General features: G+C 26.0%; 4 protein-coding genes and 1 pseudogene across 4 annotated transcripts; 2 read left to right on the forward strand and 3 right to left on the reverse strand.

Annotated features, from left to right (window-relative positions):
- Positions 1–3,968: 3,968 nt before the first annotated feature.
- Positions 3,969–4,829, forward strand: LOC145842984 (spermatocyte protein spe-26-like). Its single transcript, XM_082950455.1, has one exon. The coding sequence runs from the start codon at positions 3,969–3,971 to the stop codon at positions 4,827–4,829; it is 861 nt and encodes a 286-aa protein (XP_082806581.1).
- Positions 4,830–9,926: 5,097 nt separating this feature from the next.
- LOC145842191 (phagosome assembly factor 1-like) lies at positions 9,927–14,737 on the reverse strand. Its single transcript, XM_082949591.1, has 11 exons — positions 14,625–14,737; positions 14,288–14,463; positions 13,773–13,961; positions 13,375–13,448; positions 12,900–13,015; positions 11,922–11,992; positions 11,134–11,265; positions 10,803–10,885; positions 10,647–10,684; positions 10,413–10,570; positions 9,927–10,317 (listed from the first exon to the last, which is right to left on the reverse strand). The coding sequence occupies exons 1-11, from the start codon at positions 14,689–14,691 to the stop codon at positions 10,255–10,257; spliced, it is 1,167 nt and encodes a 388-aa protein (XP_082805717.1). The 5' UTR covers positions 14,692–14,737; the 3' UTR covers positions 9,927–10,254.
- Positions 14,738–18,624: 3,887 nt separating this feature from the next.
- LOC145842985 (coatomer subunit zeta-1 pseudogene) lies at positions 18,625–19,146 on the reverse strand (annotated as a pseudogene).
- Positions 19,147–34,898: 15,752 nt separating this feature from the next.
- Positions 34,899–35,476, forward strand: LOC145842987 (glutathione S-transferase 4-like). The gene is made up of 2 exons (XM_082950456.1): positions 34,899–35,034; positions 35,220–35,476. The coding sequence occupies exons 1-2, from the start codon at positions 34,899–34,901 to the stop codon at positions 35,474–35,476; spliced, it is 393 nt and encodes a 130-aa protein (XP_082806582.1).
- Positions 35,477–41,751: 6,275 nt separating this feature from the next.
- On the reverse strand, positions 41,752–44,473 carry LOC145842988 (hematopoietic prostaglandin D synthase-like). Its single transcript, XM_082950457.1, has 4 exons — positions 44,341–44,473; positions 43,793–44,001; positions 42,012–42,107; positions 41,752–41,922 (listed from the first exon to the last, which is right to left on the reverse strand). The coding sequence occupies exons 1-4, from the start codon at positions 44,471–44,473 to the stop codon at positions 41,752–41,754; spliced, it is 609 nt and encodes a 202-aa protein (XP_082806583.1).
- Between the last annotated feature and the right edge of the window lie 10,407 nt (positions 44,474–54,880).

Genomic DNA, 54,880 nt, shown 5'->3' on the forward strand with positions numbered 1-54,880 from the left:
TAATTCTTTTCTGCCCCATTCAGAAACCTTGAACCTGCAAGCGTCACTTTCAAGCCGATGGTGCAGCAATCTGGTAACCGGCTATTAAATTTGCAGTGTTTATGCATAAGGAAGTAGCCCAATCCTTGCTTTGACCAGTCTGGTCTAAGACAAGTCAGTTTCCCAAGATCAAAAATTTGAACACCGCTCTTTATTGCGTCAATGATTATCTCTTTTGGTTCATTAAATGATTGGTTTAATTTTTCTGTCCACATAAACTTACATTTTGGACTGAGAAAATCTCTAAACGGTGCCATGACTTTACGAAGTTTGGCATAATTTGCGACTTGATTTATCAGACCAAACCAGCTACGTATATCTGTAGCAGACTTTGGGGTTGGGAAATTGCGAATGGAATCCAGATATTTGGGCATACGTTCATCAGAAATTCTAAATCCAGCAAAATCAACGGACTTTTGACAAAATTGGAGCTTCTTGGGATTTAGAATGATGCCTGCATTAAAATTTTTTTTAAGTTTTAAAAGTTTTAAAACATTATTACAATTTTTTCTTGATGTTTGAATCTCGTTTTATTACAACTTTTCCAGATTTTTGTTTTTTAACTAGATGTTTTATTATTAAAGATCTATTCTTAGTATTTGAAGTTGCTATATACACTGTCAAATATAACTTAACATGTTCTCTTACACACTTTGAAAAGTGCTCTTTATTTCTTGTTTCAAGTTGTCTAAAGGTTTGACCAGTATAAATGTTTTAAACGTATAAACCACGTAACTTTTATTTTTTGTTGAAAGATCTTAACTTTTAGGACTGAAAACAGAAGTAGATGTAAAAATAACTTTCGGTTTGGAAGCACGGTAAAGTTTTTTCGTTAATTTCTTTATGTTTTATTCGGTCTGTGTCGATATTTCACATGCTTAACGCAAAAGGAACTAAATATATCTTAGAACCATAAGGTTTCATCTTATTCAACTTGTTAATTTCAGTTTAAAAAATCATCAATCAAAGGGTTAGGATATCCGTTCTTTAATAGCGTTTCTTTTATAACTTTAAGTTCAATTTAAATAACTTTTGGAGAACATATTTTATGTGCTCATTGAAACAAGATTATACTTAAACTAAATTTTGTTCTTATGCTACAATAAGCTTGAAAATTTATACAGTGACCTGTGAACGAACACTTTCTTTTCTTTAGATCTTAATAGCAAAAATGATTTTTGATTATTCAATTCATTTTCTTTGGTGAACTTTATAGCATTATGTGGGGAATTTAGTTTCTCAAATAATAATGAACTAACTTTTTCACTGTCACTAATGATAAAATAATCGTCTACTTATTACTTGTACCTTAATTTAAATTCAAGCAATATTTTATATCCCAAGTAACCCATAAATATATGAATCTATGTAGGTCCTAAATATCTATAGCTATTCTATCAACTTGCAGGTATAATACATTGTTGAAAGTGGATTCAACTTCTTTAGTTGCGAGTTTAATTAGTATTATCCAGGCTATATAATGTATTAGCACAAATGTCAACCACTTTATCCAAAGGTTATTTTGTAAATAAGCTCTTTACTTCAAAAAAGAAAAGGAAAATATCATTAGCTTTTTGGTATATTAATTCAACTACAAATTCAAAAGAGTCTTTAACAATATATCTTGAAAAAATTCAAAGCTGGTTCTAACAAACTATTCAAAAATCTATCCAATTTGTGTTGCGGAGATCTTGCTTAGACAGTAGGCCTATAAGGTACATCAATTTTATGTAATTTAAGTAAACCATATAAACAAGGTTTTGGAGAACTTACTGGTATAATTTGGTCATAATTTACTTGTATATTTTTTTGTTTTTAACGAACCATTTTATTACTTTACTTTTTTTAACAAAATTGTTCTTTAATTACCTTTCACAAGTCCTTTAAACTTCGGTTCATCAGTTGATGTTTTCAACATTTAAGAAATGCAACCATCCTTATTAAGAATAACAAATCCTATACTTTATCTGGTTTGGAAATACCAATCTGTTCAATACATCTAATCTTAGTCAAATTATCTCTAGTTTCTTTTGTTTCAGTTACATAAATTTGTTCTGGTTTAAAACTGCGTAAATTGTGTGCAACTGAGACTAAGCTGGCTTTTAATGTAATATCATCTAGTTTAGAGCTAGGTATGAGTTTTAAAAGCTGATTTAAATATCACCTTTTTAGTTGGAAGTGAAAAATTCCTTCCATAACTTGAAGCAAAAAATACCTTTTTATCCAACTTATAAGCCGATAGATGTTTTTACATTTTGTTGTGTGAAATTACCAAATTTTAATTCAATAAGTCTTTTCAAATTCTTTTTATTTTATCCAAACAATTTTCTTGTTGTTTTTCAACAGTATTTTCAGAGTAATTAACTAGTTGATTAAAATGTAATTCTTTTAATTTTGCTTTCAAAATATATTCAGTGGTAACTCCCACATCAATAAACCACCTTCAATTTCACTAAATCTAAATTTAAAAAACACTTTGTATAAGCTTGAAATTATGTTTAAATTTACTCTTACAAATTTTAGTTGTAAGCCGTTTAGGACAAGCCATTTTGTTTAAACAATCTTTCAGAAATTTCACTAAATGTTTTTTCTTCTTTACTTACATTTTGTTGATATTAGCTTATTACAAAGTTTGATTGTTGTAAAACACTAGTAGACCTTAAAAAATTCAAATATTAGTCTGCTCTTATACTTCATAAAAGCAAAAAAAAAAATTTATTCAGCACAAAAATATTCAAACAGTTTTGCATCAGTAAAAATACAGTTGTAATAAAATAAACAAAATTTTAAACTTATTTAGCTTTTTATTTACATCAAAAATTAGTTAATCAAAATTGAGCTAAAAATCTAAAAAAAAAATTTAGTTAAACATTTATTACCCAAGGGCATAGATTCTTAGGGCAGCAGTTACAGGATGTAATGTGAGTGGTTTCGTTTGATTTGTGACCTATTAAAATAGGTATTTGAAATTTCACTTGAAAATTAACCAACAGTTTTGTATATAACTTGTAGTTTATCTATTTATTGCTACTTTACTGGCTGTTTTTGATAAATACTGTGAAATAATTTTGAAACATTAAATATCAAATATATAAGTATTTTAAATTTTGTTTTATGATTAAACCAAGGCTCACTCTAATAAACATGTTTAAAATAAGATATATTATTTTTTACGTATTTTACTTTCTGCAATGCTTAATTTTTTAAGAATCTACAGAACTGCGCTAGTTGATTAGCATAAAGAGACGTCTTAATAATCGTTGACAGATTAAGTAGAGCATCTTTAATTTATTTTTTTGTCGAGATAACAAACTTTGTTTTATCATATTTTTATCTAAGGTCAAGCTTTTCTGATATGAACTAATAGACACTTTATTTTAATAGATGAGCCGAAGACACGTAAAAAAGATGGTTTATTAGCTTTGAAATTTGCTAAACTTATGCTAGAAGAAGATAAAACCTACAGAATACGCAAACGACTTCAAAATACCGCTTCTGTTCAAAACGTTACTATGTTTTACACTGTAGCTAAAATTTTTAATTTAGCAAGCATTGAAATTTTACTGTCAAAATACATAAATAGTTGTTTTCAAATGGTTGTTGAAACTGAGAACTTTTGTGAATTAGCATTTTTTCCAGTTTACAAAATAGTTTCAAGCTCTAAATTAAATATACACACGGAGATTGAAGTATTAAATGCTTTAATGTGTTGGTTGAAGCACAAAAATAAAACACGTCGGAAATTTGCAAAAAAGTTGTTTTCAAAAGTTCGTCTTCATTTATTATCGGAGCATGCGTTGAAATATCTTTTAGACAGCAATTCAAGTTCGGGAACTAACTACTTTAGAGAATTAAAAGAAGTAATTGACAAACTATATTCTGAAACCAAGTCAAATAGTTACCATACAAGTAGATACTGTTACCAAAACATGAGCGGAGTATTAATGTGCGGAGGATATAATAGTATACAGTACAAATCTGTAAAAAGTGTCTACCAAATAGATGGAAACAAGTTAAAAAAAGTAAAAAAGCTAAGTCTAATGATCGAAGAAAGATCTATGTTCGAAGCGGTTTGCATCAAAGGAGAAGTTTATACATTTACGGGCAATGATAATAGTATGACTGCTTATAATTCGTATATTTTAAAGTATTCACCTTCTCTGGATAAATGGACTAAATTAGGTATAATGCTTGATGGCCGGGTTTTTTTCTGTGCTTGCGCGTTTGTTGAGGAATTATTTTTCTTCGGAGGAGGGTACTGTCCTGAATTAAATTCTTGTTTACATTTCAATCCCAAAGACCACTTTTGGGAAGAAATTAGTAGTATGAAAGAAGCGAGATCGAAAGCTGCTTGCGCGGTTTTCCAAGGACACATAGTCGTGTCTGGCGGCAGGGGAACAGATCACCAGCATAATGTCGAATTGAAGCTTAACACAGTAGAACGCTACGATGTATTTGCTGACAAATGGTCGTCGATGCCGAGTATGATCAAAGGGAAACACGGACATAGTTTGGTTGCTGTTGGCAATAAACTGTTTGCAATCAAAACCACGCCTGGTACGCATGAAGTTTTTGACAATGCCGTGAACAAATTTGTTATGCTCAAGTGTCCGCTGATAGAAACTTTTGTGTTTAAGGCTGTGTCAATTGGAAATAAAATTTTGATGTTTCAAAGAAGCAGACCAACAATGATTTGCTATGATGTTTGTAAGGATGAATGGACCAAAACACCTTTTGCCATCACAAAAAACCTTTGTGAATACGCTTTATTGAACGTATCGTCCTTTTAATGCTTTGTTTACAATTTTTTTAAACTATTATTTTTTAAACTTTAGTCTATTTACCTTTTTTAAATTACAAGTTTGAAGTTTTTATAACCTAAAAACATTTAAATTATATTTTAAATAAGTTTTTCTACTAGGTTTTGCGGTGTTCAAAAAAAAATTAATTAACTTTTCTTTTGTACATACTTAGATGTAAAACCATGAAATTAAATATTTATAGTGTTAGACGAATTTTAGTCGATAGTTTTACTCCTTATATATTTAAACAAAAGGTTTGATCATACCAATTCGATCATCAGACCACAAGCCTTCAGCAGACTGAGACCGGTTTTGTCATGATTAGGACTCATCAGTCAGCTACAACCGAAAAACTTGCGGTCGTCAATCTACAAACGGTTTATACATGCTTTATAACTTTCGGAAAACTTTATAACAGCTTGAGCTTGTCTCAAGGTATTTGAAAGTCCAGGCTTCTGCTCTTAGACTTTCAACAATGTTTTCGTTGATCTTATAAATGTTCCAGTCTTTTATTTTGAAAACTTATATAATTTTTTATTAATTCGTCTAATACTTACTTTCTTACTTTTATTTACAAATAATCTTCAATAAAAAGTAACTTGGTAGTCCTTCTTTATATGTATCTCTTTGAAAACGTTTAACATAATTGAGTAGCAATGTAACATTAAGTCGTATTTTATTAGCTACAATATTAGTAAAAAAATAAAAGAATGCTATGCAACTAAATTATCACAAAAATACTTTTTTTAAATTTTGTTGCAAAACTATCATACTTTAAGGTAATATACTTTAGAAAACATAACTAGATATTTGAATAAAAAAAAGGTTTAAGACAAAATATTTTGAGCAAATTATGCGGTGGTTAATAAATTTTTAAATAAATTAGATACAATTTCACATAAAAGTTTTTCCAGCTCGTTCCGATTTTGAACTTAATTTTAATAAAATTCGTAAATTTATTAGAAAACTGTCTATTTATATATGTACATATATATATACTGTTTACTGAACGATAAAAAAAAGCGCTCAAAAATTTTGTCTAAGGACCTGGTGCACAAAGGAACTTTTCGGTTATCGATTCGTATATCACTGGAATTAAAAAAAAATAAATATATAAAGAGCAATACATTAAAGCTTTTGAAAAAAATTCAAAATTTTAAATCACTTTTATCATACACTTAAACTGTGTTTATCTGAAAATGCCTGCTGTATTTAAACAAAGTATATTTTAAGATAGTGTTAATAAATGTTAATTCCTTTAATACTTAAAATAAAAATATAATCGGATAAGAACATCTAAATTGTCTTAGGTATTTATAAATTTATAGATAATTACTTTTTGGTTAAACTTCAAAACTAAGTTTATTTAAGTAGAATGAAGTTTTTTTTTAATTTACTTTTTTAACTAAAAATATTTAAAGAAAATTTGTAAAATTTATTCAAATTTTAGATCGGAAAGGCTCCTAACTAAATAAGTTAAAGTTAAACTAATTATTAGGACTATTCTATAAAAGTAATGTACAGCATAATATACAACAACAAGCGTAAATAAACTATTCTGATTAATGTTTTACACTTACTTATATTTAGTGTTAAAAAATAATAATTTTACGATCAATTAAATAGATATCCGATATAAAAAACAAGAAATGTTTGTTATCGTTGTTATAATGGTTTATCTATAGTTCTAAAAACACTGTTCCTATTTATATTAACAAACGAAATTCAATAAGTTTATTGGTGATATAACCTAGGCGTTAGACTACCTTCAAATATATTTTTTAGATAAGTCTAAATTAGAGCCATCAGCCTTATCTTTTGCTGTTGCAATAAGTTTACCTAAGAGGGAATTAGCTAATTTTTGGCGTAGTTTTTTAACTGAAATTTAATAATTAACATTTTTTGAGTTTTATCTTTATTAAAAACTAGCTTTCTTAAACAATGTTATTTACTAAAAGAGCATTGGTAGTTGATATCATTATTTTAATTAAGTATACATTTTATAGTATTAAAATTTGCAATGAAACATACAACACAAAATAAATTCGCACCAGCATGCTTTTTTTTTAAATAAGATGCGGTCAAAGAAAGTTAAATCCTTTGGGCCGTAAAAGAAAGTTTTTAAACTTTTACCAGATATTCTGGGATTTGTAATGAATAGCAAAAACGTGTTTTAGGTACGTCTTACGGAAATTATGAAATTTACACTGCATACTTTGGGTCTTTTACGAAGTATATTACAACTGCAGCCCTCGAGTATTTTTATCTTTAAAACTTTGCCCGCCACAACTAAATGCTTGCCGAAAAATTCTCGCTAATGAATCGTATTAAAAAAAACAATAACATGTGTACTAGTTTACAATATAATATATGTGCTCAACATATGGAAAATGCTTGAGAGCTGCAACATTTAACAAATATTTGAGATTTAAAGGAAACGAAATTATAATATTATTATAATATCTATCAGTTAAACACTTACGGTGGGTAAATTATGAATCTATTTTAAATGTAATTTTTTTTTAATTAGTGTTGTGCCATATAGACTCAAAATTATGAAAATAAAGCATTAGCTTTGCGTTTTTCAACACGCTAATTTACTACACGTAACTCTTTAAAGTTTATAACACAATCGTATAAATAATAATGCAACTATAATTATAAAAATTAGTATCTCAAAATATCAATAGACGCAAAGTGTACCATACTATTTTGGTTAATATAACTAGATATTCTTAGAAAAAAGTACCAAAAATCTAAATACAAATCTAAGTTGTTAAAAAAGTTATTCAAGTCAAAGTTAAATATAACTATATTGAAGCAATAAAACCATTTAGGCCACAGTTGAACAGAACAATGGTTTTTATTCGAAGAAGAACCTAAATAACAATGAAATAAATGGATCTCTAAAATGGAACGGATCACATACTTTTACCATTAATTGCGGTGAAAAACTGTCGGTTGTATGTAAAAAAGAACTTTTATTTGTTTTACTTTACGATGCTTGTATATGCAGTCATTATTCACACTAAAATTTGTTTTGATTTTTATAATTTTCAATTTTCTTGTGTTTATTATTTGAATAAACAATGTACCGAACAAAAGTGCTAAAAATAATTAATTAAAGCTTAAGTAATGTGTAACTTAATGGTGATTATTGAAAACAAGTTTAAAGTTACTTGAAAACTTGCTTTTAAAATAATACCTTAGGTTTTCTAATGAAATATTTTATTACAAAAATATTATTTATTTTAAAATCTTAACTATTCTTAAAAACAAGTTTTATCTTAACTTATTAAAATTACTCATAGGTGTTACTCCGAATTTTAATAGTTACCACTATTTATAATAAAATATAGATTGCATTGCTTGTACAATACAACTTAAAGTCAAGATTAGTCTAAAATCTAATTAGTTTCAATTTTTTTTCAAAGACTAACTTGTTTAAAAATATGTTAAGATGCCCATATCTATTTGTCGGAAAATATTTGTCGTTTTAATATACTTACATTATTTAAGGTGAAGGTTGTGTGGTATATCAATGATTTAAAAAAAAACTTAATTATCATTCTTAAGTTTTACCACTTGTGACTATAAGTTGTTTTGTAGAAGTATAATATTTTAAAAAGTTATTTGGAGTATTAGACTGGATTTTTTTATCGACGCACGACAATATTTATCAGGGTTTCTACAACCTAAGAAATAAAGAATTATGAACAAAATTTATATATTTTCTAACTTTTATATGTCATGCTTGAGTCATTGTTCGGAGATTCGCTCTTTGAACGGAAGCTCTGGACTTGTATAATATAGTTTTTAATGACCACTCTCTTTTGTTTTCTAGAACATAGTTATAGATAAATACTTTAATAAATTTAAAATGCAAAAGCATTTTCTTAATTTAAATCAATGGATTCGGTGAATCCATACTTCATACACAGGCTCCTCTTTATATATTTATAATTTTTCTTAATTTCTTTCACTTAGAAAATGACTTATATATGAGTAATTATTCATGTAAAAGTTTATATCTAACAGTTAGTATAAACATTTAGAATAAACAAAAACAAATAGTAGAACATAAACTAAAATAGATATCATAACATATTAACTTATATAATATTTCAACTTAAACAAATCTCTATAAAATGCTTTAAACTAGACTAAATGACTTACTAAAAATTAAACGAATCGTAGTCTTAAAAGTTCAAACTAAACTGAGTTAACATCAACTCTTAAGTTTTTACTTTATTGATTATAGATATTACAAAAAAGTTATATGCATTAAAATATGTGTTTGTTTATAACAGTTATTTTGCAGATGTTATTTAGCTAGCAATTGATTAAACTCCGACTAACTTTTTTTTACATAAATATAAGTCTAAACAGGTAACTTTTTTGGAAACAACTTAGTTCAATATCTTTGTACACCACAAAATAGTTTTTAGGGATAATTAAGGTTTAAAATTAAGACCGTGACAGTTTAAAAAAATTTTAAGTATAAAAAAAATTTAGTATGTGTTTTTCTGCAAACTATTAAGTTTTTAAAGAATTTCGTTTTAAAATGATTTTGACTTTTTGAACCAAAAAAGTAAAAACTAATTTTTAAGTAAAAGCTTTGTAAATATAACGTTATTTTTAACCTGTTAAATACTTTACATTGTTAATATAAATGCAAAATTGTGTTGATTGATAGATTTTATTTATATTATAAAAAAAAACATAAAGGAAGAGTGGATTAATAATTTTTAATAATATGAGGGAGTTGCAACCCTTCAAAACACTCTGTAATAACATTATTACTATTTCAAATATGAGATTATTTTGTTTTATAGAAAAATTCACAACTGTTTTTTCGTATTTAACTTTTACTTTATTTTTCAAGCACGATAGAAAACAAACAAGTATTTAAAAAAAACAAAAACTGTAGAAGCTTGTGCTTTAAAAATACTTTAAAAAAAGACACATAGTATAACGTAGTAAAAAAACGAAACTGAAATATTGCACTAACACTTTTAATTTTTTAATTTTTAGACAATAAAGAAAGTACAAACAGCATAACATCATATTTTGCTTTTTATTTATTATTTCCGACATGTACAAAGTCTTTAAAAATAATAATGAAGTAGTTTACAAATATTTATGCATAAAAAATGTTTTGAATCAGAATTAATTAACGTTTGGGATAATATTGCATTGTACATATTATTCAAGGTTGAAGTATAAAAAAAGAAACTTTTAAAACAACTCAGTGATAGGAACTAAAATAAAGTATATGACAAAATTTTATATGCTTAATATTTTGTAAATAATGCTTTTGAATCAAAACTTTTATCTAAAATTAAAATTTTCAAAGATTCTATCTAAACTATTAAAAAAAATAGAATTTTTTTAAATTACCGTTTTTCGTTCTTTATAATTCTCCATCTGGGTTTTGATAAATGGTTATGTTTGCCAAGTATTTATTTTCCATAACCTGTATTGTATTTTTAAGGAACATAAAGCAAAGTTTATAAAAAAAAACACTTTGACTTATAAACTCAAAAACAACAAAACTACAAATCAACCCACTTCGAATATCATGTTGTAAATACCGTAGCATTCCGAGCGGCCGAAGGGGTTGTCGTTATTTCCGCTGGAGGCTCTGTTGAGCACGACCGGCTTGTCCACGTTTCCAAGCGACTTGCTCACCTCACTCCAACTCGTGCATGCGGTTATCACGGGCGAGTCTGAAATTAATTTTTAAAAATACAACTTTGTTTTTGGATAGGTCAGTTATTAAAATGTAGAATTTCTTCGACTAACCTATTGGCAGCTTGATGTTGTACAGGCAGCGATAGTATCTAGTGTTGTATAAATTCTATTTATTTTTTGAATTTAAGTAATAAAGAACAGCTTACATTCTGTTGATTATCAAACCTATATATTATATATAAATGTCAAACAGAAAACAATACTTACATGTTAAAGTTGTAGTGGTTAGGGTGATTACTGTGAAGCACGAACTTTTTTACTGTATTTTTGAGCCCATCAAATAGTATGTCCTGTATATTTACAACTAGTATGAATTTTTACTAATTTTAGTATCAGTAAAACTTAAATTTAAACAATTTTAGGAAAGTTACTTAAGTTATAAAATACACGGTATTGTAATTTTTCATCAATTTGTTTTAAACTCCCTATAAAGTTAATAAAATTACTATGACAGCGACATAAAGAAGAGCTAACAATATTTAAATTTAAAAAATGGTCATTTTATTATGTGAACTATATTATAATTAAAAAAACTTACAATTCCTAAAGTGAAGTAGTTGAAGAAATAATCAGAAAATTCCTGGTCGTACTTCCGAGATGAATGTATGGTCATTTTGTCTTGAGATTTGTAAAATGTTTGGCACGGTGAACCTATTTCACACATCACTTCCTGTACAGTTATTTATTTCATATTGTTATTCTTAAGCAGTGTTAAGTTTGCAAATCAGTAATTGTGCATCAGAATTATATCAATTATTTTAGTAAAACTAATTTCTAAACTTACAATTGTAATACTATTTACAGGTTTTGCTTTTTATACACTTACACTAGTTATATTGAGACTTAGTTTAAAAAACTTTTTCAACAATAAATACTTGTAGAAACATATTCAAGACGATATTAAAACTTTATTTAAACGTTTTACATATTTAAACCTTGAAAATATAATCAGCAGTTTTTTTTACTAATAAAAATGAGATTTAAAAAACAAATAATGTAAAAATAAAAAATTCTGATAATTTTAAATGCGGCCATAATCAAATTCAATCTAGAATTTTATACTGAGGTTAAGCAATAAACAGTTTTCATTTTATATTTCATAAATAAGTTTTTCATTATAATCATTTTGGATAGGACTTAAACTAACTGGTAAAAAAATAATCTAAATTAAATAATTAATCAAAAGTTGTATGAAAAAATTTAGAAAATATTGCTATTTTTGTTTGAATGCAATTTATAAAATTTAGATAAAAAGTTTTGTAAAAATTCATTTCATGTGACATAAAATAATTACACATATGAAAACAAATCACAAATTTTTCTAGCCTGAACAGTTTGACCAAACACCAAGGTTCTAGTTTCAAACTTCTTAGTCAGCTGAATTTCATTGTCTATAACTAAAAGTAAATACAAATTTATTTTTTATAACAAAGGTATCCAAACTTAAACAATAGTTTTGCATAAACAGTTAAAACAATATGTTCTTATTAAATGAAAAAGTCATGTGTTTTTCATTGTACTTTTAAAAACCACAAGTACATACATAGGATAAAAAACGAGTAAAAAATTGGTTGTTCTAAAAAACATAAACGTAATATTAATAGTCATTCTAAATTCAAAAAAGACTATTGTGTCCACTGGAATTAATCTGATGTAATTAAATTATTTTTTAACTTATTTAAAATTAAAATTAAATTAAAATTGAGACTATAATCTTTTATATTCAAAATACTGTAGAATTTCTTTCAATGCATTTACAAGCGTACTTTACAATTCCTTTTATAATAATCTAATATTTTTACGAATTAAGACTGCATGTAAGTACTATTTTGTTAGCATACATTTAAACAATTGAAAACTATTTTGTTGAATAAATAACATTCCTAGTAACTTATTTTTTTTTTGTCAACTCATTTTAAATTATATTTTTAGTTAAAAAAGATTAAAGCACTTATTTGGGTAACCTTTTGTTAAATGTGTGGTCTTAAAACTAAAACACAAAAAGTTTAAAGTAATGTTTTATTCAGAATAAAAACTTAAGTCTTCAAAAAATATTCTGATTCGCATAATTCTAGTTCATAAATAAATTCTAGACAATATATAGATTATGTAAAAACAAAAATAAAACTTTTGTTGAACTGTTTAGAAAAAAATAATTAAATACTTACTCACTGTTTTTTGTAATTAAAAGTTTTTTTTATCAATATTTTCTATTCGGATTAAATTGAAAAAAGTTATTTTAACTTTTAAATACTAAATATCAATAAAAGTCTATTATTATTATATCAAGTGAATATATCTTACTGGCACTTCTTAGTTTAAATTCAAGCCCTTGCACTAAATTATCTTTCCAAACAGTTGAAATAGAGTCCGCAAAAAAGTTGCCATGATAACAAACCAGTGGAATTTCAGGAGGAATTCTAAAAAAAAAACACACTTATGAATATATTCAAAAATCTCAATAATATGTTTTGCAAGCTTTTTTTTTAATTTGTATAATTATTTAGTTTTACCAAGTTCGATTATTACCAAACATCATATTAATAGTTATTCGTCAAAGTTTTTCTACAGCAACCAAACTTATTTTTGATTCAAAAGATTGTAGTAACTGCTTGTAGAATTTCATTTAAGTATATGATGAAAATAAGCAGTTACTAAAATAGTATATTTAAAAAGTAAGCCAAAATATTAGCTTAATATTTTTTAATTTAAAAATTCTTATACAAATACTCAAAAACAATAAAAACAAACTGATATATTAATTTGTATATAAATTAACCCATCTTTATCAAAATTTTCTCCGCTAAAAATGAAAACCTTCTGTACAAGCTTATTCATATCTTTTGTCCTCAACTGTAATAAAATACACAAATTGTCAGTTTATTATAAAAAATCAAATAAGTAGGTATAGAATTGCATCATTATGATAATTACTATTTTTTACTTTTTTAGGAACTTTTGAAGTTTACGTAAACTAATAATATTTATATTTTTCGTTGTATAGAAAAAAAAATAATGATAACAAATACAAAGCTTCTGACAGACTGTCTGAAATTATAGCTAAATGACGTATTAAACTAATATATCTTCAAAAAACAGTGTAATTTCTTTTATATAATAAATTAGATTTAAAAAAATAACCATAACAGCTTTGATCATATTTGAACGCAAACGTACCGTGTCATCGAGCGGAAGATGGAAGTGAATACCTTTGAAGCGCAGAACCTGATATTCCGAGTCCTCCTCGGAGGGATATTCGGTTGATCCGAACACGTTTTGCACGCATGAAAGCGTCGGCATGGTAACCGGTGGGTTGTTGAAGTAGGTCGATCTGTACCTCAGTTTTACTTTGCTCAGGTCAAAAACCTGAAAATAAATTTTATTGGTGAGAAAATAAATAATAAGTTTTAATGATGGAAATTTTTTGATTGGTTTTATTATCTAATTTTAAAGGTGAACTATTATTTGTGAATAGAAACATTGGTGTAACTAATAAAATGGGTGATATATGTACGTTTTTATTTATTCTTTCACAAATTTTATTTCCTCTTAGAAAAAACCTTGTAACTACATTTAATTTTAGTTAAGGTTATTATTTTTGTTGACCTAAAACAATAACATATGTTTTAATATAACATCAACTTTATAGATAAAACTAATCTTATGGTCGTTGTTCAGAAAAACCAGCAAACCTCAATGTAATTTAATCGTTGATGTTTGGAATTAAACACTAGATTAAGTCCATTATTTTCCAAGTTAAGTACTAAGTTATCGTTAAATGGCATGACTTTATTGTAATGGAAGTTGACTACATCAATTGACTTCTGCTGTCTTTTTAGAACTTTAACAACTTGGAAAAGGGGCATACCTGGAACATTGTTAAATGAAATCAAAAATGGATTTATGTTTAAAAATTACTTAGTAAGTGTTATAAATTACAAGTTTTTGTTACGAAAAAATAAATCAAAAAGATATTCAATAATATTTCATATGCTAAAACTTTAAAGCTATTTTTAATTAAAGACAAACCAAGCTCAATGTTCCATTTTTCAGCTTTGATCGACCTTTCTGGTAGTTTAACTTCTACATCCAACATAATACTAAATTATTTTATTACTGAAACACAGTACCAATATAAAAACTGAAATGTTTTACGAACTTAAATGTATGAATCATTATTTACTATAACATAATGGTAACATAAGGACTTGCCTGATTTCAAAGCAAAAATGCTTAAGTTTATGAAATGTGCATCAGTAACTTTTTAATTCCAGCTGAACTAAGAACTTACCTGTATTCAATTTAAAGCTTGCTTTTTTGAATCTCTAGTCATAAGTCACATAAGTTTACATTTACAAATAAATATGCATTAAAATAAAAACTCATACAACTAACTATTGTCAATAAAAATGTTTTGAAAAGCTAAGATAGCATTTACAGCAATTTTTTTTCAATAAATGGAAATGAACGCTACAATAAAAACTTTTAAAGATAAAATTGAAAACATTCTAAAACAAGGTTTACTAAGTCTAATTTAAGCTTAAAAAACTAAATTGGGATTGCAAAACAAACTAGCCTCAGCTGACATGACTTATACAAATTTTAAAACAAGTCTGAGGGATGGCAAGAGTTAAGTTCTTTCACTTCAATTTATGTTTTAAAAATAATATCTACATTACAGGGTTGCCATATGTTTTTAGAAAATTATTTCTTAGTTACTGAATTTAATCCACGTTTCTGAAATTTCAAGCATTTTTGTCCATTTTTGGGTAGGTGTCAGAAATTCAAGAAGGGATATTTTTGCAACAGACAAAGGGTCACTTTTGCAGGAAGACAATTTTGCACTATGTCAGTTTAGCACCAAGTTATTATTATTGTTTTTGTTTTTACTACAGGGTTGCCACTAGTTTTTGAGAAATTTCTTCTAAATTTTCTGATTTTAATCTAGGTTTTTCAAAGTATATGTTTTTGGGTCTATTTTTAGTTTAAATTTAAGTTTAAAAACTTTGTTAAATAATATTTCAATATTAAAAAAATATATAAAGATACTTTAAATTTGTTTTCTTAAAAATAAAGCTTTTGATGATGACAATATTTTTTTTAAACCTCAAACATTATTAGCTTTTATTTAAATGCATAACAAATATAAAACACTCTCCCAAGTTTTTCTGTGATAGTTTAATACGTTTTTCTATGCTTTTTATCACAACCTAAAAGTAGAATAAAATATATTATTATGAACAGTTTTTTACTAAAAACGCAAAAAGTTAAAATTAAGAAAGTGATTAGCGCAATAAATAACCAGTGAGAAGTAATAATTAATTAAACTCAAATACTACTAACGGAAACTGTATGGATAATTTAACTAAATGGAGAATTTAACTAAATAAAGACACTTTGCAATCGAATTCCTTTTGTTTGCACAATTCTGATTTCTCTATAAATATGGAGATAGCCTCCAACTTTACAAGATCAAATACACTATTGCAATGATGGATTATTTTATCATAATCTATACATATCATATTTCCTAGCACAATCTCTATAATTTAATAGATGTTCTGCAACTGAAGATCTTTTAGCTGCGTTTTTGATTTCCGCGTCTTAATTTGAGGTTTTTTTTCAACGAATTAAAAAAAAAAAGCATGTAAATGTTTTTTATTATCCTGGCTTTAAATGCCTTGAAGTCTGACCGATATAGCTTCTTTCGCAGGAGCAATTAAATTTGTATACTATACAACTTTTGTCTTGGCCTGGTATCCAATCCTTTAACTTTTTAACCTATTTTTTTTTATCTTTATGATAGATTTTTCATGTCAAACCAAAACTGTACTAAATAACATGTGAAAATTGTTTAAAATTCCAGGTTCATTAGTGGTTTTTGTTCAAAATTCCAGGTTTTGTGGCAACCCTGTTACTATCACTTTAACCCCAAACCCTTACCTTTGGTTAGTATTTTGTTTTTTTCTTTTTATCATTTGCTATTTTTTTATTTATTTTTCTATTTTTTTAATTAGTTTTCTATCAAAGTTAAACCTAACTCTTACAGTTGGTTGGTTTTTTATTATTATTATTTTTTTTTTACTACCAATGTTACCCCAAACCAATATTTTATTTACGCCTGTCAGGGTTGCCAAGTATTTTGAAAACCAGGAGAAAATTTCCCAGAGGTTTTTAAAAGTACACATTTTTGGGTCTATTCTAAGTTTAAAGTTAATTTTAAGGTAAGAAAATGTGTTAAAAAGTATAAAAACATTGAAAAGATACTCGAAAGCTACTTTAAATAAGTTTTTTAATAAAAAAGTTTTTGATGATGACAAAACTTTTTTATCTGTATGATAGACTTTTTGAGTCCAATCGAAATTATACTACTTGACATCTTAAAATTTTCTAAATTCCAGGCTTTTTTTAGTGATTTTTGTTCAAAAATCAATGTTTAAAAAAACATATTTAAAAAAATATATATTTAAGTTAAGTATTTTAAATTAAAAATTCAATTTAATTTGATAGTTTAGGTCTAAAGTCCATCATTAAAAAACATAAGATAATTATTTTAATGCTATGGATAGTATTGTAAAAAGCTATTTTTAAGTTTTTTGTACAATTTAAGAAGTCATTAAAAAGCAGTATTTAAATTAAAAATTGTAGTGACTAAAAGAAAACTTAAAAAAATAAGAGCTAACTTGTAAAAACGTACTTTATCACAGTTTTATAAAAAACAATAAATTGGTTCACCCTTCATTTTATTTAATTAAGATACAAAATTATTTAAACTGCAGTCACTAATTGATAAAATTTTTTAAATAGGTTATCTGTTTCTTTCTATTACCTAAACATTTTGGTGATAGATTGCATGAAGAGTGCGATATGTTGACTGAAGTTTTAAATAACCGGCAAAATGCGAATTTATTTTATCATTATAAATCATATAGATTTTAAGTATTAGTTTAAAAAGCTCAATTTATTATAATGAAAAACAAAAGGATAAGTTTTTTTTAGACAAATTCAAACTTGACCTCGAACTCTTCAAGTATACTGCCAAGAAATTTAAAATTTAATCTAAATACCTGTATGAAATGTTATTTTAATTTTCTTTTTAATTTCATTTAATTACCAACAATTAGTTTAACAACATATATATAAATATACTCTATAACTATATATAAAACAGTTTCATAAAAAACACCTTTATCTTTAGAAACGAAGTTGAACTTGATGAAACTCAATTAAAAACCAAAAAATAATCAAGGTATTTATATAATAAAAGTAAGTGAATGATTGCATAGAAAACCTAATGATGACAATATAAGGTAATAACAATTACTGTTGAGAAATTTAACATAAATTTCTAAATATATAGTGATTAAATTTCAAACTATACTGATAAAGATGTTTAGATGTAAAATTACAAGTATTGCATCATTTAAATTTCAAAGCTAGTAGCACAGAGAGTGTCCGTCCACATGTATGTTTAACATAAAATTTAAAAAGTCATGTAGTTAAGCACTAAGTTATGATTAGAATAACAACATCAATATAGCAGTAATTTTGAAGTTTTTCATTAATCTCTACAACAGGCAACATAGTATAGAATAAGGTAGCACAGTTTAAAAATTATGAAATTTGACAGTTTAACTAAAGTTCATTATATGGTTTAAAGTTTAAAAACAAAGGAATCAGAAATTTAGTTTTTTGATGTGAGGATAAAATCATAGTTTTAATTAATATACACTTAAAATAAAACATAAACATATATTTACTGCAAAGAACTAAAACTGTAATAAAAATATTTTGACAAAGACTGCTTGATTGTAATTTTTGTTTTAAATAGAAACATCATAAACTTAAATTTACAAAAAGTAAATTACTACAAGTAAGATCGCATAAAATAATAATTAATTACTTTTCAAGTCTCTTTTTTTTACAACTCAAATGATAACAAATTTCAGATTGCAAAAGAAAAATTCAAGGAAGACATTAATAGCTATAACTGTTTAGAAATATAATAGCTAAGGAGTTATTAACTTTATTATGACAAAAAGACCTTTTTTGCCACTTTTATAGCTTGATGAATGTCCATATCCATTATTTGAAGCTCTTCCCTTTTATCAGGTATTTGTCCAAGTATACTGTAAGGATCAGTTTCCATCAGAACACCGTCATCAACCAAAGCATCTACTATCATGAAAACCTTTCCAAGGTTAGCCATTAAAGAGTGTTTTTCAACAAACTGCCTTAGAAGTATATTTATGGCTCTGTACAATGTTACAAGAACAGAGTTTAACAATAGCTCATTTTCTTCCGACCCGCCTACAATATAAAACATGACATCATTGTTACTTTTGTAAACTACAGTATGTCCATCAATCAGAGCAATTTCTGAATCACATTTGTAGGTTAAATTGAACAGTTTTTGTTCAAACAAATGTTGACTTGCTAAATTATCATACTCTTCTGTCCCATAGTACTTGGAAAGAATTCTTTTTCCGCTATTATCTAAAACAACTATTGCTTTGATGAGGTACATTGATATACCTTGAAGTGAACTCATTTTATACTTTTAAATAAAATTTCTTAAAAAAGCTGAAAAATATAAAAAATGTCACAATAACTTGTTTGTGTGCTAAACTTTTTTATTTAATCCACAATAAAAATATTAATTATTTCTAAAAGTAAAAAATACAAGTACTAAACTACAAATAAATTATACCTTATTGAAGCCTGAAACATTAAACTCAAAATCCTATGTGAGATAATCACAGATTTAAATTAATTTCATTATAATACTGAGGTGTTCAAAATAAGATTTGTAAGGTTATAAGACTAATCGACTGAAAATTGATCTAGGTTAAATATAATAAATTTGCAAAAAAAAGTTAATACTATTTATAACAATAGATTTATATATTAACTAACAGATTCTCCTTGCAACTTTACAAAAAAAAATCAAATATTAAGAATCAAAATTGATATTTATTAGGTGTCAAAGGTGCAAACACTATAAAAATACTTAACTCATTAAAATTATACTTAAACAACCTTATAAATTTTTATAAAATTTACATATAAATTTTAAGTTATGATTTTTACAGCAAAAAAAAGAGAGCTACAACTAATTCTACTTTTAGAATAACTACTAAGTAGGTGAAAATCAGCTATGAATTTAAAACTGAGAAAAAAACATCAAAATATATTCAAATAAAATTTAATATAACCCAAGTTTTCCTTTGTAGCCTAGAAAAAATCAAAAAAGATAAAGAAAATAAGACTAATTCACTAAACGAAAAACCAAAAGCAAAATGTATGTAAACATTATAAAAAACTTAATTTAGCAAAATTAAACCCAATTTATTAAAATTAAGGGCATAGGGGGGTAAACTCCCTTTTTTGGTTTTTGATCTTTTTTTATATAGATTTTGCTAAGCTACAAAATGCTTTTTACAGATTTTAAAAATTCAAAATAATTTTTGAGATATAGCCCGTCAAAGTCAGAGGCAACAATAGTTTACTTATGGGAGGCGCAAACTAAAACGGCAAAAATAGACTGTTTCACAAAAAATCTATCTTCTCCTACCTTTTTTGAGATAACTACCTCAAATTTTTAGGAAAAGTTCCTTGATATATTTAGAAAATTCTGTCAGAAAGAATTTTTAAAAAATTATAAAATAAAAATTATATAAAAAAAATGAATAAAAAAAAAACAGTTTTTTTTAGTTTTTTTGATATAAAATTTTTGGTTTTTGTTTTTTAATTGTTTTAAATTCTGTTCAGACAGAAATTTTTAAATATTGCAAGGAACATTTCCTAAAAATTTGAGGTAGTTAACTCAAAAAACGTAGGAGGAGATAGATTTTTAGTGATTTCTAGTTATTTGGTGTTTTTGTTTGCGCCTCCCATAAGGAACCTATTGTTGCCTCCACTTTGACCGGCTATATCTCAAAAATTATTTTGAAGTTTTAAAATCTGTAAAAAGCATCTTGTAGCTTAGTAAAAACTATATAAAATAAGATAAAAAACCAAAAAAGGGTGTTTATCCCCCACCTATGCCCTTAAAGTATAATTAAATTGCACTTACTTTATCAATTTTTTCTTATATCACTTTTTCTTTCCATATTTAACAAAATATTTTATAGCAACCAACAAAAACATCAGCAAAAGTCTGTGGAGCAGAAGCCTGGACTCTTGTATGCCGTGAGACAAGCTCAAGTTTACAAAAGGGATAATCGAATTAGTATGATCAAACTTGAGTATAAAATGATTCTGTTTTCAAAAAAATTACCGATTGTAAAATTTAAAGCTTATTAAAATTATGAAAGTGCGCACTCTGATGTTCAAGGTGTTTGAATTTGGGAACGTAAGAGCTAAAACAATTGATCTATAATTAACTAAACTGTTTAATAAATGCGGAGAATATTATGTGTTTACTAGGTCATTTAAATATGCATAAATCTTCTAAAAAAGAATAATAAATCCCACAAAAAACTATAAATTGGAATTAAGTGTAAGGATTAATGATTTTCCTATTGATCAGAGTGATAGTATAAGATACTTAAGGAGTTTTGGATGATAAGCTGAGTTGCAGGAAATTTCAATTTGAGTTCAATCAAATTGAAAAGTTTGGTAGTTGTTATATTTTGTCAAAACTAAGATATTATTCTAAAACAAATATACTTAAAAAAATACTATAGTATGTTTAACCAGCACATCAAATATTGCATTTGCTTAGGGTGGTGCTGCCAACTGTTACCTAAAACCAATTGTTTGTATGAAAAAAAAAACATAAATGTTTGTTGTGTGCTTGCCCTAACCTCAACAAACCCTTTATATAAATAAACTGGTCTGATGAAATTATCTGTAAAGTTGCAAATTTGTAACCTGATACATAATATTTTTGCAGGGTTTGATGTGGACCTTAATTAAATTAATCATGCTAATTCTGTTCATTTACACAACACAAAGTTTTTAAAGAACTTTATTTTATAACTAATAATAGTACAAGATTTGGCATAAACTGCCTTAGGTAGTTGAATCTCAGGTTTTGGTCTAGTGTCTAAGAAGTTTTTAAATGCTTTAAAATAATTTAAATATAGTTCAAAAACTTTTTTTTCAAACCAATATAAGGAGCATACTTTAAGTGTTTCTGACGGTATGTTTATGTACAGGGTCGCCACTTGATTTATTTAAATTTTTTTCCAGGTTTTTCAAACTCTTACAGGTTTTTAAAAAAACACATTTTTTGATCTAATTTTAGTTTAAAGTTAAGTTTAAGTAGGGGTAGGGAGTACTTGGGTGATGTTTGTTAGACACATGAGGAGTCTTGATTTGGATGTGTTTTGGTCTAATTAAGAAGAATTTAAAAAAAAAATTAAAAAAATTCTAAAAAAAAAAAACTTCACCCCAAAAATCACATAATTTTTGATTTTTTGACTTAAATAGTAATAAAGTCACTCATACATGTCCTAGACTTATATATTATATCTTAAAAGCTAATAGTTATAGGCATACCTTTAATGACATTTCAACTGCTTTTGTTATATTATGACGTCATAATTACACAAAATATGCAAATTTTGTCTGTAAAATGTAATTTTTTCTATTATAAAAAGCAAATTCTTCTGCTGGTTTTACTTTTAGTTTCTATGATTTTGAATGACGAATTCTGAAGTCAATCAACCAGAAAGATATTACTAAGTCATTTCAATTGTTTGTTGATAAAGATATAAAAAACACTCTAAACCACTTTTAGATATTATGTTTATTGAGAGCACCTGAGTAAAAGTAAAAGAATTAGACATATATTTCCTAAACTATATGAAGATCTCAGCAATGGAATAATAAATACTTTGGATGCCTATGTTGTACATTATCCACATATTAAAGTGTTAAACCCAACTTCTGAGATATGTTGTAAAATTCTTAAGAAGATGTGTCTCCATGCCGCTCAAGTTTTTGATCGCCAAACAGGTAGAGAATATGGTTTTGAAAAGTTTTGTTTGTCAAATCCACCACGTGCTACTGAGCTCAACCTATTAAGTAATGAAGAACTGGTTGGACTCCCAACAAACAACTTGAAATCTGAAAGACACCTTGCTGGTTTTGGAAGGCGAGCAGCAGTGGCAAAGTTTAGGAACCAACGATTCACAGCAAAAGGGATAAGAAATGACTGTACATTACTTATATCTGGTTCTTTTCAAACTAAACATGAAAAAAATTTAATAAAGTTGTTCAATTTTTGAATGAGATGGAGCAAAGGTGGGTAGCAGATCAAAAAAATTTAAAGCTCAAACAGATAAAGGAAAAAATTGAAAAAGGGAAAAAAGGGATCGATATGTGCAGAAACGTCTCAAACTGTGTAAAAGTTGGGGTGAGCCTGTAGTGAGCGTGGAAGAGCTGCGATTCATTTTAAAATCTCATCCTGATCGAAATGAAGTTATTGTTCGTAATGAGTTAACTTGCATTAGAGAGTCTCACAAATCTGAAGTGTTATACAATCCAGAACTTTTTAAAGTTAATGGTAATACTCACGAAGAAAGACTTCTAAACTTATGTGCTCTTGTTGCAGAAGATGATTAGTGCTCTCTATGTTCTTTACCAACAAACACTGATGCATTATTAATTGTAAGGGGGTTCTTTCCCCAATATACAGAAAGAAAAAAATGAAGATATTATGGAAGGGGATTTTTATGTCACATTAATTAGTGAAGGGTCATCAGGCACATGGTATATTGCTATGTGTGAAGGTAAAAATGATGATTGGACTTATAAGATGGACCACCTCATGAGAGTTCAAGACAGAAGAAATTCGAAGTGGAAACACCCACCTAAACGTGATTTGCTAAACTTGCATTTAGATTCTATTCTTGATTGTAAAGTTGATGGGGAATGGGATGTTTCTAATGAAAGATCTATTACTTTTTCACTGAGAAACCATGTCCAAATAGATTTAATAGTAGAACAGATGTCTTTTACATAAAGTTAAAAAGTAGTTTTTATGTATTTTTATGAGTATTATGTACATATTTTGACAGTTATTTTATACTAGTATTTTTAAAAGTATCAGTCATTTTGCAGTAATCTTAAGTGTTAATACTAAATGATACAGTGCAATGTTCGTTTTATTATGCAATGTTCTTTAATTCTTTATTGTACTAGTCTCTATTTATTTTGCAATCATTAACTTAATGTTTAATGCCATACAACATTATGTTGCCTATAATAAATTATAACTTTTTTGTACTTCGTTATATTGTTGTAATGCAAATTGAATAACATTCTTAGGTTATTTTTAAATACTTATAGCTAAATGAATTATGACATCAAATATCCCATTAATATACATACAACATCACCTAAATTTTAAAGGTTATAATATATCTACAAAGTTTTATTTTAAAGTATTTTGTCTTAATTAGATTAGACAACCAGCTATCAAAACGCACCATTTTACAGATAAAATTTACATATTTTGTGTGATTATGACGTCATAATATTCCAAAAGCAGTTGAAATGTCATTAAGTGTATGCCTACAATTATTAGCTTTAATTTAAGATATAAAATATAAGTCTAGAACGTGTATGAGTGACTTTATTACTATTTAAGTTGAAAAATCAAAAAATTATGTGATTTTTGGGGTCCAGATCAGTTTTTTGGGGTGCAGTTTTTTTTTAAGAATTTTTTTAATTTTTTTTTTAAATTCTTCTTAATAATACCAAAACACATCCAAATCAAGACTCCTCATATGGATTTTACAACATGACCAAAAAAATGTGCTGTACTCCATACCCCTAGTTTAAGGGAAGAAACTGTGTTAAAAAGTATAAAAACATTGAAAAGATACTGTAAAGCTACTTAAAATATGTTTTTTAATTAAAAAAAAATTGATAATGACAATTTTATTTTTTTTTATGATAGAATTTTTGAGTCAAATCCACATTTCACTACTGAACATGTGAAAATTGTTAAAATTCCAGATTTTTTTAGTGATTTTTGTTCAAAATTCCAGGTTTATTTCAGGTAAACAGGCAACCCTGTATGTACTAATTTTGATATATTTTGTGTTCACCTGATTGTGTTAAGTCTTTTTTACTTTGTGATTGTTTGGAAAGAAAGATTGCTTATGATTGGTTGAATAAGTTGTATTTATTATTGTTACATTTTTATATATTTTATTTTTCTTTAAAAATTAATGGTTAAAATGTATAATTGCTATCACAAAACTGTACTAGATTTAAAGATAGTTCATGTTTTTGTTACTTGGTAAAGGTGAAATTAAAGGTTTGATATTTTTTCAAGCTTTATGTTAAGTTGTTACTGGCAATTTTTTTAGTAAAACTGTTTTTTTACTGAACATTAGTATAGAAGTAGATGCTTTTGGTAAGGAATTGGTTAAATTTAAATTACAACTGCTAATTTTGAGTATAATTTGGTGGCAGTGATTTTATTGATTGGACTGTTGATGTATTTTTTGTTGCAGCCTCAGCAGATACTTGCAAGGGGATTTGAGCTGCATGATTTTCCCACAACTTGTGGCTTTTAGTGTTGAGACTCTAACTTTGCAAGTATTTGCTGAATGATGCAATACAAAAAGTTTTTTTTTTCATTTAGTATTAATTTTTTTTTAGTTAGTTTATTATAAATGTTTAATGGGGCAGGTAGACTTGTGCATCATGCTACTAATTTAAAAAACAACAATTATTGTAGAACAAAGGTTGGCAGGTCAAAAAAGGAACGTTTTTATGTGCTTTAAAAAATATATTTAAAGATAGTTTTTTTGAACAATAAAAATAGGTGATATATTATTCTTTGAAGATAACAGTAAAACTTAATTTTAGTTTTTGAGAACATTAATATATTAAACTAGTTGAAAAAAAAATTAATGCGGCCCGCGGGCCTCGGTTTGCCAACCCCTGTTGTAGAACAAAGAGTAAAACTCATTTTTATATACTTAAAATAATGTTATAAAAGCTTAAATATTTTAAACTTGCTTTACTACTTTAGTGGAAACTATTTTACTACAGTAATTTTAAGTTTAAGTTTTAAAATCTATAAGAACTGTTTTAAAGTAACTAAAAAATTTTAAATTAGTTTTTATAATACTCATATATATAAATGGATATTTAGACATCACATGACCTTATGTCACAACAAAAAGATAATCCTATTCCTAAATTTTTCTTTTTTAACATTTTTATTGGAGAACGAATTGTAGGTATACTTTAAAACAAAAGTGTAATGTGTCTACCACTGGGTTTCAATCTTGCAACACTTAACTCATTATAAACCATGCTACATCAGGCCACCTTTTATTATTTGTTATAAATAGTAATTTTTTGACTTTATTTACAACGTAATTAAATTATTTTGTATCAAAACATATTTCGTATCTGACTTGCATCATTTTAAACCAACAACTGTTAAAAACAATATTTTTGATTAATCATACCTATGATATGTTTACTATTTTATAACCATTAGCTATTATTCTTATAGCATATAGGTTTAGCTAACACTCCCCCTGTTTCAAACGCAAATTAAAAAATTACTATTTTCAAATTCTACAATATTTATCACTAATTTGAGGACGTAAAGTTTTATATAACTGTATACATCATAGCGCACGGTGTAGCTTTATTTCTCTATCTGTTTACTGCATTATTTATATCATAATGTTAAACTACTTTTTTTTCAATTTATTATTACTGTTTTTATTTTATCTAGCTAGTTTTATTTTTAATTACGTTTTTGATATTTATTATATAAAATATTTTTCTCACGATTTGAAAAAAAAAAATTGTATTGACAACTTTTTTCAAAGAGTTAAACATATTTTTTAAGACATTTAAATTGATTAGTTGTTCAAATAAACTAAGTTTTACTTGAAAAATAAAACAAGTCAATAAAACGTACCAGGGCCATAATTAGATTGACACATGTAGCTGTAGCCTATACTACCTCTGAAAAAAAAGGATACGTAAAATTACATTAAAATCAAAAAAAAAGATATTCGATGTAAACGTTGCTTAACTTTTAATCAAAACAAAGTTTTACTTATTTTAGTAAATTACATATGCTTTTTTATTTCCTTTTTTTAATATTAAACACAAACCACACCAAAAGTCATAGAAACATGTAAAAATTAAATAAAAAACATATTAAATAAAATCAGCTTTGTGTTAACACTACTAAACTAACAGCTGAACCAAGTTTTAAACTAAAATTACTCTTTAGTGTCATAACATTTTTTTTTATTTTTGAAAGCCTGTTATTAGAAAAAAAATTTCGACTAGTTTGCATAACTTATTTAATAGAAAGTGCTAGTATCAGTGTGCAAATAAATATTATCAAATTTAAAGCTAGGTTTCGAAGTTTCAATTAAAATGTCTAGTTGTTTATTTTCATTATTTATATTCTTTTTTAGTTTTTTATTTTTATTGACTTTTATAGTTTTTTTAAAAACTGTATGTGTCACTTTTACTACTCTACCACGGCATCGATATACTGACGCTTTAAGATATTACAAACTTCATTTAGCTCTAAATATGTTTGCTATTTTTTAAATAAAAATACTTTTACAGTACAAAATAATTCTAGAACAAGTTTTTTTTTATAGCTTTAGCTTTTAAGACTTATCTTCAATATTAACTATTAAGTTATTATTTAGTATTTTGTTACCTTAAGTTTTTTTGCTCATTTTTATACTTATTTTTGTATTAAGAATATAATCAGTTATAATTTAAGATTTTAGTTTTTTTATTTATTTGTTTGTTGTCTTTAATTTATAATTTTTTTTACTTTAAAGTTTAAACTTACAATTAATATCTATTAACTACATATAAAATTATTCATGATAGTAATTATTTGTTTTGTAATAAACTTCATTAGTATAAAAGTTTTGAGACTATAAACAAACCAGTTATATTTCTAATCTTGAAGAAATTTAAAAGTTATAATATGCAGTAGTGGTCTTTCTTGAGTTTTAATATAATTTCAATTTTTTTCAAAGAGAATTTCATTTAAAAAAATCATATTAAAATAAATGTTAATGTTTAAACATTACCAAGCGTTCTTTTCGAACTTAGACTATTCCAAATGTTTATAAAAATTTTTTTTTTAATTAATTGTGTTATGTTTTACTATATGAACAAAGAATTTACCGTGAAGAATTTATACCACTAATAAGCTGCTATTGTAAGTAAGTGAAGATGAACTGTAGCTTAAGTTACTGTTTCTTAAAATCTTAAAAATTGTTGCACATTTAAAAAGTAAGCGAAAATTCTTGTGCACACCCTGTTATTAAGTACATACAGTTTAAAACGCTTGTAATGGTAACTAACTATAGTAAGTAAAAGTTCTAAAATCTACCAACAAAATTAGCAAAAGTAGATTGAAATAAAATTGTGTTCATAATTAATCAAATTTTCTAGTCTAGTAGATTTTTTTTTGCAAAAATAATTAATATTTAGTTTTTAAACCCTATCTGTTTCTATTTTACTTTAGTTGGCAACCTAATTTTAATTTATAATCTAAAGACATACTGTACGTTATTAATGTGGTTTTTTACTGAAATACATTAAATCAAACCTTCAAATTTAAAGAAAATGGTAGCTTAATTGATATATATATTTTGTTTATCAATTTAACTTCATATAGATAAGTAGATTTGATGAATTTCAGAAAATTCAACACTTTAAACTATTTTAATTCAATTCTTTGTTTACGCTCTCTTGCTTTAATTTAAAACATTAAATTCCTATGCTCTTACCTGCTAAGGTAACAAATGATAAGATGTAAATGGTTATTTTTTCATATAATAGTTAAAAGTTATCAGCTAAATACCTATTCAAATTATAATGTATTGCAATTTTTTTTCAGGTTTAAATGTTTACTTAACTATTCCAACTTACAAAAAAAAAATTAATTTACTGTGCAGAAAAAAATTAAATATTTCTAATATAAAAACGTTTTCAGTTTGTTGAAAGTTTTTGTCTTATCTTGAAGTCTTAATTAATTTTTAAAAACTTTGACCTTCTTTTAATTACTATATGCATAAAAAAAAAGTTTCTTAAGTTTGCTATTGTTTTCTCAAGAGTGGTATACCAAACTTAGTTTCTTTTTATACTTAACTAGATATGTTTTCCTTAGCGTGAAGTGAACATAATAAGTGTTGTTTCTTAAGTGCATTACTGTTTTGTTATATTTTAACAGCTTTCCCTTTCAAGATTGGAATACCAAGCATAGCCTCCATCGGTTATTGACTAGCAGTTGTCCATGTTCAAGTATACTTACTAAATTTAGTTTTTATTTGGCGATCTATTATCAGTTGTTCATCTCAGAGTAGACAGCTCAAGTATGTTACTGTTTAGTTATTGTTTAGAAATATTCTTTTAAAAGTATACATACATTAGTAGTTGCAATCAAATTTCAATTATTCTTGTTTTTATTTAGTGCAGACATTGTTCTTTAAATTTTGGTATAGTTTTAGCATTTCTGATAACAATTAAGTTTATTTTAATAACTTAAGTTTTATATAAAATATCTACATATGAAAGTTTTTATAACCTAATAAAATAGCTTGTAGTGTTTGTTTAATCAGTGATTTCTACAGTGTGCATTTGTGTATACTATTGCGCATAGAAATTATTTTACTATTGCCAGAAGATTTACTTCTAGTTAGGTAGAATAAAAGTGTTAAAATTTGGTATAAAACCCGTTTTTGAACATCTTTTAAAAAATCAAACCCTTGTTCAATGTAACCCAAAATTATTAATTAAAATTTTCATACTAAGTAGATAAGTTTTTATTAGAACAAAACTTATAAAAATTAAAATTGTAGTTGTCTAAAACATTTTTACTTTACAAATTAAAATTTAAAAGTAGACTTATTTTGAACTAATAAATTAGGTAGAATAGACCCATATTTTAAAATTGTTCGTTTGTAAATGTTTAGTAAATGTTAAATACAAATTACTAATATGAACTTGATTTACTAAGATTATTTAATAAAATTTCAAAAAGTAAGTTATAAATGTTTTTTGTAAGAATATTTCAGCTAAAAAGAAGTAAAATAGTTTAAAAATGTGTTTTACTGAATTGCGCAAAGTGTTTTTGTTACTTTATAAAATATATTAACCAGATTTTTTTTTTATAATTACGTACAATATGTATTTTACGAGCGTTAACTTAGCTCGATTAGAATTTTTTGCAATTTAAAAAAAAAGTCAAAACTTTAGATCAAATTATTTTCCTTACCTTTAAAGCTAACTAAGATATATTTTTATTTTAGAGAATGCTCCATTGGCTTAATAAAAATCCATTATATTTGGGTTTAAACTTTTGAGTAAGTCCCCTTAGAAAAAATGTATTTTTATTTGGAATTTTACTCTAACAGATGTTTTAGCCAAAAAATATAATATATATATATATAATTTTTATATTAATGTTCTTACTTTGCTGTCTTCTCAGGGGTTGTTGTTTTTTTTTTTTTCTGAATTTCAAATATTTTAATAGTATATACAAATATGCCCGATTGTAAATTTCAAAAACCTTCAATTTTCTAATGTTCACTGTAGCAGATTTTTTTAAAAAACTTATTGTAATACACTAAACTATGACTATTTTAAATTGTTCACGCTTCCTTTTTTATCTAAACTGTTTTTATGTTAGACATGACCCATGTACGTTTTACTAAAATTATTATTAATTGAACATGAAATCCCTCATAAAAGAAATATGTTCTCCCACTTGTTCAACATCGCGGGCAGGGTCGTGCTTTCATGGAGGTTAGTGTCCTGGGCACCGTTGAGATTTACGACCCTGCCCGCGACAATTGGTCGCCGGTGCCGGTGCGGAAAGGTACGGTCACGCCTCGGTGGGCAGCAAAACCAAACTGTACGTAATACGCGGGAGCACGGACCGGCGCGAAGTGTACGACGGTTTGAGCGGGAAGTTTGTGCGCATCAAATTGGTGTCGCCTGTTTACAAGTTCGACAGCTTTGCAACCGAGTGTGTGGTGGTATTAGGTAATTAGGATTTATAACAGGAGGTAGCTCGGCGCGGCTGTGTACATCTAGATTCGAAAGATTGGTCTGAAGAAAAAGAAATGGAAATGGAGACAAGAGCATATGAACTTTTATACTGTTAGAACTCATCTACGATACTTCTTACTATGCGATGGAGCTTGTAATTTTGTTTTGTAGAAATTAACTTAGTACTTTTTTTTTGATAGAACAAGACTAGTTATAGAACTCCTGCTATATTTTACAATAAACTAAATGTTAAAAAAACTAAGTTGGTTTTACTATTTTTTACTTAGATTTTTTTTTACTTAAAATGTTTTACAATGCATTATCTTTTAAAGATGCATACTAAAAAAATATAGATCCACTATGAACTAGTGTTATGAGAAAAAGAAAAAAAATAATTAGTAAATATAGTTAAAGAACAATATTTCAAGATAAGATTAAAATGTTTTAAAAAACCAGATATTTTTTTTTACATTCTGTTGACAGTTTAATACGACTAAATTTTTTGAGTAAATATCTTTCTTAAGTCACTCCAAAACACGGTCGTATGGTTTTGTGATATTTATATTTTTTATTAAAATACAAAGTTTACCGAATTCTTTATTATATAAAATTACCATTAAGTTGTAATGCTCATTACAATTTCTATATATTATAGTTTCTAGATTTATTTAAACAAATCGATATCCGAACGGGCAAATAGTTCAATTTTAAGGGTAGTCGGCAAATATACACGAAAGGGCACTTTTGCATGAAGGGACATTTTTGTACGAATTAACTTTTTCACAGATTGAAAAAGAAATTTAATTTTTTTTATCTATATTAATATTCAGTTTATTCTATTTTTACTATTACTGTTACCTCTAACTTTTACCCTCGGTCTGTTACTTTTTCTCCTTTTTTTTAATTTTTTTTTTTTTTTAATTTCTTGCTTCTTTTTTTAATAGTTTTTATTAGCTAATTTTTATATACTATCCCCTTACCCTTTGTCGGTCAACTTTGCTCCTTCTTTTTTTAAATTTTATTTATTTTTTTATATTTTCTTGCAATTTTTTATTAATAAATTTTATTAGTTTTTTTCTATTTTACTATCACTGTTACCCCTTAACCTCGGTCGGTCAATTTTTTTTTTTTTTTTTTTTTATTAATTTAGTTTAATTTTCTTGTATTTCTTATTAATACTTTTTTCTAGCTATTTTTATTTTACTATCACTGTTACCCCTAAACCTTGCCCTCGGTTTGTAACTTTCTTATCTTTTACCGTTTTTGTTTTTGTTTTTTATTAACTTATCTTATACTTTTTCATATTACTGTTTTTTTCTTTTTATTTTATTTTTTCACTCTCGTGCAAAAAACTCCCTTCTTGCAAAAACGACCCTCCGTGCTAAAGTGTCTTCGTGCAAAAATGTACCTTAGAGCGAAAGTATTTTTGCACAAAAGTCTACCTTCGTGCATGTTTGACCCTTTGTGGAAAAATATCTTGGTTCATATTTGACCCCTTCCTTATTTTTAAGGCTACATAAAGAAAATTTTGAAAACTAGATACTAGTAAACTTATCAATTCTGTCAAATATATAATGACAATCATGAAAGAAAATAGTACAAGATAAAGTATTATAGTTTCTTTTTTCTTGAAAAAAAAAATTAAGCAAAGCAATTAATTAAGTTATAAGGTGTAAACTTTAGACGTGTTTTTAATAACGGTTTTATCTTTTACAAGAGTTAAAAAGTTATAAAAGTCTTGAGTTGGTTTTTTGAATAAAATGATCTATGTGGGTTAATCTTTTTTTAACAAAACTTTTCTAACAACCAATAATTCATTTCTGTCCAAAGTAACAAACAAAACTAAAATATTTTTCATAGTATACATTTCAGAAGAGAGTTAAAGTAACTTTTTGTAGCATATTAAAATAAATAAATTTTAAACTTGCCGACTTATGACATAAAGCATAGTCTAATTAAATTAAAATTTCTCAGTTTCAGCATATATTAAAATAAAAAGGTAGATTATCATGCTAAAATACTACTTCTATGTTTAGAAACAGGTTTTTAGCAAATTTGCATTACTTTTGTAAGTTTTTTAAAAACTGGGGTAAAGTTTAACTCAAAGGATAACATTACAAGTTAATATAATTTTCAAAGCATAAGTGTATTAAGTTTATTTAAACAGCAGCCGTTGGCCGTAGTTTACCTAAACATGATTTATGCATGTAGTATATAAAAAGTAGACAGTTATATATAAAAACATATTCTTCTCAGTCTTTAAAAAAAGATTTGTCAGCGGTTTACAGCAAATTATCATTTTGAAAACCGCTAATTGTAATTCAGGATTTTTGAGGACTCATTTTAAGAGAAAAAATTTATAACACAGCTAGTTGGAAGTGAGAAAAAATGTTATTAGCTTAAACTTACTTTAGTAATAAAAATACTTTCCTATTCATTTTTAAATTTATAGTTATTTTTCTCAATATTAATGTATTCAAACTTGACTTGAAGTAACGAAAAAAGACAATCTTTTATTTGACTTTATGAAATAAAATAGAATATAAAAAAGTCTAAAATGATTGTAATTGTAATAAATATCCAAAAGAAAACTATAATTACACTTTAGTTTTCATACTTTTTTATATTGCTTTACCTCAAATGTAAAATCATCAAACTAGATAGTTTATCATTTAGCTTAAGTTTTTATAAACATGTTTATTAACTAAATTTACATTTTGTTAAAAATGTTATACAGAACATCTCTTTTAAGTTTATAAGATATATATACTAGGTTAATTTTTTCCTATACTTAAAATTAAGATAAAGTCACGCAACAAATGAACATTTTAAAAATAAGTCAGATTTTTTTTGCTTTGTTCAATAAACAGGTGATGTGCATAAAAAATCTAAAAACAAACTATAATATATTAGAAATGATAGCTTAAAAAGCTTGATAGCTCTTGCATAAGCTTTATGTCATTAGCTTTTGTGGAATAATATTCTTTAATTAGGTTTGATTTTGTGTCTACTACAATGTGCATTCTAAAACTACTTTTTTATGATATTTATGGTTGTTTGAACCACAATTTTGAACAAATAATGTGTTAACAATTAAAAAATATATTAATAAAAAATTTTTAGAAAACGTTCTGAACCAAAACGGTATTATTTTTATACACTTAGTATTTAATATATCTAAACTATTTCTAGAAGCTAGTTTGCACTACAACCTTTTTTAACTAATACCTATTGAAAGTATACTTTGGAAAGGTTCAAATGGTGTATATTTTTCTCCTGGTACTTTGAAAGTTTTGTTTACATAAAATATTTTGTGCAAACATTAGCGATTATATGTGTTTGGCATTTGTATTATGAAGCAATTTTTAAAGTTTCGTAGTGTTTGAGTTTTTATTTTAAAACTCTGTTAATCTACAAACTTATTCCAAGTATAAAGTTATTGTAAAAAAAAACTATTTGAGTTTACTTAATATTTTTTTTCGTTTAACGACGTTTAAACGTTTTGTATAAGTTGAAACAAATATACATGAGACTTAATATTTTCTTGTAATGTCAGCTGTCTATCACTTTTATAACTTTTATTAATTTTTTGTTACAATTTGGTTACTCGATACTTTAATAGAAATAGAGCTTAACTTTGAGAAAAAGTAAAAAAAGTGTTTCTAACTTGTTTTAAATATTTACTATAGCTCCAGCAATAAAAATGATTTTAAAACAGTAATGATATTTGTAACCATATATAGTTTTAAATATTTTAAATTTGCGCTTAGTTTTAAGTTTTGATTGGTATACACTAAATCTAATTTACAAGTTTGTGTTTTAACTAAGGTATACAGAATTTAGGTGTTTTTAATAACAATAGCTTTTATCGCATTAAATAAAACATAATAAAAACCATTTTTTAAATTAAGTGTAAAACATTTGTACTACTGTAAATATAACTAAAGGACGCATAGTAAAACAATAAAAAAAAATAGATAGTTAACAATTTAGCTTGAACAGTAAATATTTTCTAATAAACGAAATGTTTTAACTCAGCTTACCAACAACATATGATTGTTTTAGCAGTCAGATATTTTTAAATTCTGATATTTTTAAATCAAACTTTGCTTACAACTTTAAGAAGAAAATTAAAATTAAATTAAATAGTATCAAAAATGAAAATGTTTTTGTATTTTAAGATCTCAGAACGAGTTTTTTAGTTCATTAAATTTAAAAAACTAATAATTTTTTTGACTATTTAGCCTATTTATAAAGTTTTATATTTATAAAAATACAATGCCAAAGTACAAATTGACATATTTCGACTTGGAAGCTAGAGGAGAGCTGATAAGGCTCATATTTGCAGCAGCTAAAGTTGAATACGAAGATCACCGAATTTCGTATCATAATGAATGGAAAAAAGTTAAACATGGTAGGTTTAAAGAACATATAAGTGTAGAGCTTTAAAGCTAACTTTTTTTAAGTTCATTAAGATCTATATCAGTGATATATATTTGTAGCTTATAATTTTTTATTCGGTCAAATTAAAGTTTTGTTAATATATATTTTTGAACTTTAATAAGTATCATCATATGTACATACTGAATTACGGCACAGATTATCCTTTTATGGAACTGCCAGTCTTATATGTTGATGACAATCCTCCACTTGCACAATCAGGTGCTATAGAGAAGTATATCGCTTCAAGGCACAGCTTAAACGGGGAAAATGAACTAGAGGCAGCTTACATAGAAATGGTAACAAGTCAATTAAAGGATGTAACATTTTCTGCTCCTGGTTTTTACGAAACAAATCCTGAATTGAAGGTGGTGCTACTTTGTTTGACATCAATTAGAACACTTCAAAAGCAGTAAATAATTTACAGTAACCTCTCGGATCTTTACGCACTCGTGACGTTACGCACTCTCGTTTAGTTACGCATTTCAGAATTCTATAAAATTCAAAAAATAAAAATTTTTTAATATTGAATAAATTAGGTTTAAGGTGTGTTTTTAAATTAAAATATGTTTTTGAATGCGAACACACCTCTCTATATCTTTAGACTTTGTAAATTTATGTTCCTTGACTAATTGATAAACATTTAGTTATACCTCAGTATATCATAAATTTTGTTAACGATAAAAGATTAAATCAAAATTCTGAAATAAATATGACTGTGTTTAATAATGAAAGTATAATGAAATAATGAAAGCTTAAAACACAAATAAATAATAAAGCAGTCTTGTCCTATATATTAATAAACACCATTTTATAATTGTAAAGAAATGCTTAATTATAAATTGAATTTGCTAAGTAGAATAGAATATAAATGTCACATATAAATAAAGATAAATTTTAGTTATTATTAAAATAATAAAATTATTTCTATTCGTATTATTATTTTATAGAAATTCAAATCCTTTTTTTTTAATATATGTATAGTTTTATCTGTTGTTTTCACATTTAAAAATAAAGTAAACAAATAGTTAAAAGTGGGAAAGTGTCCAGTCTGCTTTTAACTAGAAGAAATATTATAAAAACAGCCATTATAGTGAGTATATTTGGTACCTTTCGTTTCTTTACGATCTCTCATATCTTCACGCACTTTTTCTGTGGACACAATGTGCGTAAATAAGCGAGAGGTTACTGTAGATCTAATTCAGTGTATAGTTTTGTATAGTACTGTTACACAAGAAGATAATTAAGATTATTAACATTCAATTACTTAGTTTAAACAAGATAATTTGTCTGCATAGTTATTGTTTACTTATAATATTCAAAATGTTTCTGGTTCAACCAAATTTGAAATTTTACTTAAATTTTCTACTGTCTTAAATTTTTCTACACTATAACTAATTGCATTGACTTTTATGGATTAAATAGTGGGCACTTAAAAATTTGTAAAAATTTAAAAAAGAAAATAATTTTTTTTTTAGACAAAAATATTATAAAGAACTAAAAAATATCTATTTAACTTTCCATTTGTCTTATGGTAAACTTTAAATGCTAATATAAAATAAAAAACGATAAACTGTAATTTTTAACTAAGTTGCCTATATAAAAACTTTGTTGATAGTTTAACTAATTAGGGATAATATAGTATTACAATTTGAAAACATAGTATAGAATTATTTCCTATATTTGCGTAATTATAAACTACTTCAGAATAGTTTAAACAACAGTAGCTCAAATTTTTCGTGTTTAAATCTTAAACTTTTTTGTCTGATAAACGAGTAAGTTTATCAAAACTGTGAAAACTTTAAAAAGCATTTTTTTTTAATTTGTTTGCTTTTAGATGAGATATTACGAAGATCTATTCAAACATAAAATCTTACCTTCAATGAAATTTATAGAAAAAGTTATGGGAAGTAATAAGTATATCGTTGGAAAAGTAAATTTAAGTTTATTAGTATTTAAAACTACTTTGTAGAACATTAAAAACTAATAGTTTATTTTATTTTTTTCCATTGTTATTAAATTAAAAGTTACTAATAAACTACTTTATAAAGCCAACTAGTATACATAACTTTTTTGTTTTTACAGAGCCTATCATACGCAGATTTGTTTGTGATGCAAATAATATTATACTTTAAAAGAGTTTTTCCTAAATACTTGTCTAAAGTTCCTAAATTGTGTGCACTATCCGATCGCATTTCTCAAGTTGAAGGTGTAAAACAATATCTGGACAACCGTCCGACAAATTCCAGATTTTAAAACAGAATAAGAAAAATAAAACATTAAACAAACTAAGGATTTTTTGTATTAAAGTTTTTAACAAACTGCTAAATATTTAAATAGTTTGAAAGCTAATACAAATTTCTGTTAGTTATAGAATTTAAATTTTTTTAAATAAAAATTTTAAACAGTTTGTATCCAGCAAAAAAAAAAAGAAAGTTCAAGTTGTTGCTTTGTTTTTAATGCAGATAGTGTGATACATAAGCATAAAATAAGTAGCATTGTAGATTTAAACAACAGATTCGTAACAATAACCTAAGTTTACTTTTGTTATACATTCTGCAGATATTTAAAATTAGTAATAATATATTTTTTTATAGTTTTTACGTTTAATTGAAAACAAAAAATATAAAATAAAAACAGTAGGATTTGATAAATAAACAAATGACCTAAAATTCGAATTTCTGTTAAAATTGCTGCTTTCACATATTCAAAACAATAGTTTTACTTAAAACACTCGCTTAAAGACAATAATGCTTAAAAAATGCAGTAAAAGTACTTATTATTAGTAAATGAAATTAAAAAATGGTTATAGTAAAAGTTTAGACTAAAATGTAACACATAACAAACTTTAATTATTTATTACTTTACACTGATTATTTATTGCGCTTATTACTATGTTAGTTTTAACTTTTTGTGTTTTTGTTTAAAAACTTTTCGTATTTTTAAATTTGTTATACTGTTAAGTTCTGACGAAAAGTAGTGTAATACGTATAAATTATCACAGACAAACTTGGGAGAGTGTTTTATATATCTGTTATGCATTCAAATATATTAGCTAATAATATTTGAAGTTTGAAAATGTGATAAACATGAAGAAACTGATTTTTCACTTCCTTTCAAATTATTTACGCGGCACTATAAACTAAAATTTATGAAATATGGAGAAATACACAACGTTGATCAATAACCGGTTACTTGTATGCATTATAGCTCAATAATTGTTATATGTTATAAATTCAACTTATAATTAAGAAAAATACAACTAGTTTACGACCTTTTGTATATAAGCTTAGAGGTGCTAACAGTAACTTATTCTATAGTATTATGCGTATGTTGAGGTTACTTGGACAAAGTAATGATAAAATTAAAGCTGTTATACTTAAATTAAAAATTCAGCAAAAAACTTTATTTTAGAACTTAAATTACAAGAAATGCATTTGAAACCTATTTTATAAGTATGTCATCAGAAACTAACAAAAGCTTTAATAGCAAAATTATTTACTTGGATACAAAATAGGAAAATTTGTTAGAGTTTATGAATGAAAAAAGTGAGTATGTTTATTGTTATTGAATACAAAACCAGAAGGCTGTTCCGGTAGATTGAGCAAGCTATTAACAAAGCAATAGTCTGCCGTTTAAAGTTTATAGTTAAAAGTTTCTGTTCAATAGAAGGCTCTAGTTGCAAATAAAAATGGTTTAAAATGTTAAAATTTCTTAGTAATGATCCTTAAATTAGATTTTTGAGCTACATTTATAAGTTGTAAACTTTTTTAGGTCGATAATTTGTATTATGTTAAAGTTACAAAAAAAAATATTTAGTTTAATCTTTTATTTTTGTAATGATTAAAATGGTGAATGTTATAGACATATATTTCAAACAGTCAATTAAAAACAAGGTTTATTTTTTAAAACTAAAAAAATACTTCATTTTTAGTAAGTTTTGAAGCTTTTAATATATTTAAAAGTTTTTATTTAGAGAAGAACACTTAAATACTTTGTACTATCTTTGGGCATGAAAAATATCATCCTTAAAGACGAATTAAAAAAGCTTAAGCAGCGCCTCTAGCAGTAAAAATGCTAAGAGTGTATTTCCAATACAAAATTTTATTGTATAACAACACTCAGCATTTTATTAAGCTAACTTTGTGTTATCATGAATTTTCAATTCTTTTTAAGAGCCAATGAATCAGATTCGGGCTCTGTCAAACTGAAATTAAAACTGTCAATTTAACTACACTTACCGTTTGCAAGTCAATTCTGTAAGTCTGTCGAAACAAAAAATATATTTACTTTTAATTTTTTAATGTATTTGTAAAGTATCTTTAAAAAACAGGTAAAGTTAATGAGAAATTTAGTAAAATAAGTATAAAAAGGTCTACAATAAACTAATATGTTATTTTTTTATTACAGAAAAAATTATAGCAAAGTAAGTTTTTTTTTTGTTTTCATTGTAGCTATTATTAATTAAACCATTTTGAAACATTAAAAATGGTATCAAAACTTATAATTTTTATTTTATGATGCAATACTTTACTAACTTTGGAACTTAACTTTTGATATATTTTCAAACAACTTTTATTTAATAAAACTATTCTTGATTTAAACTACAGAAAAAAAAGTAAATTAAACATTCCAAATTATAAGGCACAAAAATCTTATTAATTATTAATTTTTTTGTATAATACGCGTAACTATAACTGTTTTACTTTTCTACCAGTATCTAAGACTATCGTCTTTTTCTGTATAAATTAAATAAATTTTTTGTAAACACATTTTGTCAAGATTAATTTTTAATCAGAATAATAAAAACTGATTTGGTTATAAATAGCAAAACAAAACGGTGAAGCAAGCTAACTTTTCAAATATCTTACAACATAAAAAAAGCAAAAAATAAAGCATTTACAAAGAATCTGTTGTAATTGTAGTAGTTAACTCACTAAATTAGTATTAATAATATCAAATTGAGGGTTTATTTAAATATTTGCTTATTTTCCGTTTCCCCTAATAAAAACACCACGCGTCATCACTGTTAGACATGTCAATTACTACTATCATACGTATTTGCAAAATAGTTTAGAAAGTAAAACATATAAAATAAAGCTTAAAATAAACTAACAATATTAGACAATTGTAGCAGTATAACTTTTTATTTTAAATACCGCCAAAAGTTTATAAAGTTTCAAGATTATTTCAAGCTCTTACTTTCTTAGTTTGAAAAACGATTGCTGTTGAAAAACTAGTTGATATTTTAATTCATGTAGTCAAATAAATAAAGCCATACGTTTAAATAATTTAAAAATTAAAAATTTCAAAGATCAATAATAAAATTTATTAGTAGTTCAGATTAACTTCACTTAAGTTTAAAATTTTATATAACTACTTTGAAATAACAGTAATAATTTCGTTTTAAACTACTACTCAATTAATAGTTTCTATTTTTTTTTATAGTTCAAAATTAATCACAACTAACAAACAAAATGACGAAGACTAACAAGGACAATACTTGAATTCAGTGTTTTTGTTAAACTTAATTCATATAAAAACCCTAGTTAATTCTTTTTTATATAAACCTTAACGTTAACTGATCAACTGAACTCCTCTCTGTTAAAAACCTTTCTATGTTTAAATATTTCTAGGTAATAAAACATCACATGGGTAACAAGCTTAGTTTTAATCCAGGGGTCAGCATAAATTTGGTATTCGATGGCTAATTTCGAAAATAAAAGTCTTCGCAGGCCGCAACTGTATTTTAGTTACAACGTCTTCTTTTTATTAGATATTCCGTTAATTTTGCTTATGACCTTTTTTATAAATTTTTATTTCATACCCCCATAATATTCATTCATAATTCCCATAGTGTCTTTTACAAGTTTAAAATCTCCCGTAAATTGTACATGAGACCTTTTTTTACTTTCAATTTAAATTCCACCATAGCTAGTGTAATTTTCAAAACTTTACATGCTGGCTTGCAGTACTTTTACCTTTCATGAGCCACTTGTAGCTCGCGGGCCGAAGTATACCGACCCATGTTTTAAGCAGTAAGTTTATAGTCAACGGAGCAACTAGAGGCAATAAATTGGAAAACTGTTAGTTTTAAATAATAAGTTTGTTGGGCTAAAACGAATTTTGTTAATGTTTAGGCAATATCACCCTTTTTGGAAAACTCTGATTTCAATTAAAGCAGTAAAACATATTTTAGTCTTAAATTTGTTAAACAATATTTGAATCTTTTTTTTACAATACATATATTTTTACTAAAATTATAATTTCAACTTTAATATGTTTTTAAATTTGTTATGAATTAGATTAGAGTTAGTTTTTTTTACGAAAAGCTTAACTATTAAGTCAACTAAACTAAGTAAGGTATATAATGATATTACTTGTAAAAACTTTTATTTTGTTTTTTTCTATAAAAAAATAACTGTAACATAAATTAACGGTTTTTGATACTTTAATTGTATATGAATGCATTCAAACCATTTTAACAGTAATTAAAAAAAAATGTAGTCTGGTAAGCATAGAGCTTATTATTAAGTAATTTACTGAGCACATCTTTTAAAAAATTATAACCATTTTTAGTTTTACAGATTTTTTCCGTTATTAGATATTTTAAGGTAAAATATCATTAGGTAATATGTCGACAGAAAAACGAAATCACTCTTAAAAATTTCTACTGCAAAATACACAACAACTAAAACAAAAGATTTTTCGGTCGATTGTCCAGATATTTCTTTACTCCTTCAACTTTAGAAATGCGATCAGATAGTGCACACAGTTTAGGAACTTCAGAAAGATACTTCGGGAAGGCTTTTCTAAAGTACAATACAATTTGCATGACAAACAAATCGGCATACGAAAGTTTCTGTTAAAGGTTAAAGTTTTGTAATTTAAAACCTCTGTTTGTTAAAGTAAACTTTTGTATAGAGTTTTAAGCTTTTGTCTATTTAATACCTTTCCAACAAGAAATTCGTTGTTCTTCATTTGGCTTTCTATATACTTTAGAGATGGTAGTATCTTTTCTTGAAATTGCTTGTCAAACTTCTCATTCTGTTGTTGTTAAAATTAAAAGCTTGAAGCTCTTATAACAAAACTAGGATTTTTTAAACGTTAACGATATTTTATTAACGTACATAATAAAGTTATATATGTAGAAGTGTATTAGTAGAAAATTATAATGAGGGGGCCATAGTTTTTTTTATTTCTGTTTAGGGGGCCTTATAAAAAAAATTGGGAAACCCTGCACTACATTGTCTATAAACTTGAAAAAATTAATAGTATTACGCTGCAGCTTTTCATGGAGTTTCATGAAATTTTTTTTCAATACTAACATTTTTTTTCTTAAGGTAACAAGATAACCTTTTATATATAATAAATAAAACAAAGTTTTTTGAAGTAAAATTAGTTTTTTTTTTCGTTTTAAGAATTATAGATTTTAAAGTAATTTAAAATGAATAATTATAAAGTAGTTGTTTCATTTACTCAACTTACAAAAATGAATTATCAAATAACTGTAACATGCTGTTTGAGTTCGCACTTTGAACACATGATAGAACTAGTTTAATGGGAACTGCTAATTTCAAACCCGCGATCAAAGCGACCCGATCAAATCCCACCCGGTCAAACTCTAGAACCGTTTACCGATCAAGGGTAAGGGTGAGGGATTACAGTGATAGTAAAATTTAATTTAATAATAAACAAAATAAAACGAAAATGTTAACAAATAAAGGAATAAATAAAGAAAAAAAAGAGTTGGGATTGTGCGCGGGTGGAAAATGATCGCGAGTGGGAATTGTCAGTATACCAGTTTTAATACACAATAAGCAGAGATTTATGCTTTTCATTATGTTTTTTGATTCATAACAGTATGACTTTTAAATTAGTTTCAATTACGCTTTTAGTTCCTTAAGTTATATTACAAAATTCAACATAGTTTTTTTGTATTTTCCACATGTATGTTATAATTATTAAGTTAGAAATATTCATATTTTACTTTAGGTTTTTAATCTTTTTACTTATAATTTTACATATTTTACTTTTTTTTTGGAATACACTTTTGGTTACTTTTGTTTTAATCATTTATAAATTACGTTTATCTACTTTACACTTAATATGGTTAAATTTGAACGTTTATGTTGTTATTTAAGTTCAACTAAATGTATTTTATAGTTTTAAGGCAATAAAATATTTTTAAAACTAACTTTTTGTCTTAGAAGTGCGAGCTAAACTTACAGCATACTACGTTTTTTAAAACAAAAGAAAAAATTTAAAACAAGCTTAGTTTTTGTCATTTTTAACTTACTTTTAAGACAAACCAAAAAAAAAGTAATTATAAAGAAAATATAAGTTAAGAAAATTAAAATGCTCTCCAACATGTTTTATCTTTGTTTCTTTTAAGGACAAAAATTTTATTAAACTAACTTATAAAAGCCACAAACTATTTGTTATACAGAACAGAATGATATGTTAAAATTAACTTAAGCTCTACTGAAAAAAAGTTTTAATACTAAACTTTTATTTGCAAAGCTTAACAATAACAACTTTAGAAATATTTAAAAATGAACATAACTTTTTGAACAATAAAAAAACGCTCAAAATATTTGGTCCAGGACCTGGTGCACGAAGAACCTTATACGGTTATATTATAACATTTGTATTAAATTGTATGTTTCTAAAATAATTAATTTAAAGCTAAGTTTTCATAAAGTTATTTATGTACTAATACTTTTTATAACCTTTACTTTTTCGTCCTTTTCGAAAAAAGGAAGTTTGGACAACGTAACGTCGTTAATCTGGCTTGTTATCATCTCAATGTAAGCTGCCTCAAGCTTATTACAACCATTAAGACCGTAAATTGAAGCAAGGTACTTCTCTATAGCACCAGACTGCGCTAGTGGTGGATTGTCATCAATATATAAAACCGGTAATTGCTTAAACGGAAAATCTGTTTGATAACAGAACAAGTTTGAAAAAAAGTTTTAGCTTGCTAGTAAAATTTTCTGCAAAACTTATGATTAACATTTTAATTATGTATGATATAAAGCACAAACTAAATATTTAACGTTTGCTTTTATTTAACTGGTTTAAAAATTCTTATTTCTACAACTTATTACCCATGATGGTTAATAAAAGCAGTGAAAATTATTAATAAGTTTAAAGAAAGTTTATTGTTCAAATTAATACATTGTTTACAGAAAAACAAAAGCTTCATCTTTAGTTTTTTTAATAATAATCTTTAGGCTTATAAAGCTTTTATTAATGTGAATTGATAATAAGTTTTAACTTGGTTTGAATTTCGGCCATTCATCTAATGAAATTCGGTGATCTTCGTATTCAACTTTAGCTGCTGCAAATATGAGTCTAATCAGCTCTCCTCTAGCTTCCAAGTCGAAATATGTCAACTTGTACTTTGGCATTTTAATAATTTTATCTAGTAATGCTTTTAGGATTTCTAATAACTATGTTTAAAACTTTAAATATATAAAGTAGGAGATAAAACGTTTAGAAGTCTTAACTAGTTGCTTTTAGACTTGAACAATTTTTTTTTGTAAACTTATTTATAAAGAGTTAAAATATCGAAATTACAACTGTACCTATAAATTTACTTTCAAATCTTTTTTAATGAAGTTGTAAGCATTTTAGTAAGATTTTATTTTAAATTTAGTTGAACTTTAGATTTGTACTTTTAAGTAAAAAGTCATTTTAATAAAGAAATATATCTTAAGAAATACATAAAATACTTGACATAGATATATAAACTTCTTGAAAGTAACTTCTAAATTAAAAATAATTTGTATTTATTAATCCGAGTAATCGAACTCTTTTGCTATCATTTCTTCATACTTACACAAAATCTGTACAATCTTAAAATTTAAAAAACAAAATTAATACCTACAATAAACACTTTTTTTCTGAGAAAAACAATTAAAATTATTCAAAATAAAATCTAATGTAAAAATGTTAACACACGTTTTAACTACCTAACACCAAAAAATACAACTTTGTTTGCCCGAGTACTTTTCTTTTAACAAATAAATAACAGCTTACTCATTGTTCAAACAAGTTCTACAACTTACACTATCTAATCAAAACAAACACAGTAACTTTCAAGTTGCCCTTGTCCGTATTGTGGTGCTGTATCGTTCATTAAATTTATTTTTCTTTAAATTTTTTTTTTTAATTTTTTTTTAATTGCAGAATATACCCTCGTTGTAAGTAAACAGTTTATTCTGCTAAAAAAGTTATTTTAAACTTTTTACTACATAAATAATCTTTTATTTTCAAACTTGTTAACAGTAAAACATATATGAATTCTACTAGTAAAACCACTAGTAAAAACATATATATTTAAAGTTAGAAATCGTAATAAGTCTTCACAGTTAACACTTAAAAACTTATAAAAGTCTTTTAAGTCAAAAAAACATCAAAGTTAAATAAAAAGCACATACAAGTACATATCTCACTAAAGACATCAGAAAAAGACTTGAGATGATATTTTTAAACACCTAATAGTGATTTTCATTAACTTCAAACAAATTTTTATAAGTTAACTTTTTTTGTAAGAATTTTAGCCTTTTATTTTTTTTTTTGGTGGTTTAAATAGCTTTGATTTGCTGGTTTTTATAATAATAAATTACAGGAAACTTTGCTGCTATTTTTTTTTACTAGCTTTTTACTCATTTTAACGTCAGAGTAGGATTGGGAAACGTGATTGCGGCTCGCTCAGTTGGTTGACGTGAATTTTATCTTAAAACCGTCCTATGCAAACAACAAAAAAACAGAGCTTTTTAATTAAAACGTGATTTTAATTTTTTTTTAGTAAACAGATGTGCTTGTTGAATACTAATTTCATTAAAAATTAACATTTTATTATTATTTTTTTAAGTCTCGATTTTGAAAAAAAAATTATGGTAAAAGTTTCTCACCAACTAAAAGTCCTGGAAAATACGTTAAAAGGTATGCGTGGTGTGTGACTTGATAACCGAAAGGTGCTTCGTGCACCAATTCTTAGGATCAAATATTTGAGGGTTTTTTTTGTCGTTAAATAAACTAGAACTAAAAAGTTACAATAAGTTAGAGGTTAACTCTTACGTATTTTGGTATGCAACGTAAACTGATAAATGTACATTTGAGACAAAATAATAACAACAAATATATACGTGTATGTAGAAAAATATAATAGAATTAATTGATGTTTTTCAATAATCTCACTGTTTCTATACTCTTTTTTCATAGGGTTAAATTTAAAAACAAAAAAGACTACCTAGTTAATAAAACTAGATTTAGAATTCTATAATTCATAGTTCTTACCGTACCCTTTTTTATTTTATAAAATCAAGTTTAAATTTTTGTAAATAACTGTTAAAATACGCTGCTATATAGATGAGTAAACTTGCAACTGAAGTTGTTTAGTCATTTTTTTTCTTTGTGCTTATCTCTGTGTTTATTAAAGTGTGTACAAGGAATTTAATTAAAAACAAAGACCTAAACTTGAAGCCCTTTTTCATCTTAGTTTAAAAAGATGTTTTTTGATATCTGTAAAAAAAATACAAATGTAGTAGTAAATTAGATAAACCACATTTTAAGCATTTTTTTATAGTAAACGCATTTACTTAATAATCTAGAGTAAAAATATTTTTTCTTTATTTACTTTGCATTAGTGAACAAAAGTTTGAAGTAATCTTAAACAACCGTTCAATCTCTTACTTACACTTATTTTTGATAGTAGTCTATAGGTTTAACCTTTTTTATTTAGTAAATGACATACAGAGATTTTTTGTATTATTATTTTTGTTAAAAAAAAATTGAATTATCTTTAAAAAGTAAAGTCCTGTTTTTTTTTGTGTTTTTTTTAATGCTGGTTCCACAACCAGAGTACTCTAGCCGGGTGCACGTATATTCAAATTCTGACAATTCAGTTTTACTATTTTTAATGATATCTTTTAATGCTTTTTTTTCAAATTAAGTCTTTTTTTTCTTTTTCAACCTAATTATATACCTACCAAAATTAAAAAATAAGATATGGCTGTAATAAGTTTTAAAATGTAGTAACTTTTAGTAGTTTTAAAATCTTTTCTAAAAATATTGTTTTTCAATTTTTTTACTGTAAAAATTTTGTTAACTAGACCTACAAGACCTTTTTTCAAATTTGAAATTACACATTTCTCTTTTAGCTATGACCTTTAAAAATATTCTTTAAGAATCTTTATACGGTCCAAATTTAAACTGTCATGTAACCGGTGGAACACTGCTTACTTATAAAATCTAAATCTAAAAAATGTATGATTAATAAAAGAGAAATAAGTTTAAGGTTTTTTAGAAAAGCCATACTTCAAAATTGTAATATATGTTTTTGTTATGCTGAAATATGAACTGCTAAAACCAGTCTTGACACAAACATTTTTAATTAAAGTTAAGTTTTAATAATTCAAACAACATACATTTACTATTCTTAGAGGTTTGATTTACGTTTAGCTTTGGTAGCTCAAGTTTATATATGTTATTTTTGTGATTTAAATTTCATCTTAAGATTAATTTTTGCAAATTGTACAGTTTAATTTTGTGTGGTTAAAGCTTGTTGTAGCTGTCGATTTTGTAAACAGTTTTTTTAGGTATAGTTAAGTTTCTTATTTGAATAAGCCTAATTTTCTCATCAGTTTTTTACTGACAAGTCATTTAAGTCATAAAATATCATTAAACAATTTACACATTTTTACAGTATAATTATGTACAATAAACGATATATTTGAATTCAAGTACAAAATAAAAGCGATAATATAAATATTCAATAAGTTTTCAGTACTTGTTGTGACGTCGTAGACTAAAATAAAATTTTCAAAATTTGTAACTTTTCAGCCGCTCAACATTACATTCTGAGACGTGTTTCTGTTTAACTTAACTTAAATATAATTTTTTTGTTTAGTAAAGTATAATCTAGTATAAAAGTTACTCATTTCAAATAGGCAACACATAAGCTAACATTTGTTTCAACTAGTTTAATTATTTATAAAACAAAAGTATATATGGTTTATCGGTCAAAAATTCATTTATAATAAGCTATTATTTTGTCACAATATCTGCATCTAGAATTATTAATTTGTACATTTGTAAACTTTTTAGTTAAGTCTTTTTTAAAGAAAAATAAAAGTTCTTTAAAGTATTTGGTTGGAAATTGATGGTGCTGCGACACTGTAATTTTTTGAAAAATTTAAACATTAATTTAATTTATAATGGGATATTTTATTTACAGCAGCAGTAACAATCAGAGTTGAGCTGACAGATAAATGAAACTTTAATAAATGTTTAATTTTTAAACTTTGTTAAGTTACCATATACAACATCAAACTATGTAAGTTAATAGCGCATATTAGTTAAAGTATACAAAAGAAAGACTTAAATTTATATGGAGAATATAAAATGGCCAAAATAGATTATTTTGTAAGTTGCTAAAAGGTTTACTGTAAAAAACGATTATTAAACAGTTACGGGGAAATCAAAAAGAATAAAATAACTTTGTTTAAAGTTAGTAGTTACACATATCATATTTATGACCTTTTAAGAATAATGATATGAATTATTTGTACAATTTTTAATAAAAATTAAGTTTTTAAATAAATATAGTTTGGCTGAAGATCAACTTTCAGTTTCTAGTTTTATGTAAACTACTTATAAAATATTCTTACTTAAACTATCAATATTTTTATGTGGTAGTTTATACTTTACCAAATGTTTCGGCGCCTGCAATCTAGCCTCCGGTAGTTTGAATTGGTGTACGGTAGAAAGCTGGGATCATTATAGCTCGTTGCGTCAGTAGATCAAGTAGCCACCCCCAGCATTGCTGTCTGGTTAACGATGCCCGTTCCGAGCGATAGTCTTAACACGCTTGTAAAACAAAAAAAAATTGCATGTTTTTTTTTTGCTTAAAGCTTTAATAAGTCTTTTAGATATACTTATAGTTTATTTTTATTAGTAAAGAAGAATTTAAAAGCGTATTAGCTATTAATTATAATTTATCAGTGTGATTTACAACTTAATTTTCAATTAAATCATACAGAAATATTGTTATGAATCCTTGTTAATAAAAAAATTAAGTTGTTTAGTATAAAACAAATTTTACATTTTAAATTACATATTTTGAGTTGGTGTATTCTACTTCAAAAGTTTAAGAAATTATGATTAATTAGTAACATAAAATAATTAATACCTATATAAAATAATCAAAGTATAATTTTTTGTAGGTCGACACATCATCAGTTAAGATATGATTTTCTAGGTTGAAACAATTTTTAGTACTTCATACATTTAAAGTTTTAATTTTTTAGTTGGTTTTCTAACTTTACTTATTAATAGAAGTCAATTGTAGAACAAACCCTTAAAAAACAAAAAACAAATTTATAAATTTAAACTTTAATATTAAGCTATATTATTCAAAAATACTGAACTTATGTGCGATGTTGCTCATACCAAAAAGAATTTTTATTATGATTTACAGTCTTAAGAAATAAATTGGGAGACAAAAATAAAATTAGTTATTTCATGTTTTAAAATGTAAACATAAAAAAATAGCATTTTATGCAGCAAACATTTTCTTTAGTTACAACTTTTTCTTGAGTCTTGTTTTTTGTGAGTCTAGCGGGTTTCTACATTGCAATATTTAAAGTTTTAAACTTTATTAGGACCTCTACGCCACTAAGCTACACTTTTATATAAAGCCAAAAGAAAGATCTACTACTAATTACCATTATATAACATAGTTATTAATAAAAAGTATATTTTTAGTATATAAAAACTCTTTCTATTAAACAATTTTTAAAGTTTTTGTTAGTTTCTTTTTTTTTTTTTGCTTATATATGATCTTAAAAAGTTTACTATCTTATTTTTACTACTATTTTACTATTAATTTATAAAGGAACAAACAACTGGTTTTAATTGTTAAAATTTTATTTAAATGTAAATACAACGCATTCGGGTATTAATTTCCATTCTTTCCGGCGACCGTCCTTCTACTTTCTTAGAAGCTTCAGTCTTGCTGCACTTCGCGAGTCTGCTGCTAAACTCGCGTCTCCTCCACTCAGGCTCCAAAACTGCTTGGGGCGCGCAAACACAAAACTTCAACTGCTGCCATCAAACGGTATGCGTCGGAGTTGCACGTTACACTTTTGCACGAGTAGCCCTAATCCCCCATCCCTCCCCTAACCTACGGACCCCGCCCTACAACTCCAACCCCGAACCCTACGCCCCTAGTTCTTAGCCTACACCCTTTACCCGTGCAACAGTTTCACTTGAGCAACTTTTTCGCTTTCCTTTTCTGGTCACGGGAATACCCTCGGGTTTGTTTTATCGTGAAGTTAAAAAGTCTTTCCAGCCACCTTTCACGGCCAAGTCGCTGGAAGCATCCGTAGAGACACGTGACTTGAATTTAAAAAAAAGTTCTTTCGGGTAGTATGTCATCTTTCCTAGTAACCGTTCAGATAAAAGAACTGAGGAGTTTACATCTTGTATCTTCTGAATCCGCTCTGTAAGAAGTCCCAATTCTTCTCGTAGGCATTCTGCAAGATTAACACTCCCTGATGTCTTTACCTTATCGGGTTACTAGGATCCTCGGGTCAGCTTTCTAAGGCTCCTTCGGTTTATGTATACGATAAATTCTAAAACTTAGTAAAGATAAAAAGAGAATTCCACTGGATTCAGTTCAGGCTTCTTGCTTAGCTCTCATTCGGGCTTCCTACTTTACTTTTCTTTTGTATGGCAACCTTCCTGACCACCGTTCAAGTAGAGTAACCTCTGGAAGTATCAACTTGTATCTTCTGAAATTGCTTTTGAGGGGGGTGTCCTTGCTCCAAAAAAGACTCCAAGCCAAACCTCATAGGCATTCTGCAAGATTTCAGACTCCCAGACGACTCTACTTTCGGGCGTACAAGATCCTTCGGGTTGACTATTACAGGCAGATTACTTGTACATCACTTAGAGGCTTGCTTACTTGTGGTTCTAAATCACCAGCACTTTTCGTTCCAGCATGAACTTTTCAGCTGATCGATTAAAGATCTTAAAGCATTTTGCAGTAGCTGCGGCTTTCAAATCTTGTCTGGCTGACGATTTGAAATCGTGCTCAAACTCGCATTTTTTTCGTGTTTTGAAGTGGAGTTACGAGCTCAATCCGACTAAATAAAGTTTATTAATATTCCAGCTTGATTGTTTTTTGTGCAAATTTTAAGAAAATGGCGCTTATGACTGCGTTTTATAAAATTACGTAATTTTGTAGATCTGTGTAAATTCATTTTATAGCTTTGATGAAATTCAGTAAGATTAAACTATAGTGTCAAAACTACTAAAAATATTATTTTTTCTTAGAATTTGTTAGAATACTAAATTTCAACCGAAAGAGTTCAAAAAACTTAATTTGTTTTCATTTAAATTGACATTTCTAATTGTATGGCTTTAGATTTAAAAGCTCGATATTAGCTATATTTAAGTAAGCTATAGTTTAAATAAATACAAAACTAGAGGTCTCTACTTAATATATTAAAATTTAACAGCACACATACAATAAAATCATAACAACAACTAGGAAAAAGACTATAGCTGTTGAAGTTTATTAAACTAAATAGTAATTTTGTTTAGTTTATAGAGCCAGTCACTAATTAGGTAACAAAAACTTCCGAAATAATATAAGTTTGCTCTAATTTAAAGCTTAAAAAGTTATAACATAACTATAAGTTTAATTTATTGAAAGATTGTTTTAGATTATTTTTTTTTTACCAAAGATTTATTAAGGTTTTATATTATTTAACTGAAAATTAATCAACTCAAACTACTCATTTAACTGTTTACTCTTACTGGAAGATTGATATTGATGGTTTATGTATTATATATGTTTTTAAATTATTCTTTTTTACTAAAAGTAAATTATAAACACTTTTAGATAACTTAGTTTCGCTTTTAAAATGTTTGAAAACAATACTTGCAAAATATTTTTATGGTGCAAACACGTTTAAATTTAGAAAAGATCTAGAAAACAATATTCAAATGAAATACATTCAAGATCGAACTGATTTATATTTGACGTTGTAAAATAACGAAATCTTTATTCATTTTTTCTTAAAAGAAATGGGTCCAGAAATGTCGGGTGAGCCACACTACCACCTACTGAATGCAGCGGTACCCCATCGCTACATGTATCTTGGTGCTCGGATGGGGAACCGATACTTGGGGCCTGCAGGTAGCTCCGTTGCTTTTAATAGGCGCACACCGGACACCCCAATCGACAAGCGCAACAAGTGACAATGCCTCACCGTCTAACCGTCCACCATTTCATGCCTCCTGGTAGCTAGATTACAGGCGCCTGCCAAAGCGCCCAGCATTCGTGACGTAAAATATAGATATATACATTTAGAGTTTTCAGATTTTCTAATTTTATTTAAATCGTTACGTCGTTTGTGTTTATTTTTTCATTGAAAAAACTTGTCATTGTATTTAAGAATTGACCATGGGTCATCGGCCTTTTGTAAGTCGCAGGGCAGTTTTCATAGAAAAAGTTGCTCACGGGACGCACTATGTAGAAAAAAGTCCTACGCAGACCGCATTTATTCAAAACAATTGTAATTTCTATAAAAAAACATTGTTTAAATTTTAAAAATTAATGAAATAAGCAACAATAAAGCACTTAAGTTATTACTCATTATCAAACTAATAATCTTATTGTAACTTTAAAAAAACATTGTTAAAAAAATGGCTGCAGTTTTCCGACTCCTGAGATAATTAGACACTTTTGTGACATATGTTTATCATTCCTATGGAAATTGACGTGATAGTTTCAAAACCTTAGTACACTTTTTTACCGGTAATACTTACAAATCTAATTATATAAGCTCGATGATTTTATAAATTAACAAATAGAGTTTAACATAATTTAAGTAATTTTCAAAAATATTTTTTTAAGCTCAACTTTGAATGTTACTACTGCCAAGTTTAAATAGTCTCATGTAAGTAAACAAAGACATATTTATATAAAACAAAGTACAGTGTCGCAACACTAAAAATCTGCATGAAAAGCTTAAACATTTTTACATCTGACAAAAAAAAAGTTTACAGATGTATAAAATAACTTATTTATTTTTAGATGGGTATTTATGAACACTTCTAACATTACAACTTTATCAATTAGTTATTTTACTTGTGTTTCATTTTTAGTTCAACCTTTTAAATATATGTCTCATAGTTTTTTTTTTTAATATCTAACTTTAATAGTATAATTTAAACTTTTTAAAGAATAGTATACACTTAAACTAGATAAAATTAAAACGAAACGCATTTCAAAAAGGAAACGTTGAGCTGTTGAAAAATTATCAATACTAGATTATTGTAGTCAAATTTTTTGCTAGCTGTAATTTAATTTTACAAACCGTTGAGTGCAAATAGGTCCATTAGAGAAAACAATTTTGAAGGAAATGGACTAAAAAATAATGTCAATTTCAGGGATTAATTTAGAAGAAAAAGTACCCAGGTTAAATAAGTAAGATTTTCTGCACAACTTTTAATTTTGAAACAACTGAAAAGTTACCATTTATTTTAACTCCAATATTTACTAAAATACAATTGTTCAAACATGATAATTAATCAAACAAGCGTAACTCAATTTTAAAAAAAGGTTGGTAAAAAACATTATAAATTTAAGTGTAACATTTACAAAATATAAGTCTAGCCTGTGTTTTGCAACAAAAACCTTCAATTTAGCCTGTATAAGTAAGAGCTTTTTAATAAACTGTTTAATTAAAAAAGAAAACATTCCTAATAGTTCTACAGGTATAAATTGCAATGTTTCAAAAATTACTTTAAACGTTTTTACAAGTAGTTATGTATACCATATTTTGTAAACTTGAAGATTTAACACACAACTTGCTGCTTGCATTAATCATATCAAATAGTTTAGAATATTGCTAACATAATATGGGAACCGCTCATTTTCAACCCGCGATCAAAATTCACCCAGTCAAATCCGAGAACCGCTTACCGACCAATGGTAACATGTATAGTAAAAGAATTAACTAATAATAAAATATTTGAGTGGAAACTGTCAGTATACCATGTAAAATACAGCATTACAAATTTAAATGTCTAAGTCAGTAATATATTAAAAGAAAAGACAATATTTATAAACACGGGAGTTCTATTAAACGTGTAATCATTTTATTTTTAATAACCTAGAAAAAAAAACAAATTTCACGCCTAATAAGTATTAGTCAACTAATTAATTTAAATACATAACCTATTTTCAAAAGTTTTAGTCAATAATTTTTTTAATGGAGACAAACTAATACTACACGATTTCAATTAAGTAAATAATGTCAATATTCTTTCAAATACTAATATTTCATAATATTCATTTTAACTACTAATAACCATGTCTTTATTATTACTTAATTTAATATATTTTTAAACAAATTAAATAGAACTGTTGCATTCTTTGTTTTTACTTTTAGAAAAAGTATGTGCACATAATTAACGTTTATTGTTTTACAGGTCAGTAAATTAGCAATAAAAGACCAGTGTGGGTGTTTGCAGACTTTTTATCAAATATGAGTACCGAAAAAGCTTCGGAAAGCTTGCTTGACACTTGCTATGCTACTATACTATTTGAATAAGCTATGTTAGAAAAAATTAAGTTTTTGAAACAGCTAAAAATATTTAAAACTAACAAATATGAAAAAAACATTTTAAAAGACAATGTCTGTTAGTTAATTGAAAAATCAACAAATAAACAAAAAAATAAGGTAAATTAAAAACAAAGCTGTCATTGGATTATTTTTATACTTCTATCAGTCTAT

The sequence above is a fragment of the Thalia democratica genome, chromosome 8 (genome assembly GCF_965202585.1).
Source record: "Thalia democratica chromosome 8, ktThaDemo2.hap1.1, whole genome shotgun sequence".
Classification (NCBI taxonomy): domain Eukaryota; kingdom Metazoa; phylum Chordata; class Thaliacea; order Salpida; family Salpidae; genus Thalia; species Thalia democratica.

Bases quoted from the DNA above. Each gene is read 5' to 3' on its own strand.
- LOC145842984 (XM_082950455.1), top strand. From the start codon at position 3,969: ATGAGCGGAGTATTAATGTGCGGAGGATATAATAGTATACAGTACAAA.
- LOC145842191 (XM_082949591.1), bottom strand. From the start codon at position 14,691: ATGTTGGATGTAGAAGTTAAACTACCAGAAAGGTCGATCAAAGCTGAA. The intron at 14,464-14,624 runs GTTTGTCTTTAA...ACAATGTTCCAG, and splicing joins AAAATGGAACATTGAGCTTG to GTATGCCCCTTTTCCAAGTT. The intron at 13,449-13,772 runs GTACGTTTGCGT...ATTTTATTACAG, and splicing joins ATCTTCCGCTCGATGACACG to TTGAGGACAAAAGATATGAA.
- LOC145842987 (XM_082950456.1), top strand. From the start codon at position 34,899: ATGCCAAAGTACAAATTGACATATTTCGACTTGGAAGCTAGAGGAGAG. The intron at 35,035-35,219 runs GTAGGTTTAAAG...ATTACGGCACAG, and splicing joins ATGGAAAAAAGTTAAACATG to ATTATCCTTTTATGGAACTG.
- LOC145842988 (XM_082950457.1), bottom strand. From the start codon at position 44,473: ATGCCAAAGTACAAGTTGACATATTTCGACTTGGAAGCTAGAGGAGAG. The intron at 42,108-43,792 runs GTTATAAAAAGT...TAACAACAACAG, and splicing joins AAAAGGACGAAAAAGTAAAG to AATGAGAAGTTTGACAAGCA. The intron at 41,923-42,011 runs GTATTAAATAGA...AACCTTTAACAG, and splicing joins ACGAATTTCTTGTTGGAAAG to AAACTTTCGTATGCCGATTT.